The sequence below is a fragment of the Anabas testudineus genome, chromosome 1 (genome assembly GCF_900324465.2).
Source record: "Anabas testudineus chromosome 1, fAnaTes1.2, whole genome shotgun sequence".
In the NCBI taxonomy this organism is placed as follows: Eukaryota; Metazoa; Chordata; class Actinopteri; order Anabantiformes; family Anabantidae; genus Anabas; species Anabas testudineus.
In genome coordinates, this window is record NC_046610.1 from 9,029,416 (window position 1) to 9,083,579 (window position 54,164).

The 54,164-nt window shown below is 41.9% G+C and overlaps 1 protein-coding gene across 1 annotated transcript; it reads right to left on the bottom strand.

The window, feature by feature from the left end:
• Positions 1-1,073: 1,073 nt before the first annotated feature.
• On the bottom strand, positions 1,074-30,051 carry hhip (hedgehog interacting protein). Its single transcript, XM_026360341.2, has 13 exons — positions 29,162-30,051; positions 25,653-25,845; positions 21,633-21,777; positions 20,591-20,792; positions 15,345-15,496; positions 13,928-14,101; positions 13,664-13,807; positions 12,505-12,623; positions 11,231-11,354; positions 10,204-10,349; positions 9,367-9,448; positions 4,216-4,364; positions 1,074-3,973 (listed from the first exon to the last, which is right to left on the bottom strand). The coding sequence occupies exons 1-13, from the start codon at positions 29,447-29,449 to the stop codon at positions 3,777-3,779; spliced, it is 2,115 nt and encodes a 704-aa protein (XP_026216126.1). The 5' UTR covers positions 29,450-30,051; the 3' UTR covers positions 1,074-3,776.
• Between the last annotated feature and the right edge of the window lie 24,113 nt (positions 30,052-54,164).

Below are 54,164 nucleotides of genomic sequence, written 5' to 3' on the forward strand. Positions count from 1 at the left end.
AAACTCAAATATACGCTGGACCTCGCAGCACTATTGGACAGTTCCACTTTATGCAATTTTGATTGGATCTGAACAGTGCATAGACAACTTAGTATTGCATTACTCTAAATATGGCCGTGTGTGCACCAGAGTGAGGTGGGTGGTCTCCACTCACTATCATTATACAACACAAAGCCTCATTGGTATTTTGAGAAGGAAATTAATATTGCCATCAGCAGTGGCTCATGCGTGTGTGTCTCCATGCATGAATGTGTTTGTGTACTTCCGAAAAACAGAGCTGAGAATTTTCCACTTCAAATGAGGAATTTTCATCCTAAACTTTGAGCGGTGCCATGACGCTGCATGACGACATAGCAGCCATCACTCGGCTCTCTCGTAGCTGTCAGCTCTATAGGCAGCTTTTCCATCCCTGATGGAGTTAAAGGAAAACCCTGGGCTTGTGGCCACATTGGCCTTCGTTTCACTTCTTTCTTTCTCTTCTCTCCATCTTTTCTTTTACTCTTTTTACCTGTCTGGAGGAAAACTATTAGTGGAAAGACTTACTAGAAGTGAGATTTTTCCCACTATGGGAGCATGGTTAAAATACAGGAGGTCTAGTAACAACTTGTTTAGAGGAAGTCCAGACAAAAATACTGGGTAGCATTTAAAATTGTAGTTCCAAATCCATCAAATAAAACTCCCTAAAATTATATTTGCTTTAAATTTTATAAAACATGGGGAGATGCGGCGGTGTGAGAAAGATGTGTTCCAACATATTATTGTATTTCTACCCAGTACATTAATACTGTATCATTGGATCCACACCAGGGTAAGGTCTTAACCCCTAGACTTAAGGCCCTAAGGCTCTAAACCACCCTATTAATCCAGGAGGGAGCACCCCTAAAAGTTATTGTTCCAGCACAGCAGGAAAGAAATCACACTTTTAAGTCAATTAATAACAGTTCTGGAGCTTTTAGTTGTATCATCAGGAGTTTGGACCTTCATACCCATCCAATTAATATCTTAGTGCAGATAGAGAATATTTTGTAAATTTAATTTCACAGCCAGTCAGCTGAATATATAAAAACATAAACTTTATCAACTAAAACCAAACTTTATTTATATAGCCCAGTATCACAAACCACAAATTTGCTGTAAGGGGTTTTACAATATACAGAATATGACAACCTCTGTCCTCAAACCATCAAGTCAGGAAGAAAAGCCTATGAAAGAAAAAGCTCAAAGTTTACAATAATGTTGAAATAATGAATTAATAATTTTAAATTGATCTACTTTGACAGAAACTGGATGGAGCATGTCCTTTGTTTACTTCTCATAAGTATCAAAATACGAAGTTCTTATTAGTAACTGCAAACTTTGTAGTGATGCCAACACTTAAAATAAAGCATTACCAAATATTACTGCCCAAATTACACTGTTAAACAAAAGAGACGAGGATTTCAGACGAGTCTTTCAGACATGCTATAAATTTTAATAGACATATTGATATTTCTGAGGAGAAACAAAGTTATCCCTACTTTTATTTACAATACATGAATAAAAAAAATGTCACATACAGTACAATGGTAAAAACAACATAGAGAACTTAAATAATTATTTTATTTGTGTAACTACTTAAATAATGAAAATGGTTATTCTATTCACACCACGCCGTCTCAGCAGCTACAATGCAACTTTCACATTAAGTGCTAAAAAAATTATAATTTTCCATTTTACAGCATGAATTCCATTTTGACTCATTTAGACCAAGTTGAGTTGTTTTATTTCAGCAAACACCAGCGAGATGGGAGACGAACAACAAACACATATTTTATGGACACTAAACTTTCATTAAACATGAAATTTGGAAAATTGCTTTTCAAAATAAAAGTTGGGGAGACAGCAAAATTAAAACTGTTTGTTCAAAACACAATGACAAGTGGTTGTGTCAAGATTCAATAGCAAAAGCTGAAATGTAGAGCAGGATACGTTCTTAAAGAATGTGAGCATGCATGTATACATGCTATCTGGCAGGTAAAGACACACGACACATTAATGTGGCTCCAGACAATTGCAGTCTGTGTTTTACTGTTGTTTAACTACATTTGTGAGTCAGCCGCTCATTAGAGCGTAATGTTCCATCTTGACATTTTCTTTTCAAACTTATCTCCATTAGACAGATCCTCAGGTTAATGTTAATTCTGCTCTCCACAGATAAGATCTGTCTCTGACTGTGAGCTACTTCCACAGTGACTTGGTGGCCCGATGGGATCTTTGATCATCTCACAACAGACACACATTTCTAACAGTGGTAATGAAACCACATGTGAGGGTAAAGAATTAGATGGACTCGGCCAACTGCTCTGAATTACTCTGTGCAGGCACTGACATGCTTTACTTTAACATGGGATATAAAAAAAGATAAATAGAAGGAAATGTGTCTTCATGTCTTTCTTAAAAGCTGCATATGTATAAGTACACAAACGTGAAATGGCATGAACTGAGTTCAAGTTTAGTGTAAAACTGCTTTCTATAAACACCATTTTCTCCCATATATTATTAAGCTTAAAAAAATAAACCCTCCTCTATGATAACAATAGTAATGCTATAGATTTTTTTTTGCAATGCTAAGTAGTACTTAGGTAAGCTCTATTGGAAATGTACATCACCATGCTACTGTATCTCTTCCCTTTGTGGTTTTGAGTTCAGGTTCAGTTTCAGTGTGTGACACAATGAAAGGAGTTTTGTTAAACCATACCTGTGCTAGTGTGGTGTGTCTGTGAACATAAAATCACTCACTGCGCTTTTAATAAACGTGTACGTTCATTTTGAATAATAAAGTGAATGAAACAAACAATGAATACAGTGCATGGGAACCAAAAACTCCATCCAGACTGTATGAAACTGGCTTTGACAGAAGTACAATGTCCTCCTTCCTATTCCTGTGTTAGATAACAGTCCTCTGTTGGAGATCCATTTTGTACATTGACAGCAAAAGAGTGTTGCAAAACTTACCAAAGGTATACACACTGTATACTGTGATAGCTTTTCATGACAATGTGCCCACAAACTAAATACAACATCATGAGTGAGAAAACACGGTCTATTATCAGGGCCTGTAGAATAGTTTAGCACAAAGCACTGTGGGCTCTTTGTGACCCACAAACTCTCAGCGTTGTGTAGTAGAAGCTGAGGTGCAAAGTGTCCGGGTAGTCTGTGTATTGTATGAAGATGTTTGGACCTTCATGCTGGCCACTCCTCGCAATTTTGAATCGTAAGAGAACATCTGAAAAATCGACTGTCTCTGCTGAAATGCCTCAAACTCCATTTTGGTTGGGGGTGGGTGTGGGGGTCTTAAGTAAGGCAACGGATAGCCCCTGAAAAGATCCAAAGTCTTGGGTAAAAATGGTCGGTTCCTGTGCAGTTCCTGTTCCTGTGGGTGTTTTTTGAACGAGAGGAAATGTCTCAGTGGAACTTCAATAACTTGGCCGTGCTTGTCAATCATCTTACTGCTGTCTGCAGGTCTCTGAAATGTGAACACGGCTTGGATGCCAGGCCTGGTGCTCAAGAGAAAGTAGCTTATAAGGGAAAAGAAGAGAAGAGTTTGGTGATGTGGATGAAAAGCAGTCTAACGGGGCTCCTGCATGTGTATTTGTGAGTATGTGTACATGCCTATGTGGGTGTGATGGAGATTAAGAGGCCATATCATGGACGCCTCATTACAGTCTGCTGGTGGTGGTAGGTAGATTTGTGTCAACTTGAGGATGACTGTTCGGAGCAGCCCCCTCTGCGTACCCCTATACGATATAGCTGGTCAGGTCCAGGAGATATGAGGTCATGTCAATGATGTGGTCCAGTATGCCGTCTTTCTCTTGGTCGTTGGGCATACCCCGCTCGCTTTTCTCACACTGCGCGCCGGAGTATCCGCTCTTACACAGGCACTTGCTGGGCTCCATACACACTCCTCCATTGCGGCAAGCTGGTTCACATTTGGCTACATTGCAGAGAGGGAAGAAGAGAAAACTTAGGGTGTCAAGTAAAGAAAAGATGCATCCAAAGCCCCAAAACATCAAATAGCCTTTGATGATTTATAAGGAAAATTTGCTGCAGCCCTACTGTGCATGTTGTGCATTACTAAACCTCATTTACACATCTGGAAATAAACAACACATGGACGCCTGTCCAGATGATACTACACAGAAAGCAGTAGATAAAAATCAAGCAAAAGGCACTCACCAACACGACAGAAGGGTCCCTCCCAGCCGGGGCTGCAGCAGCACTTGCCAGTAGGAGTGCAGTGTCCGTTCTTACAGTGTCTAGAACAAGCTGTCATGAGCAGTTCTGGAGGCTCCACCTGACGCTGGCATTCCTTAGGGGCATGAGGCCTGTAAAGGTAAAGACATACTTAACTTGGCTGTAATTCCTAAATGGTAAATGCCATATTTTTGTTTTGCTTTTGTTTTTTCACTTTGATGAAATCATGAAAACTCTGTCACTGTCCTTATACTTCCTGGTCTAATTGTAAACTGTATAGCAGAGCGACTTAACCCATGTTGAACTGTGGTGTTTTTATTATTTTGACTCGCGTTTTTGTTCAATTCTCCCTACTTGAGGCACAATACAAAGCATAAAGGGTTCCAGCAGATATAAACATAACTTGGAAAATGCAGACACACACAAATTCAACCATCTCCACACCATATGTGCAAAGTCTACACACCAAACAGACATACTGTGATCGTTCCATATTAAGACAAACATCCAGACACGCACATCAGCAAATGGGCTGAAACAGAAATATTTCATATCACGCTCTACGAATCTGGAAATAATACAGCGAGAGCATAATCAAGTTCAAATGTGAAGTGTCTCTCAGTGCTTGTTGCCCACACACCCGCACACACATTACACACATACAGTACGTACATACATAGTATAGTACAAATATATTTTTATATATATATATATATATATATATATTTGTCTGTTTGTAAAAGAGGTAAAAGAAAAATAGATAAACTGATGCTGGTATGAGAACTGAGGTCAGTTTGTGTGGCTGTATATACACTACAGCATACAGTATATATCTAATTCTTTGGAGTCCACGAGAGAAAAGGCTTCATCAATCACCATTAGAGAGCAAACGGTAAATTAGCAGCAGAAACCAAAACTATATATGAAAGTTGAGACTTGCATGCAGGGTGATCATTTTATATATTACAGCTAAAATCAACAATTTCCCATATTGCATCCACCGGGGTCGATGCTGGAGACTCCTGTCTAGTCTGACTTTCAGTGTGTATAATATACAGTATGTACATTAATCATATTTATTCTACCTTTTGTGCACATTTAAATGTTTAGTAAGCTACAGATTCCACATTTCAGTAGAAATCTATCAGTATCTATGATGTGTGGTGAGAACTGTATTTATTGGACTGTGTATTTCCTTCCTAGTTTGAAAAACGTGTTGCCATCGTTCTGACAGACACTTACTGATAGCAGCGGCAGTACTTTGACTCTGTGTGTGTGCTAAATTTGCTTTAAATTTAGAAGATGGATGTTGGAGGGGGGGGGTTGATTCCCATGCTCCCATCAGCAACCTACTCCAGACTCTATCCGAACTGGCTTTTGTTGTTGCAGGCTGCATGTAGTTAAAAAAGAACGACGAAGGGAAGCAAACAGAAAGAGAAGGAGAGAGAGAAAGAGTAGGAGTCTCTGGGGGATTTGGGGGGTCTGTAGCTAACACTGTTAATAGCAGGCAGGGGTCAGCAGCGCTACTAAACAGTCTGTACGACTGCCAGGGTGGCTGTGAAAACAGCACCTGCTGGTAGCGCCACTTGACAAAGGCAGCTGGGTCAACAGCCACTGTGGGAATTTATCAACTTTGGGAGGGGTGGTGTATGTGTGAGAGCGGGAGGAGAGAGACGGTGCTCACACATGAAGCTGTTACAAGGACACAGAGTAAGATGACATAAATGAGATAGTTACATAAGTTGATAATTGAGATGATAATAGGAGGGGAAAGAGAGTGAAGCGCACAAGTTGATGAGTAACTGCTCGGCTGCAAAGATAAGACAGAGCTGGGAAGATTGATGTCGGGTAAGACTGTCGCTCTGTGGCGAAGTTTGCCCTCCCTCCGTCCTTCATCAGCTAAACATTAACATTTCTGAACACTGACTGACTCCATTCAGGTCTTTATCATTAGAGCTGTGTGGATGCGATGCCTCAAATTTGTTCCTCATCTGTTTGATTATGTTTGTCAGTGTGTATGTGTGCGTGTGTGTTTAGCTTATTGGCTCACGGGGGCCTGTTTGACTGACATGAGGTATATGTGAGAAAAGGGCTGCGGAGTGGTGTACATTGTGCGCACTAACAATGGCTTAATCAAACAGCCCAGTGTGGTCTCTTTTGCTGTTTTGTCATCTGACTCCATTGTTTGGAGGCTTCTTTTGTAGCTTCATTCCTTGTTTTAATTGTGCAAGAAATTTACTGTGTATTGTAGAAACCAGGGCTATTCAGTGGGACTGGCAAGCTTTGTCAAGGAGAGGACCACAGCAGCGATGTAGGAAGATTTAGAAGGGATAGGAAAATAAAGAAAGGACTTTTTTCTGCAGCACGCTGGGAGCTGGAGTACCACACGCTCACACAGGCTGAAAAATGTGCAAGTTCCTGTGTACCAACCACCCACATATCTGTACACACACAACACAGAGAGGCACACATACAGATTAATGTATCCACAAACGAGCACCCGCAGTCTCCCCTGCACACCCGGTGATTTGTGACTTCCATGGCTAATGCAGTTCATAAAGGAGGTCCCAGAACCCTATTTGAAGTTCACTATGTCTTCTTAAGGTCTCTGCTCACTGTAATTCAATCAGCGTAGCCTGCAGCTGACAAAACCTGAACATGCGAAAGGTCCTTAAAATTACAACTCCCCGTCTTCTCGGTAACAAACAGACAAATTGTATTTTACCCCAGAATTCAGCAGGAGGTCTGGCTCTATAGCCCAGACATGAAGGGCAACATGTGCCCTTGATATGATACTGTATGTTAAACATGTTACCGTGCTGCACGGCGTCCACGGTGCATTGTATACACACAGTGAGACTGCAACAAATCTGATTTGTGCTGTATAAAAAAGATCTCTTTGTTTGTCAGTATGTTTCTTTCCTCAAAAACGAAAAGCTCTTTCTGGCATTATTTGTTCCTGGCATAAATACAATGCCCTCATTGTATAAATAACTGTTATTAAATGCAGACTTAATGGGACTGAAAACCAGCCAAACAAGCTCATGAATACCTCACTATATACTATATAGCAGTGTGAGGGTTACTGCTTTGCTCAATTACTTTATGTTTAAGGCTCATATAGGAAGCAACACTGTTTAAACTCAAAAGAGGAACAGCAACGATGATATACATAAAACCTTGAATTTTACATTTTACTTCATACAAACAACAGATTATTTAGATATTTTACTCTTCCAATAATGCTGAAGATGCTGAATTGCCATAAATCAAACCTACGTATACTATAGAGACAATATTATTGTAGATACAGTATTTCTTGCCGCTGCTATACCTCATACAAGTCCTGTCTCTCTCTTACATACACATACTAGTACACCCTCATACCACACACTCGCAGCATGGTTTAAAATGCATGGTGGCCTATTTATTATTGGAGGGGCACTCCAACTGACAAACAAATACCTAGAAATGAAGTCATCTGGCCAGGACATGTTTACACAAACACTGCTGAGGGATTTTATGGCTGATGTTTCCCTGTAAGCCTTTACCACTCTCCCTAACAATTCCTCTTTTCTCCCTCTATGTTCCCAAACACACAGTTGATCAAAACACAGCGCTAGATGCTATACTGGACCACAAAAACCACCATACTCTAAAACAAAAGCGTTTCTGAGACAGCTTTACGCTCCAGATGTCCCTGCATTATGGAAGAGAAAAGAGGGGAGGACCACCAGACTTGATAACGCACTGAGGTCAGACACGTTAGCTACCCTATTTACTCCCCTGTCACTCCCTCTCCACCCTCCCTGTAACAAGATCCTAATAACGAAGCCAAAATGTATTAGGAGTTAGGACTCCAACACCACAAGATCTGCACAGACTAAACAAGTTCAGTTGATGGTGGAAAGAATTGTTCTTTGAGAGAAATACGTCCAGCAGCCATGCCAGAAAACATAAATACAAAGCGAGCCACCAGGGCCCCATTGAAACATCTGTGGTATAATTAATTGCATGGGTGGCACTGTCGTCACCCAGGAATGATCAGCTGTGGATATGTTTCTATTGTGATTCGGAGGCATGCACATTCACTCCCTCTGCGTCTGCTTCTCTTACTTTATCTGGCTCTCTTAATCAAATCTGACCTAGCCTAAAGAAATATTATTAGTTTGGGACTTTTCCAGTTTCAGTAAATGTGAACACATCCCACTTATTGACCTGAGGAGACAAACGTAACCCTGCAGGATCTTGATCGCTCCACTTCCACGAAAAGTTCTGATAAGAAGATAGGCAGAAATATGGGAAGTTCAGCTTGAAACCTCAGAGGCTATTGGCTTGAATTACAAGGTCTGCTTATGTTTGCAGTGATTTCTTTACTTCCAGGGTGATATATCAGACAGGAAAGTTTATATATCCATCCAGTGTAGGATGAATTCATGCCCTGTCTGCATATTTTCTGGTCTTGAGTGACAAATGTTTTTCACATGTACTTGGCTTTGCAGAAACAGTTTATAGATCCATCACTATCTGAATGATGTCTAATACTGGGATGCATATGGTAAGTATTATGACACAGTGACACACACACACTTGAATTATGAAGCTGCACTCACATGTGCTCCCCAAACATTCCAGTTGTTTAACATCAACTAATTAAGCATTAGACTGCACAGACACCATTTAAAGAAAAACGGATGTGTGTGCGCACGCGCGCATGCTGCAGCATTGTTTGGATATCCATCTAACGACAAATAAAATGTGCACTACGTTACATGTGCGTGAATGGAATAAGTGGAGGTCGAGTTGTTGACAACAGGTGCCGCTGTGTTTTTAATAGTGTGTGCGGAATAAACCCTGCTGTCAAACGCGCTGCTGAAAATAATCAGCATGCAACAGTTTTAAATGTGAAATGTGTCTAATCCTGTATGATATACTGTATTTGGGATTATTTGAGCCTCTACAGCACCAACAAAACAAAGCCAGCATGAAATTAGGGATTGTGGACGAACGCACAGCATCAAGAATTTGCTGAAGACCCATCTACATTCCACTAAACCCTGCAAACCTATGATGACTGGTATGACACACTCCAACCAACCCCCATGATAGAGAAACCACACTTCTTGGTTGTACCTTTTGGGGTCCACCAGTTTGTAGAGTTTCCCACTGTGTGACTGTGCCATGCTTTTGCTGCTTGCCAATATGTAGACTTCACCTGAAGAAGAAAAGTCACAAGGAAATGATAATTCAGCAAGTGTAATAACACATGTCCATACAATTCACATGCAAAACTGACAAAAGGACAGCACACAGTATGCAACAAGATGGGGAGTGTAGCTGAAGCTTTAGCAATGTTGCACTTGCCACAGGACTTAAAGACTGAGTGAAACGGGACAATTGGATACTCATGACTGGGAACCAGGCGGATAATTTAATGAGGAACAAGCCCGCAAGAAAATTCCATAAAGGGACAAATTGTAAACATGTGTCCGTGGAGCCCATACTTTGGGACACACACACACGCCCCTTCCATGATTCTTGCACCGCTTGCAAATAATGATCAAATGCAGGAATCTTTAAATACCTCGTCAGACCTGGCAAGAACTGTGATCAAACCTTTTTGATGGCTGTGTGAGTGATCCAAATCATGTGTTCATTTTAATCAGAAACACCAGAGCTGACAGTTAATAATTCTGTGTGTTTGCTGAGGTCCAACTGGTAAAATGTTCTGTATCATATTAGTTCACTCACCTCAGCTCACCCGATTTTATCTTTTCTTTCAGTTCCCAGGTAAAGGGTAATACATCTTTATACCTCTGCAAACATTGTCTTGCAGGTGGTCCAAAAGTGGAAATAGTTTTCCTAAAGTAATTAATATTTCTTTTTGACTAGATTTTGGAATTCGTCCAGATGTTTTAATTGTTTACAGGTAGGTAGATTAAGTAGTTTTTTTATCATTGTCCTACTAACCTAGTTCATCCTCTCCAAAACCCAAGATATGTCCCACAAGCATCGAGCCACAGGAGCTAGCTGAGCCCAGACACAGAGGTTTTTCCAGCCACTGCTCATCACTCGCTGATGTTGACAACGTAGACTTCTGGAGGATCCGCAGGTTACTGAGGCAAAGAAAAGACCAGTTAGCAGCCATTACTTTGTGTCTCATGGCGACTGTTAGATGATGATGTATAGTGTGTTCTCCATGACATGGCACATGTCTTACATTTACAAATCGCTGTACAACTCAAACATGTAATGCACCTAATTTAAACTTCTATTGGCCAAGTTACAGCTGAAACAAGTATAAGTTTTACTTCACGTAACATGTTTCACTGACCCATCTTCATTGTTCTGCTGATGTTCCACATGGTGTTATTTAAAACTTTGGCTTTGAGTTTGAAAACATACATCACGCAGGAGCCTTCAGCCAGCCACTGCAATATGTCCCCAAATTGTAGTGAGTCACAGAATTAACCGATCACATATTGTTTTAAATGCAGCGCCAACTCCTGATAGTGTACTTTCCCCTTGCTATTGACTTCCTTTGTTTACTCAAGTGTCAGTGTTTGACATCAGCGAAGTAGGATGAATTACAAACCAAAGAAAAGTGTGAACAGCACAGGGAAGAATGTCTAACTTCCATTCAGACTCAATAGGCCTTGCCATAGTGGTGACAGTAACATAAAACTTGTTTCCCCCATGTGGATGAAACTCTGTGTTTACTTTGGCACAACCTGAGGCGAAAGACACAATTTTGTGTGTGAGAAGAAAAGGAAGAGTCATGTTGATCTCAGTAAGAATAAAGATGTTTCTGATAACTCGTAGTTCAAATGAATTTGAACGCCAGCAGAACGAAACCACTACAATGTGTTCAAAACAAAGGAGGGTCCAGCTTTCTGACATCCAGTGTGCAAGGAGCGTCAAGATTTCACAACATACACAAACTTGGTGCTCGGCTGTGTTGTTTATGAATACTGTTTCAGTCCTTTTTCTTACTTACCCATTTCTATCTCCGAACACATAACTGCCATACAGCCTTCTTGACTGGCAGCCCCTGTAGATGAAACCTCCCACAGGTGGTGCCCCTCCCGTGGACTGCAGGTCATAGACAGAGGGCTCATTTTCTGGAGCGACAAGGAGGTGAAGATCTGGTTTAGTTACGTAGTATCCTACTCAGTGTACACATCACCAGCAGACAAAGTTTTATCACAGATGCAACATACAGTATTACATCACATTGAGACAATGCATTGATCACAATGCTCATCAACCTGTATTCTCCAGGACTGTAATCTACTTATGTGCTTTCTAAAACTTTGCTTGCAAAAAGAGTTATTTGTGTTGGAAAAAAAAACAGCATAAATCATGTTTACTTCATTTTGTCAGTAGTACTTTAGACATAATGCTTTTGTGGTTCCTATTAGAGACACTTGAAAATAGATGGGAGAGTGAACTTGATTTAAATGCAGTGAAGAATGACTTCTTTAATAGCAGCCAAATTAGATTTTAATGTGTCTTTATCAAAACTGAAAGAGAATGTATTAATCTTTTATCTTTTATTATATGTGATGCTTAATTTATCATCCAAAACTTGGTGTACTCAACAGTAATAACTTCAGAATTTGGTTAACCACCTAAATCAGGCATCCAGCCAGAGATGAGGTGCTCTGCATTCTAAACTAGTTGAATGAATGTTTTTACCAAACCAACAACTGTGGCAAACATAACAGAGCCCAGTGAAACTAGGAAGGAACGGCAGTAATTATTTAAATTTCTGAAATGAAGCATGGTGAGTACTGTCAAGTTGCTGGTGTTATTGATTATTTTATTAATGTGAGAAGAACTATGGTCCTCTCAGTTGTGTTTTCAGCAATGCTTAACCATCATCTAGACATTTATTGTTGTCGACAGCTTTAAATCTTACTTGTGGAGACAATCTCACATTCCCTTGGCAAATCTACACTCCACAAGGGGGAATCGCTTCTACATTTAACCTTCACTGTCTCTGCACTCAACCTGTTTTCTGGACATGTTGCAAAAGCACCACGTTCTTACAAAATGAGATTTGTAAGAAGAGTTGGCGATTTATGTAGAAAAGATATGAGAGTTGATGCAAGAGGTTAATGGATTTTCATTGCTTTCTGAAGACGTAATGCCATCAAACACAAAAAACTTAAGCTCCAGTATATTAATATTGCAAAATAATGAACTCTTTCCAAACCTAAAAAAAAGGGTATGAACATTTTTGGACATCTCATGGAAACTTTAACTGACCGTAGTCTTTCCCCTTAGTAATCTCCAGTATTCGTCCTGCTGATGCGTTTTTGCCACTAGCATCTGTACAGAGGATTAGGAGACTTCCATTGTCTGTCTGAAGTCGATCCACTGCACACCTACAATACAGAAAACAAAGAACGGACTCAGCAGAAGCAGAATGTATGTTAAGCAACCACAAGGTGTAACCTGGCATAAGAACAATGTGAGTTTTTGAAACTCCTCCAAAGGCAAATGCCTCCAAAATCAATAGTAATAAAACATATTAGGACAGTTTTAAGACAACTGCAATTAAAATTACACAAACCCCTGAATCTGTCATATTAGCAGTGGTTTCCCATCAAGAAAAGGTAAGGTAAGGCAAGATAGCGCTTTATTGATCCCCCAAGGGGGAAATTCAGGTACCACAGCAGTATGGGAAAAAAAAATCTCATAGCAAATCAAAAACACAATAACAGAATAAATCTAGAGTACAGCACATAAATACAGAATACAACAATAACTGTAGTAATAGAAATAATGAAACAATGAAGCGTGTTACAACATAAGAGGCAACTCCAATACCAAACTGACAGTGCCCTAAGCTCTGCAATCAGGCAAATCAGTCTGCAATTATCCGAGTCACTTGAGGTTGCTGTGAGCAACAGAGGCCGAAGTCTGATCACAGCAGAAACAAAGGACCTGCGGCATCCACACCACACACTGTGGGTGGAACAGCCTTGTTTGTCTGTCCACCCTCACTAGCTGGAAACCACCCAGGTAAGCCAGGACCGAGTTCATTCAGCCATGTCCCACGCTGGTCCTTGATTGGATTATATATTTTTTTCATTGTTCTCAGCATTTCCCTCCAACTCTGCACCTCTACTTCCTCAGTTCCTAATGGATTTCAGGTCTCCTGGTGGATATCTGGTCTCTCTCTCTCCTGGGAGCATGCCTGCATTTTGCAGAGCCAATAGCTAACAGCAGATTAGTTGTTGCTGTAAACAATGCCATAGTAACTTGTGTCTCTTGATAAGTTAAGAAATCTGATCTGATACAACATGGAGCCGAAAGATCCCAGGAAGTCCACATACTCTCATTTCTCACTCATGAGTTGGAAGAAGACCGCCAACAGAAACAGGTGCCATCCCAGAACTCTAGTATTAAATGTTTGACTCACCTGCCTGGGTCATGTAATCCATGGGCAAAGATTTCAGGTGGCTGGTTGGTGCTGTTGAAGTATGGGTTATCTCGTGGAATGGAATAGGGCGACGAACAACTGTCAGTGTCCACATCTACCCTTAGGGCGGACCCCGTGAAATCACTGCATTCAAACACACAAAACAAAAAACATGTTCACGATGGTAGAAGCCAGCAAAGGATTCTTAGGGAACTCAAAAAGCTCTCAATCATTTATCCACCTGGTCTTAACTTATTATCTCACCTGAGTCCATCCATTTCCTCCATGTCGTCCAGGGTGATCATGCCATCTCCCAGGATGATGTGCAACAGACCATCAGGGCCGAAGAGCAGCTGGCCTCCGAGGTGCTTCCTGTGCAACTCTGCCACTTCCATCAACACTCGGACTGTCCTGGTGTCCACCTGGTTTGGGTTTTTCCTGAGTAAAACGTAATAATAGTGATGTTTGGTTTCTGTCATGCCATGGTGCATAAATGATGCTACACGTTAAAGTCATTAACATCTATCAGGAGTGTAGGCTACATGTCTATATTCCATATAGTCTTATAAATAATCAAACACCACAGTGTAAGATGATGTGGTTAAGAGGCGATTGATGCTGCTGAAAAAATGCAATTTACTTTAATTTTAATGTATTGAAATCTGCAGTGTAAGAAATTATTTTATAAATGAGCGCACCAGTTGTCTATTATTACTTTTTACAGTAACCATGTTGCTGGGTAAAATGATCCTAAGGTATGAATATGAAACGCTGACATGACATACCAACCATAATCCGACATTAAATGAGTTGAAATAGCTTGTTGTCTGGCGACATTTCGTCTAGATCTAATGCATTGCCTCATTAAGTCAAAGACAGTGGGTGGAACGCTGAAGATGTAACACAGGCTTCAAAATGTTGCACAATTTCTAGTGCAAAGTGAGGATTTGGCTTCACAGTATCAGCAACAAATATTTCATGATGTGCTATTTAGGGTAGTCCTGCAATTTATAAAAAAGTAGCTTGCCAAAGAAAAAATAAATACTACCATCAAATACTTTAACTGTTGATTCTCTATTGCAGCCTCAAATTAAGGACTATACGTCGCAGTCACAGTGACTGCATGGCAACACTAGAATTATGATTTGATCATTAAGTCAAACATACAACTGTGATTATGCAAATTAAAATGCAACACTCAAACAAGTTCGTGAGGAGGGATTGTTTTCTTAATCACAGGCTATTGCGAAGGGAGTGTGAGGTATCTATACAGCAGGAGGCAAAATAGTGCCGTCATCATGATGAGAGTTGCACCCTTGCACGTGCAAACCACTGTGATTTTGATTATTTTGTCAAAAGTGAAAAACAATGTTGTGAATTGTCAATGATATCGATCTTCCAGGATTCTCACGACGTTTAGTTTTTGTCCGTTTTTTATCCTTATTGCTCTCGAAACACTTATTCAAAAGTGTGATGGAAAAAAAAGTATTAAAAAGCAGACTGGGTGAATTTATGCAAACCTTAATGACTGTAAATTACTACAGACCATGGAAAATAGTACACTTTTAATGTCCAGTCTATAATAGTCCATAATGATTGAAGGATAAGTCAGTTTAATGTGGACTGTGAGGCAGTAGCGACCCGCATTTAAGGTAGATTTGGCACACACTTCTCCCATTACCTCGAAACGGTGTATTCAACCACACGGAGAATGTGGTCATGTGGTCCAATGGCCCAGCGCTCTTGGTTGGTGGTGTAGGAGACGTAGAGCTTGCCATTCTTCTTGTAATTGGGGTGGAATGCCAGGCTTAGCAGGCCCCTTTCATCTCCACCCTGCAGTCAGATGAGAAACACAAAAGATCCAGGAGTTAATTATGTCCCTCCTCGGCTTCTGCTTGGCTGCATTGGAATCACCCCCCTCAGCCATCTTCATCATCACCAAAACCACTACATACAACCCTTGCACACCAATCACCCCCATTCCCTTTAATTCATCAACCTCTCTAATCTCCTTTTTTTATTATTTATCCATCACATTCCCTTTCACACCCCTGCTATTCTTTATTTTTCTACCCTGAGCTGTTTCTCTTCACACCTTCACCAGCCTCTTTGAATATACCATTACCAACCATTATAGAGCATTTGACTCTGAGTAGAGGTGCACCTCCTCTACAAACCCCCATCTTTGCCTAGTCTTCTCTGCAGCCTGGTTATGTGCGCTTGTCCTCAGGGTCGGGGGGCCCCTGTGACGCCCAGGCCCTCCCGGTGGCCCCCATTGTGCAGTGATTTGTGTGTGTAATCTTTGGGGGATATCCGTGAATGCTACGCTGAGTGGCTGAAAGAATTTATTAGCTCACTCACAGTTCATAGAGAGCACAAAAGTGCAGAGTGCTTCAGTCCATGCTTTTTGCTCCCCGTCCCCTCACTCAAAATCCATGCAAAATTCAAGGCTTGAGGGAAAGGACGAGGGGAGGAGGGAAGGAGGGAGGAGAGAGCACAATAAAAGAGGGAAAAAAGAAAACCTAAACAAGGAAGGAGCTGCCAACTCCCACTGTCTTGGCAACATGTTTAGAAAACATCTAAATTGCTTGTGTAATATGTAAACCTTTGTCTCACCCCGGAGGCAGCTACATCAGTTGTCACTACCCTGGTGGTCCTCCCATCATAGTTAGCTGTAATAATCAGCTATAGCATTTCATTCCCTAGGCAAGGCAAGCTAGGTCGGCCCTTTTTTTTTTAAATGTTGTACTCTCCCTCACTATTTCTTCTTGACAAAGAAATGAGCAGAATGCCGGGTTTAGGTAGAGTGTTTATGAAGTGGTCCCTGTGGCACTGTGCTTCCAAAACATTACTATGATGCTGTCTCATCCCTCAGGTATTCCCTCTCAAAATAGTAAAACAAAATGAGTTCAGAAAAAAAGCCTCTGGGTATGTATAGGCTATGTCACAGCCACATTATAAACAGGGGTACGGGTGGACAGCCATATGTTAAGCCCATAGCAGTGACACAGGCCACGAGCAAAACAAAAGAGATGACTCTTCGTAAAGGAATGTACTTGAAGTAACCGTGACCACATGATGAGCCACACTTTATATTCAGTTCTATCATTTTACATATAAAGTGAAAGGTTGTGAAAGTTGACAAATCTTCACTGCAAAAGGCAGAAATTTACGAGTACTACTAAATGAGGGTTCATTAAAGTCAAATAAAAAACGCCATACCTCACATTTCATGCAGAATACTGTATTGCTGGATGTTACTTGGAACAGATGTGATTGCACTTTGCACAAAAGTTTCATTTTGGGAAGAGAAATTCTCCACCTCACCTTGAAAAGCTGGAGCCATGTGTTGAATTTGAGGATGCAGTGACCCACATCCCACAAATAAACTCACCATAGAGAGTGGGTCAAAGACCACAATTCCAAAAAGCCCTAGATCTAGAGCCAAAGGGGGACCACCAAAATACACAGTGGTTAAATGGGCTGAAATATTAGCTCCCTTGATCATGACTAGCTCCCTCAGCAGCAGGCAAACAGCACAGGCACAAGAGCCATGAGAAACAAACACTGCACCAGAGAGCGTTTCGATGCGGAGCCAATCCAAGGAGATACCTTGATTAAATAAGACTAAGTGCCAATTTGCTTCTCCTGAGCTTTGATTACGGTAAAACTGCTGCCAAAGCTGCATAAGGTACGATATTCTTGGCGCAGGCTAAAGAATGAACATACAGTATAAACGAGCTCATTTAGAGAATGTACAAATTGTAGACGTCTTACATTCACATCGTACATCTGTTAACTTACATGGGTCTGGATTGAAAAGCTGCACGTAGATTGAGGTTTTGTGTTCTGTGTCATTAATCAATTACTACAATGTTTGCACTTGTATGTATTGTTATGCTGCATATTTATATTGTTTTATTAATTTGGGTGTTAATGTACAGCACATGTACATGTAAATAAGGGCAGTTTAGCTGCAAAAGTCTCTACTCTACCTCTGCTCTATCTTTATATTTCAACTCCATGACTGTTGGATCCGTTTCTAAACAACAGAAATCTCCAAATGACTGAAGACACATTCCCTCCATTTTTCTCTTGAACATATTTGTTATTTTATGACTGCCATCACTCTTCTATAGCTGGGCAGGGGATTCTGATTGGATCTCTCATGAGGTATTATCTCTTCATTTTTCACTAACACCTGCCTCTGCATTCCTCTATTCCCTCCGTTTCTGTTCTCTGGGGTTCCAGCTCTGGCACTGTCAAAGTGTTGGCGTCATTCCACAGAAAGCTGGGAAAGTAAAGTGCAGGGATGAAGAGTGGTTGTTATCTCACATCTCATGGTGCATTATATGGAATTCTGACCCTCTTATGAGTGGGGGAGGCAGTGACACACATAACACTATGATTTCCAATTCTGCAGGGAAAGCTGTCTTTGAGTCACACTGATGCATATGTTGGCTCATGCATTGTTACCCTCAACCTTTCTCACTGGCTTCCTCTGCCAAAAGACATTCCACATGAGCTGATTGGAGCAAAATAATGTCTACACCCTTCACTCAATGGCTACCTGAAGCATGTAGGCTCACACCTCCCTCACACAAAGACAATACATGTAGTAATCTCCACTGCAACCCCTCCACCTGCTCATACATTAAGCTCCACAGAAAGACATTTTTCCCTTCCACATGAATGTGAGGTCTTCAGATTTTACTAGGAGGCATCACACTGTCTGAGGATAATAGTTAAATCAACATATGTATGACTCCACCCCTGCTTTTAGGTGGAGTAAATAGTACAGATGAGCAGAGCCACAGATTTCAGTCTGTATGAGAACTTCCCTAAGCCTCTGATTGCCACTGAGAGTGCAGAGCATCTGTTTTTGGAGCAGCTACAGAAAATGTAACATGATGAAGTGACATGTTTTATTGCAGGCCCCATCACACCTGTTTCATGGTCTAAGATATGTCAGTTAGCTGAGTGGGGTTCACTCGGATGTCTTAATTTTTAAAACTCGTATTTAAAAACATGAGGAAGATTTACGTGTATATCCAAGAGGATCATTATTGGCTTCAAACTTGTATTTTGCATGTGTGAACTATGGTGCATGGTATGTCATGGCAGATGGAGTAAGACTGAATTGCAGAAGAACACCCATAACGCTGCTGGGAGCCCACACCACCACAGCATAACATTGTTTCTGTTCAGTTCAGCTGAACTTGAACCGGGGAGACCCCTGGAAGGAGGGGGATGGAGGAGCACAAGGAAGCACAGAACATTACAATCAAAGCATGTGCATAGAGCTGATGATAAACCAGTCATCTTCCCTCTCCCTTGGGCGCCTGGGTTCCTTTCTCAGTATAAAAGCAGCCTCATCCTGTTGATGCTGCCAGTAAACACCTCAGCCCTCCCCTGGCCTTGTCCACCCTGCGTGGCTAGGAGCCCGTTCTGGCAGCCAACATCACAGAATAGGACTCCTGGGACCTGCAAGGGATCGAGCCACGTCTAATTGTCATAATGATGACTTTATCCACAATCAGTTAGGATTGAATGATGATAAAGGAGATGAGCAGAGCAAGAAGTGCATCCCATAGGGGGCAGTTGCATATTCAAATGCTGTGCTCCGTTTGACTCCTTGTAAGCGAAGGGTCTTGTCAGTGGAGGAACAGGAGGCATGCGTGACAAATAAACTTCCTGTCTGGGAGTGTGCCCCATAGCATTCCAGCTATCCCATCTGCTTGTGCCATCTCAACAATTTCTTAACATTCTTCAAATTCATATTCTGAGATGCAGTAAGGATTGTGTGTAAATAAAACAAAAAAACAAAGACAGCACAAAGAAGATCACAGTGTCGTTACAGTTGATTATCCATAGAGAATACGTTGAGCTACAGTGTATGTCATATTACAAACTATTAAAAGCTGTGTCAAGAAATATTTCCATTGTCCTAAAGATGATACATGAAGAACTAGCACCATGCCTCAACACACATTATGTTGAAAATACAGCTTCTCTGTGACAAAACTCTTGTAATTGTTTCCAAAAATCTGCATCAAGCTTGTCTGTGTTTATTGTTCTCAGATAGGGCGCTAAGCCAAACAGAAGCAGAACACATGTTTACTTGCCCCCTGACACCACAATATCCTACCATGTCTCTCTTCTTCTGACAGGCAGACTTTCACGCTGGTAGGTTGATCAAGAAGACAAGAAAAATGCTGTATAACACATGATTCCTGGCAGAAATACAGATATGTTCGTTTGTTCAGCTCTATAATCCCCATACTGTACATCACTAACCCAGAGTATGTAAAAGAGAGCAACCACAGGTTTCACAGACCCCTGATAAAAACTCTCTTTGTACACTAGTCATGGTTACAGTTTAAACCTGTCATTCCAGTCATCATATGGGGTTTTGAGTAAGACACTGTGTAGAGTATTGGGTAAGTCACCATGATATTAGATCCCTTATGGAAACAATATGGGAGAGATTAAGCAGGCTATTAACCCATCTTGTGAGAATTAGCAGAAAATTAGCAATGAGCACAATGTGTGCGCTGTATGTACAGTTAATTCGCAGATAATAGTGTAATGATTAGCCGCAATCACACTTGATGAATGACTGCTTGTTTGGTGTAATTATATAATTGAATGCTAATAGTGAGCAGGCATCACTTTGGAGGGATTTGTCATGGCCGAAGATGTTCCTCAAACATTTACATAGGTGCAAACAGTGTTGTAATAAAGACCAGTATTAAACCTTTTTAGGCTTGCTTTACAAATGCATGAAAAAATCATTTATTTCAGCCAAGCTCTTTTCCTTTTCTCTTTCTTTCTTACACCTGTGTTCAAATTACAACCATATTACATCTGCTATTACTTGTACAGTTAACAATACAGTTAACACTATGAAGGCAGGCTCATTCCTACCTTCAGGCCACTCTGCACCAGCTTGTGGATGTCCAGGAAAGGCTCTTTGATTAGCTCCAGATCATGGTTGAGTATTCTGACAATTCCCTCCCTCTCCAGGACAAAGAGCCGCTGGGATCCATCACCACAGTGCACCACGGCCACTGGCTGCCCCAGACCACTCAACACCTCCTGGGCACAGTAGCAGTTGTGTTTGTGTTTCCTGGGAAACACAACATGAAGGTACAAAAGGTCAGAGCCTGGTGGTAGTGGTGGGTAATCTTGTTACAAGATATATGGGTCATCGGAGAATATGAAGTATTCAGTCAGGGACTGTAATTGGCTGTAGATGTTTACCTAGAAATGTTTTTATGGGATTCACAATGATTTTCTATTGGCAGCCAATGTGCTTTATTGATTACTGAAGTACTTTCTCCTTTTTATTCTGATTACAATTTGAGTGTTTTTCTCATATTTTCTGCCTAGTTCATTTGGTGAATTTCAATTCATTGTGAATGGAAGAGAAACAGAGGAGCCAAACGCACTTAAAACACACCTTTGTGCATCCTTGTTCTTTGCCATTTTTCAAGATTTCAGGATTTTGCATGTATTAAGAATGAACTACTCACTTATTTCACTTTCATTATACATTTTCAATCAGTAAATTTCGTGCTGATTATAAACTTACACAGCCTGAACTTTATCCCACAATCCCTCTATTACAAATTCTAGGTAATGTTGTAACGTGATCTCCATTTTCTCATGTCATGCCTCCCACATGCACTTCACAGCCTATCTGTGCTGTACAGACCTTTGCAATGATGATAAGCTATTTCAATATGTAAGCAAAAGCAACATGTGCAAACTTTAGGTTTAGAGGTGAAATGGTGGGAACTTCTGTGTGGATATGGACAATATCAAATTGGACCACTGAAGTCAGAACATGCCACAGAAACACACCAAAGCTGTAGCCAAAACATATTCCAAATAATAGCATGCACAGCATTCATAATGTAATTCAAACCCAAATGGAGTAAGACATGGTAAAAGTTAGACTACAAACCTGCTGATACCTTCTATGTCCACATCTCCCAGGTAGTTGGAGTCTTGTGTTTGCAGTTTCTTTTGTTGAAAATCTGGAAAGCATAGATTGGCATCTCTCCTCCCATAGTATTGGCAGAATTCATCCACATCAGCTTGGAATAGTTCTAGAAAACACAACAGATACAAACATAGGCAGAGGCTCCTTCACTTAGTGGAGAAACTATACTGCATGGTTCAATAACCCAATACGATGGATGTATACAGCTGGCTATACTAAAAAAAAAAGATATTCTCCTGTCATTTTTTATGGTACAACTATGGTTACTGTGTATCAGGGCTGTATTACATGCGTGTTCATGGATGAGTGATGTGGATGAGGATATGATGTGCTTGTGTGCTCGGGTGATGGGAGGTGGTGGAGGTAGTTATGCTTGATGAGCCAAACCGAGTTCTGGCTAGACTGGGCTGAAATAAACAAGTGAAGAGAACTGGGCCAAACTAAATGGATCACAAATTAGACAGCCCTCCTGTGAACTATGACTCCTCCAGTAAGCAAAAAGACTACATTATAAATTTTAGTATGTACTGTGATTGTTTTCCTTTATAAAACGAAGCTAGTGCACTAGTCCCACAGAATTCCTATGAAAAAAACTTGGACCCTGGCTTTCTTTTAAGCTGAGTATCTGCTTTATGTTGTTAAAACCACTGTGTACTTGAACTGTCTGTGTTTGAAAAACTCACATACCTGCTGAAGTGACAAATGGAGAGTCTATTTGAAATGGAATAAGCTCCACAGGAAGCAAAGACATATCCAGTATCAAACTGGATATGTCTTTTAACTCTTCACTTTTTACTGCAACAAATATGTTGTCCTACCAGTGAACATATATTTAGATTATGAAGAAATCAAAACAAAGACAAAGGTAATTTGAAAAAGCTATTTAAAAAAAAGGTTTGATAGTTTCACTTCAATTAACAAGTCATGCAGAAATACCATCTTATATAAAAAATACTACCATGAAGATAATTCACCATGGAAAAGCAACTGATCTTATCTGTCAAGACTCCAATGTAGTAATGATGGGCGATGGTTTTCCCTTTATAATCTAGCTACTTGTTCTATCCTTCAAACAGGTCTAACTGTTTTTAATTACTGAGCGACAAATTGGCACAGCATGTGAGATTAAATAATCAACTTGTTAAATATGGCATGGAATTTCAAAGAAACAAAAATGTCAGTGTGAGTTGGATTCTTTGCTATGCACTAATTGAACATATAGAATAAAGATATAAGTGCTACAATATAATTCTGTGTTTCCTCTGGATCTGCTGATTTACCTAAAAGCAGTAAATAGCCTGTGTAAACATGGCAGTCACACACAGCAACGTCTCCCGCCAATGCAGTCACAACATTATTGCAGGGAAAAAGCAAAGTGTGCAGTGGGTCTCAGAGGTCCTTGACAAGCTAAAAACAATCTTTGCAGTATTGTTTCCTTTAGTCAATCCCACAGAGGACAGAGGAGAGCAAACCAGTGATAAAAACACAAACAGGAATCTCCCTGTCCCTCCTTTCATCTCCCTCTCCTGCCACACACCGACCGCAAGGGTTGACCGCACCAAATACTGGAGGTGATAGGATATCCCCTCAAACATCTAAACACAACATGAAGATCAAACACACATATAAACACACACACTGCACTTGCTATACCACCCACTCACTTGTGTCTGCAGTTATCTTAACCATGCTGGTTGGGGACCTCGGGTGCAGAGTGGGAGGATGGGTAAAGAGGGGAGGAAGCTATAAGAGAAGACGTGAAGAAAAGGTGGGAGGCCTCTAGGCAGGAGTGAGCGTTAAGGCAGTAAATGTCTTTATGGAGAAATAGGGGCTCGCTGCACGGCCTAATCAAGGGCTAGAAGGAGGTTTCATGGGAACAGGACGACAGTTATGGATGCTGTAAAGACTACTGTTTCATTTTAAAACTTTTGGCCAGTGAGTTTAAATTATCGAATGTTAAGGGTTTGTCATTTTGTGAGTTCACGATTCAGATCCAATTTAAAAAGTATTCTCATGAAATATTTAAAAGAACAGACAAAATGCAAACAGATTTATTACAGCTTTAGCAAACAAGGCATTTAACATCATGGGGGAGAATTTGTTTTCAATCAAACTTAGCTCTTTGTATTTAATTGTTAGCTTTTACAAATCCACGAGTTTCAACAGAAAGACAACGCTGGACATTGTACTAAAAGCACAGAAAAGAAAAAACAGAGGAAGAGAGAATGAAGAAGGAGATTGCGAGAGGTGAAGAGAAAGAGAGTGAGACAGAACTCTGTCCATATTCCTGGCTCCCCAGCGCTAAAGTTATACTTCCATCTGGTTATCTTCCAAAACAACCTGGGTGGCCCACCCAAAGTACTTGACATCTTGATGCACTTCAGCAGTTTTACATACACACAACCTTTGTAGAAAAATAAATGTGTCATTCGTCACCACATATGCTGATCTTTGGAGGGCTGGGGTGGGGTGGGGGGGTCGGTGGGGAGGAGCAGAGGGAGGGAGGGAGGATTCTTCTTTGGATTCCTCTCCTGAGCTTTTTTGGTTTGCCTCTCTGAGCCCATATGTCAGCTTATGGGAAAGTAATGTAACTCCAGACGAGTGCACGTGTTGTGCATGATATGCCAGTGGGCCATTAGATGCAGATAAGGATGGACTCAGGTGGAATGTATGTTTGATATTTGACTTAAGCTGCAGCGTAACATGTGGGTGGGTTTGCAGACAAGTGTGTTTGAAACTGTTCTCTGTTTGCAAATCTCAGCAGATCTAATCAGTTTGTGGCGACAGAGATTGGAAGAGGACTTGGCTGGAGGAGAAGAGGCAGTGAAAAAGTGTTTGATCATGTTTGGTATGCACTCTGAAGGCACAGGTACCTGTGATCTTGCATCCCTTCAAAGGAAATTCTTCAGACAACCAAATGCTTTCATAGGCAGAAGGGTTCCTGTCATTTAATAGAACATTTAGTAGTGCTGCATTCAAGGTACGGCTCATAGTCAGAGACGGCGGGGGCCCCGCAAAGAAACATCTATGTTTAGATTCATGTGATAACTACGCAAAAATATTGACAGCAAAGCATGACACAGTGGTTTTCAAGTCACAGTTTATGTCTGAGGAAGGCAATGTGCAGGGCAGTCATGTCTAGACCACAGCTAGGGTGCTTATGCATCGCGAATACAGAATCAACGCTGGTGAACAGTATCCAGGAACAGGTCATAAAATAGTTTTCTGCTCCAGTCAAGTTTTCTGGTACGCTGGTCAGGCTGGGCCTGCTTTTGTTAGTGCATGCTGTATGAGAAATTTGTTTTCACACCCTCTGTTGCAAATATAATATTTTCCATTCACGTGTCAGGAAATGTCTCAAATCTGTGTATTGTTACAACTCTCAAGGTCTTCAAAAACTCACATTTTTGCAAATTTATGCTGCTTAAAATAAACGCACTTGATCCAAACAAATGTAACAGAGACTAGAGAACATAACTTTCTGCACCTGGTGCCATAAACACAGCTTGACTGAACACTGTGTCGTAAAAAGTACAAGTATCACTCTGTTATTTGCTATAACAAATGTGCTGAATCAGCCTGCAGACTAATCGGCAAACTGGTGTTGTGTCTACAGAACACCATTTACATTCATTTTACTGATTTATTAAGGTGCAACAGTAATGCAAGGAGCGAGGCAAGCAACTAGTAATTGGGTGAGACAAGCTCAGCAAAAATGGACGTGAGGTCACATGAGGTAAGAGCGGGATAAATAAATATTCACAGACCAGACGACTGACGCACCACCTCTTGCGTAAGTCCGAAAATCTGCCAGTTCTACATGTGCAGGCTTAGTCTTAATGAGAAAAGAATTTTAGTTCATCACTATTTCACATTTATTAGTGAATGAACTGAGCAAGTACAACATATGTCTAACTTCACATCCTCTTCTCAAATGTATATGTTCAAGTGACACTCATGGTCAAAAATCTGTGTAATTACCTGGTATGTGGCCCCTGCAGGTGTAGTAGAACTCGCGGCAGAAGTCCTGGCAGAGCCGTGGCAGATCTGGCTCCCTGTGTGGCATCGTATCCATGTCCGAGGAGTGGAACAACACCTGGGCATTGGGGGAGCAGCGAGCACATTTGATCTCCTCCAAGAGATGTCCGCATTCTGTGTTGTTGGTGGAGAAAACCTGGAGACCACACGCAACAAGGCCAACGACTTATTAAAATGGTGGGTTAACTTTTACCTCTTCATTCCCATTGCACAGGCAAACCAGCAAACATGAATTAGCTTGGTATTTGGGAACTTTTAAAGGTTTGTACCCTACATTTCGTACATTTTATTTCGAAAGATGTGCAGTGCTGTAATTAAATGTTTAAATAGTCCTGATAGAACTTTCATGGTGCCCAAAGGCAGCGATCAACACTATTACTCATAAGATACAGCAGCATGTTCAGACAACAGCTGTATGTTAACGAAGCCCTGCTTCCATATGAAAACAGGGATGTTGCGGGTGACATGGGGTGAAGTAAAAGTAGATGTCATAAATCATAAATCTTCACACACCACATCATTTGTTGAATGACTATGGATTCAGGTCTGTTTATACTCAACTTTATCACTTTGAAAGTCTGCAACATCTTTACCACAATCTACACGAAGGCACCACCATTCACACTTCAAAGACACTCCCAAATTTCACTGGTAACGGTGGTGCTGCCTCTGAAGGAGGCTACATAACACCTATAATATCCAATTCTATATCCTTTGATACTAATGAGTTAAACATTGAGGTTGGAACACCCTGTGTGTTTGGAGAAATAAACAAAGAAATGTTATCATCATTCACTGCGTTCACAAACAGTTAAACAGTCAAATTACAATTCCCATGTCTGACAAGTCCGGGGGAATGAAATGAATGAAGCCAAATAGGAGCCTCAAAGCCTGACTTGAGGTCATTATACAAAAGTACACAAGGGGTAAATCCAAAAGAAATTAGCAGGATTATGTACATAACAAATTAGCTGTAATAAAACATAATGTAATCTGTTTTAGGTCAAGAGCAGCACTGCTTGGGCAGCCATGCAGGCAGGCGGGCTGGTAGTGCTTTGCTCTGTGTGAGGTCCATGTGTAAACACCAATTTAGAGATAGACAGGCACATCATTCCCACTCTGGTATCAACAAATTATCGGACTGTCGAAGTCAATTACACCAGCAGACCGAAGGCCAACATATGGACACCTTACACTTTGTACTGATTGCAGAACAAACTGCAACTGAGGAAAGTTTTGTTTTTTTCTGTTTACAAGTTCCCAAAAACAGGTGGCAGACCCTCTAGCAAAACTGTGACAGTTGACTTACTTAAAACACCGACTTACACACAATGTATAAATCATCACAAGACTATATAAAGGAGTTATTGAAGAAGGACGCAGGAGTTTCTATTCTATATATAAACTCCTGTCTGAAACCATTTTCGTTACACTTTATCTGTTGATGGTTTCCTCTAAAAGGGAGTTCCAGGCAGGCTGTGACCCTGAATGTGTGGTGTGTTCCTTCACACTCATGCCATGTAGTGTTGTGGGCATGCCTGCCCTCCTGCTCTAAATTACCCATTGATTCTGTGTGCCATGGGCTGGCACAAGGTCCACGGAGAGTAGCATTTGTGTGCTCTCAGCCATGCCCTGTGTCCATATGTTGCTGGGATGGGCTCCAATGTTGCCATCATCCAAACCAGAACAAGTGGACCTTTGTTTGTTGTCTTTTGCTGAATCTCACTGAGCATGTTCCTCAAAAGCAGGGAGAAAATGGCAATGAGGCTCGGCAGTTGCACTTTGCTGAGGACACGCCGAAGCAAATCAAGAACTGAGCCGTATCAGAAACACTGAGCTGTAACAGCATAAGGAAAATAAAGTGCTCATTAGCTTATTCCCAGCCTATTTCAGACGTTTATGTTACATTTCCTAGAACTGGCTTCGCACCAAGCTACAATGCAAGGCTGCCTGTGGGATAACAGCTGTTGCAGGGCTTCTTCTTTCTATGATAACATCTGCATAATGACTTTTGTCTGTGACATTTCCAGAACAAACATTAATACACAATGCCACACTTGGGGAATGAAAAGAACTTGTCACTCAGCTGCAAGAAATCTGCGAAGGTCTGCGTGGATGTAGGACACAGTGAGCTTGAACAAAACACTTGTCCTCAGGGAATAAGTGTGAGTTAGTTGGCAAAGGGGGACATGGTGGAGAACACATCCCCTCAAAGGCTTTAACGTTAACACTTGGACAGGGCTGATGACTGGGGGAGAGTGATGTTCTCCAGCTTCTCCCATTAGCGAAACCAACAAACACAATGGTGTTGTTGTTATTCTTTTGCCATAATCAGAAAGGGCTCCGTGTGTGGGCAGTGTAGTGGGGAGGAGGAGAAGTCGAGTTCGTCCTATTCAGGCCCCCCTCTTATTTGCATGACTTGAGCAAATTAAATGATGCAATATGGCTTTTTGTCGCAACACAAAGTGAGATACCACCCAGCCACTGAATGATTCGAGGAGTGGTTTACATGAGAAAGGCCCGGTGAGGATCTAACGGAATCCACGACGAGTTTGGCGCATACGGTTTACGCATTTTTTTTATTTTTTTTAAACTGGCTTCCTTCTCGGAAAAGTTAGCAGAAGTTTAAACCCCGCTGCCACATTTGAACAGTATTTTATCACAGCAGTAAACAGTGTTAGGTAAGAGCCACAGCCCGTAAATTATGTCTGTTAATGCGTTAGACGAACAAATTCCTGTGCGTTCATGGCGACGACGCGCTGGATACGAGAGGGAAACAGATTGATAACAGCTCTCAGCTGCGGTAAACAGCGGATTATCACAGGTTGATTTACAGAAAAAAAAAAAAAAAAAGCTCCTACCTTGTCCCCGACAGCTGATGCCGACTTTGGCGAGAAATAACGTGAACGCGAACCGGGGAGTGATCACCATGGTGACGCCGGAGCGCACGGGACACGCTGAATTAGAGATGCGCCAGATAAAAGAAGAGGGTTTCACCCTAAAAGTCTGGGAATTAACTTCGTACTTCAACACCCTGAACCCTCACATGAGCGATACATGCACTGGTTATGTTAGGTTGCTGTCGCGCTATGGTGAGATATTCATTTTAGGAGACTTCAAATGTAAACCGTGACACATCAACAAAACACACAGCATGGTCATTAATGGGTCATTTAAGATAAGAAGCAAACCTGTGGGCGATTACTGAAAAGCACAAAGACATGGTAAGGTGAGGTTACCTACCACTTGCACATTTCCTGCAGGAATGTTAAAATAAAACTTTTTTCACTGGAACAATCGGAGGCAGCACAGCCCCGGGGCAATTTCCCCCTGACAATCCCTGAATTCAGCTGCTGTCGGCAGTAAGAGGCAGAATGACAATACACATGGGCTGTAAATGCATCTCCTGTTGCGTTAAAGCAGTAAAATCCCAGGCTCTGAAATGCACCTACCCTGGCATCCCTGCGGTGCAGGATCTGGAAAGCGGCTCTCCTGTTGGGACAGCAGGACACACGGGGGTACAACCTGTGGCAAACGTCTCCGCTGCTGCTGCTGCTGCTGCTGCTGCTGCCGTCAAGCAGCACTTTTCGTTCCCTTTTCTTCAGCCGCTTGGGCAGGCTGCCGTCGTAACATCGTCTCCTCCTGGGGCTTAGTTCTCCCCTCTCGCCGAATTTTGCGTCTCCACATTCCCACACGTTGACCGCGATGGCAAGAACGAGCACGAATTGCAGATGCTTCATGGTTTTAAAAAATTATTCAGTCAAAAAAAAAAAAAAAAAAAAAGGTGAAAACACAACAAAAACACAAGTCTGCCCTCTTTTCATAAAAAAATAATAAAACCAGGAGTTCGCCTGCAATGCAATATGCATGTATATATATTTATGTAGGATATGTATATATACTATATGCTATATAGGTCTAGATATTTTTATTTGAGTTATATTTCTCCAAGCTGCAGAAGCGAGTTACTACAACAAAAATGACAAATGTGCAGTTTGTCAGAGCAGGTGTTCTAAATTTCATGGACTGCTGTAAAAGAAATGTGTTTTAAAATAAATTATTGTTGATTCTGTTTATATAGTACAGCTCGGTAACTTTCAGAAAAATAAATAAAAGCAAAGCAACAGCACAATTTATCCTGTTGAACACAAAAGTCAAAACACCGTGAACTGCAAAAAGAGCCGTGACGTCCCTTTCAAACGTAATTCCTCGAGAGCGCAGCACGGCGGTTCGTGCGTGAACCGGGGGGATCCAAAAAAACACTTAAGCAAATCAAAAGTTGCCTCTCGCTAAAGTCCTCAGAGCGCTCACATGTTTTGCCCGTGCGCTTCCCCTCATCCTTTTTAACCAGCGCGCGAGAAGAGGAGCGAGCCCGGTGACGTACTTCGCGGGAGCGCGCGTGTGCATGTCGAGGTAAGCGGTTACCTGGCAGAGAGAGCGCGCAGGACGGGGTGGTGGTGGTGGAGGTGGAGGTGGTGGTCGGAGAGTCTCTCTCTCTCTCTCTCTCTCTCCGCGCTGAGACCTTAATGCAGCGCGTAAACAAGATCGAGATCAATGAGTGAGTTTGACTGGTGAATGACACCAGCTTAGAGAGAAAGTGTCTCCTCCTGTGCTTTTTGCTCCCACAGACAAATCAAAAACTGTATTTTAGGACAGTTATGTGGGAGCTTGCTCAGAAAACCCCGTGCTTGAGTATAATATTCAGTATTTGCATGGTCTGCAAATAAAGATGTTACGTATTTGGCTTATTTGGGCCTTATTACAGATAAAAAATACGTTTAAATACTTTTTATAAGTTTATGCATCAGTGACAGGACAGTCCATCACATACACTACAATAGCAATGTCCATGCTTTGTGCATTCTTTCTCATTTTGCACATAACAATCTGAAGTTATTGGTACATTTGACTCTGCTCTTGGAGAACTCACACTTTTTGTGGTGGCGATGGATTTTTCTGCGAGATACTAAACAGTTTGAGAACGGGCGATATTATGTTACTTCACAAACTGCGCCACGGCTGTTTGACTTTGTTTCTAAATATGATCTAAAAGGTTTATTCCAGGAGCCGCAGAATGAAGAATTACATGTGTTGTGGTCAGTGGGGAAATTGTCATGAATCAATCACCTGATGCTCGGCTATTTGTTGCCCTACAGTTGTGTATGCTGTCAGGAAACTTAATTTGGCTCCTGAGGATACTGAACCAAATATGGGGCAAATCCTTTTGCTTTCCCGTCTTCTGAAATGTCACACGATAATGATCTGAAAGGCAACGTCCAACCGTGGAGAAACAACAGCCCTCCTGCTTTTTTTCTTCTTCTCTGGATTCTCTGAAATCAGTTACATTAGCGGCAAATGTTCTTACTTGGGGGTCTCTGGTACTCACCAGAGCCCCGGCTCAGCTTATCTACAGGAATCTGGAGCGGGTGGAATCCAGGAGGGGTTGGTTTGATTGTGGGCAATTATGGAAATGACTGTGTGTGTGTGTGTGTGTGTGTGTGTGTGTGTGTGTGTGTGTGTGTGTGTGTGTGTGCTGTGAAGCCATGGCAGACCCTGCTGCCAGATCTGACCCCCCCCACCCACCCTCTACATTCTTTACATTACCCAACAGGAGACATTTCAGGACCAAGTATAGCCAAAGCTGTATTCTGCATGTAAAGGAGGGAAAGAACAGGAGCATGTGCAGAGGAAGGAATCAGCTGCCACCACTACCACCAACACCAGTGCACCAAGCAGAGAAACAGAATCTTACTGCGTTGTCAAACAGCGTGAAAACATGTGGGATGCAGCTGTGGAGCAGAGGAGTACATCTGCTGGGAGAGATAGACCATTAGAGAGAATCACAGTTCGGCAGACCACAGTTCTAAGCTGACATAGTCCTAGTGAGGCTTAGGACACACACACACACACACACACACACACAGATATGCAAACACATGGAGAAACAAGCAGACAACCATACAAAGTGTGCTCTTTTACAATACTTTAAGGTTGTTTTTGGTTTTATTGCACTACATTACAGGTGTTGGGTCTTCATTCAAATTCATTTTGACCTAAATAAAATGTTTAATTCCCAGAAAAGAACCCACCTGCTCTGACCTTATATTTCTGCACGGTCAGTTGGGAAATTCTTCTGCACTCAGCGCCTGACCCCTGTGAGGGGGTATCCCGGAGGATCATGGTTAGGTTTGCATGTGACCACATCAGGATCAACAACTCGACTCTGGAGCTCTGTGAAGCTGAAGAGATGTTGCAAGTTTGCTCGCTCCCCTTTTCTGTCCATTCAGTTTCTGCATTGTTTGCTTCATGAGTCAGCATCATAATCACGACCATACATCACAGGAGCGATGACAGAACTCCATTTGTGCTTTTTCAGTTTTTCCATTCCAAGCAGGCAAAACCGCCACCTCACACCTCACAGGTCATAAGTCTACCTAAAGTTGTCTCTGGGTGTTGCTAGCGGAGGCCAACACTCTGGATCCAACAGGCTTCGTCAGTGAAGCTGCAAAAAAACTCAGATTTTTTATCATTATTACTCCATGAACAATCTCAGAACAGAATGTCTTTTCCAAATAGCTGTAAAAAACTCTTGAATGAGTTAGAACCTAAAATTTAATCTCTACGACATTTCAATACAGAACACAAAAGCCTGACGAGCGAATGAGGATGATCCTGTTGTAAACTTGTATGAAAAGGCCTATCTGCCAGTACGGCTATAGAATAATTCTCTCTGCATCAGACTTGGAGCACAAACAGTAGAATATTTATAGTATGCACGCAATGTAGCGGTGCAGACTCAAAGCAACGCTCCAGCTCTTCAGTGTTACAATTACTTTACATGAGACCATTTTTCTCAACTCCACCGCTAACATGAAATCATTAAAGTCAGCCCACTGCTAACAGCCTTTCAACCATGTGTGTGTGCTTTTCTTTCATGAAATCCATCCCTCACCTCACAGCACACAGCAGCCCTGTGTTACTCCTACACCTTCTTTAATGTTCCAGCTTTGGCAATCACACACCCTAAAGCACACGGAGCTCAGGAAGCGTTCACAATGTCATTAATAGTCCTGACAACAGCATAATCGCCCTCTGCCATCGCTTATGAAAAGTGAGAGAGAAACAAGCAAATCAGATCCAGTAGCGACTTCCAGCTGTGTGAACGCACCTGATTTCCACTTGAGCAGATCTAAACACATGAGGACATTTTAAGTGCAGTGACTTACGCAGCGTCATCTACAGTGAGTCAGTAACTGAGCCTGGGCTGTCTGCCCGGTATCAACAGCCTCTAAATCACTGGCTTCAACCATGGGACCACACTACCTCGCCTTTAGCTTCCTCGCCCCTCCTCTCTCTGTACCACCCTGGAGTGTCCTTAGGCCTTGTTTGGCTGAAGTATACACATGGCATGAGTAACTGAAGCCACCCAGGGCTCCCTGGCGCAGTGGCACGAGACGCATACCGGGTTGCACAAGTCGAGAAGACGAAGTGTCCCGTTAACTGTTTACGTGATACTCAATGCCTGATGCATACAAACACACACAATACAGTGGCACAGCTCCAGGGAGATAAATACATCAACACTGACGTGCACTGCTATTTACTGGAAACGTAGGAAACTGATCAGTTGTTCACTTAGGAGAGATGTCTTTCCAGATGTTTCAGCGAAGTAACCCTTTATGTTCCAACTCAAGGAGCTTAGAAGTAGTTCATCTAACTCTAAAAGGTCTTAAGCATCTCACTCCACTTTGATCATGATTTGTTTTAACCTTAAAACAGAAGTAGGACGGGGATTCGTTTGAGCGTAGAGCAGTCCCGTTAGTACTTGGTTAATTGTTTCTGTAGTCATCTTTGAAAGGGACTATTTCCAGTCTCTTTAGTCCTTTCTGAGCTCCTCAACAGAGAATCGCACAATCCCCCAAAGGCAAGTAAGAGTTTAATGTGCAGATTGATGACTCTTTGTGGTCACTTGTTTGTAAATGTTTCCATCGGGGTTAAACAGATCCCAAAGTAGTACCATGTAAGGAAGTGTACATATGTGTGCAAATTGCAAATTCATTACAGCCGAGAATCTCTGTGCTGCAAATGAATTTGTTGGGACGGGATGAGGGTGGGAGGGTGGCGGTGAGTGTATTCTGGTGTGGGCAGCAATGATGGTGGTCCCAGACTGTCGATGCTCTCTGCCTTCTTTTCCTCCCTTTACTCCTTCGTTCCCAGTACCCTGCCGTCCTCAGCCCATCTGTTCCTGCTTGGCCTCTCAGGCTCTCCCCATCAGGTAGACCTGAGCTACTGAGTGCTCCTCTCATCTCATGGCATCTGAGCAAGCCGGGCAGAGTTTGTGTGTGTGTGTGTGTGTGTTTGTGTGTGTGTGTGTACACCTACACATTCATTTTTAAAATGCGCCGTCTAAAATGTTTGATAAATGAGGCCTGCCGACGTCATTAGCTGGATATCGACTTTCCTGTGAGCAGATCAGCTCAAGTGAAAATATTTAGCGTGAAGAAGTACAGTGAGTGGATGCTGTACGCTTCAAATACAGACAGACAAGACAAACAGGTGATATCAAGTAGTAAGACGTCCTAATGCCACATGTTATTGTTGCAGATCAAGTTTATTTGACACTTCCTTTACAAGCAAATTTGACTTTTAGAACCATGGCTGTAAGTTTATGTCCCAAATTCTTGCCTGTTTGGTGGGTATGGAAGGCATCAATTCCCACTGTAACTCACTCCAACATTTAATCTAAAGAAACTTGCCTGCAGCGTAGCTTTACTGCCATGTACTGTATATTGAACTTTTATCATTCAAACACAAATACTAGCAGACCGGCGGGCCAGATTAATCAATAACACTCGTATTTAGATTAAGCAAATGGAAAGTATTTTACCTCCATTATTTAAAAAAATAGCTTACAAGGTGGTCCTCAGCATGAGCCGGGAGAGATGATTGGTTTGATAGTGCAGTGCTGTGCAGCTTCTCTCCAAACTGGACATTACTGCCTTCTCAGACACTCCTGAGAAGGCTGTTAGGTGTGGTGTGGAGTCAGTTTGAGTTTTTTCCTTTCATCCCTTGATACAAAGGTCACTGTTTGGGAACCCACTGTGTTTTATTGTCCCAGGGAATTGTCTTGAGGTCTCATTTCAGAGTAATCTTTCCCAGTCCGGACCTTGTTCTTTTACATCAAAAAGCCGAAGTGAAAACTTCCCCTTTGTCTGGGATCTGATTACCGAGCATGACTCATTTTTATAATGTGCCAGCCTCTCCTGTCAGGATGTTTTTGTTCTAATCCCTTTCACTTAGTCCAAGCTATGTCTGCTAGAAAACACTGCCCAGTTATTACAGTATACATTTTCATATTGCCTCCCTAAATGTAATTCAAACTGTGGTCTCCTTTGTGTTTTTGATTCACACTAGCCAGGGAAGGTATTTTGTGGTAGCTTTGATGCAACAGCTTGAAAATCGTAATGTGCCAGATTTGCTACTGGCTACTGGTTACCTTCACTAAACCCAGTGTGATATCAAAATGTTTTTATAGGTCTCTTTCTCTGCCCAGGTGCATTTTCACCTTGCCACTGCTATTATTCTTTATGTATCATTTAACATCTTAATAGCTGCAGGGTCTCCAAATTGGTGAAGCACAACTAGAAGTTAGTTGTGGTCTTAAGGTATTCGTTAGGAGGAGAGTGTGTGTTATGTCAGAAGGTGGTCTCTGTGTTGGCCCCAATGACGGTTTGAATCACTTGAAAACATGTAATTGTTATAAACCAAATTCAATTCTAATCACTGAAAGGATCAAAATTGTCTGAAATTACCTGACAAATTTAAATTGTGTTATTTTTACATGCATGGAAAGAAGTTTTAGTTTCTGTCTTTGCTTTTGGCTGAATTTTCGATGTAATTCTGTTGGACACAAGGGTAATCTGCTGGCATCAACATTTCTTTCAGTCTTACATTACTGCCTTTGAGATTCTAGTCATATGCATGTGTAAAAACCCAGAAATCTAAAAAAGAAATGTACAATTTGTCTTTATTTTGCAGGAATCTGGCTGTTTTACCCTGGTTTCCCTGAATTTCTTAACCTAATAGAGAGAGAATTCTCATTTACACTACTTTTTGTGCAAGTTGATGCAGAAATCATCAAACAACATCCATGTAAACACACTGAGTGTGACTGAACAGTTGCGTCTCTGGCCTCGGACCTCTCTCAGCAGGGTTTATCTGAGATGAATAGGGTCACTGCCCCGTCTGCCACTGTATGTCCCCGTCACATTACTCAAACCCTCCGTCACACTGACACTAGTTGTCTCTGATATTGTTTTAAAACCTGCAGATGTCTTGCATACATGTGCATAGAGCAATTTACCCAAGAACACAAAACATGCAAACAGTTGCAGGCCTATTACCACTAAGTACTCAAAAACATAAACACTGCTTCATTATCTTCCAACTCCCCCCATAGCCATTTAAAGCAGACAACAAATTAATGAAAGTCAGTGACCATAAACACAGGCTACATGTTTGGACTTTCTTGTGGGAAAGATCATTTTGTAAATAATTTAAGAAACAAAGGATAAAGCAGGACAGTTTAAACCCAAGTTTATCTTCAGCTAATTGCAAAGATACAGAACAGAATTTTTTGGTTCAGTCCCCATTGCACCACATTCCAGATGCTGATAGCGGTATTGGACCACCAAGGACTTTAAGTATACTTACATGACTCGAGTCTTGAGATGTACAAAGACACCGATAAAGTGTTTTCCTCTGCAGCTTATCCACCCTCTCCTTGTCAAGGACAGGGTTTGTGTGTAACAAGGTCTTTTATTTAACAGTTCTACAAGCAGAGGTTTAATCTCTTAAAATGGCAATAGCTTCAATGAAATTAACACTGTAACCAAATTTTAAAAAACATGCAAACTGCATTAGTAGTACCGATTACCAATGAATGAACAACAGATCACATTAGCATAAGTCTGCAGAACCACTCTGTCGTCAGTAAAAAATGATTGCAATGAAAACTGAGTTAGTAAAATGCTGTTTATAATAAGAAGAACCATCAGCTCATTTCTGGAAATATACAGTGATGTTTATTACAGCAAACTTATTTTTTAATCCGTACTCGTGTTATGGCTCTAGGTATATCAGTGTTACCCAGAGGACAAATTGCATTAACCTTTGAGATCCTCTATTTTCCCTCTAGCGCCACCATAAGGTTGATATTTGTTGTTCTGAGTAACAGATCCCTACACCTGGATTTTACTGGAAGAGTTGTTGTGTAATAGTCTCATCAAATTACAATAAATAAGAAGTTGAACATTTTGGCAGGAATATTCCTGCATCATTGCAGGTTGTTTGCTGATTTCCACATGTTTTGGAGCACATTTGATATTTGACTGTATACTGTAATTCTAAGGACAGAGGACTTTTGTCATCATGGTCACAGTTAAAATCATATGAACTAGATCGAACACAAACAATGTCACGTTCTTTCAAAGTCCATCATACTTCCCGGTTCATCCCCATCTTAGTATTGTCACTCTGACCACGGCTCGAGCGAATAACTCCAGTGTAAAGATGGGACAAATGAAATCACAATGATTTGCATGGAGATACCACTGGGGTAAGTTAATGTTTCATTTTTCTTTTCCTCTTTTTATGATCCCACTCTTTAATGTAGTGGTCTGTTTTGTGCATGTTTTGTTGCAACCACTACACATTATAATTGTTAGCAGCAGTATTACCAGACAAATGGTGGCCTGCACGAGCAGGTGTTTGACATTGATGCTCATTGGTGTACAGTGTGTGGTAAAAAACTGTAAAACTTTTTCATACAGCCTTTGGCAGAGAACTATAAAGAAAGAACTGAGCATCTTGCCAGCATCAGGCCATGACCGGAGCCAGTATTTCTCAAACACAATGTCTTTGATTAGTAAGACTGTTATGATTTTACAGGCCAAGACATAGAAGCCATGTGGCATTTTTTTATTATGATGGTAAATGAACTGAGCTTTTATTTTCCTGTGGCGCACTGTGGTCCACTAAAGGAGCTCTCTGAATTCTGATATCCAGGGGAAAATTAACCAAACTCTACAATACTGGTGAGATAAACCGGAGAAGATTAGAGGATAGATTGATCATAAATCATTTGTGCACCACAGTGCAACATTCACATGCATTTCAACACTTGTCTTTCTTTGGGAATGTGGATTTTTTTTTCCTACTAGTCTTTCACAACCTGTGGCCTGCATACTGTTTCAAGAAGAAAGAGACTGCCAAGTATCACTGTGTACTCCAAATATTTGTCTGCTCAACTGGACAGCACTGTTGCGGTTGGATCCCGTCAGTAATGTTCACTCTTGAACTTGGTTCATGTTTTACTCTGTGCTGTTATTCAATGAAGGAAATGTGGAAGTTAGTCAAGGGAGGGTGTTTCTGTTGTCTGTTGATTTCTGTGTCCTGTTCAAACTGAGCAACATGAACATTTGGTTTGCATTATAGCATCTGAATGAACAATAAATCTGAGTTTAATTGCTTCATAAATAGAATTAACAATTCAACAGAATATCCATCACGGCTGGTGGATCTATACCAGTGACTAAGTGATTATCTTAGAAGGTGCTGAAATTGTAAGCTTTTAGAAGTCACTTCGTCACACAGATTACTTTGTACTCACTGTGTGCATCCATAAGACCTTTTGTATGCATTTCAGTCAGACACTTAGCTAATTGTCATGGTTATGTAAACCAGACACCAGTCAGCAGAAAGAGACGTCCCAAATGCAAGACAGATCTGGGATACAATTAAAGATGAATTCAACAACAAAAACAGGCTTACACAGGCCAACCAGGCAAGGATATCCACAAGCTGGGTCAAGAGAGAAGCAAGGGTTTAATTTTATTATACTTAAATGTTTTTTTAAGTATATGACTTTGAAACTTTGAAAGTTGCTGCACTGAGGAGCTGGACACTTTGGATAAGTGGAATAGGGGCTGGGCCACAGGAGAACTGGACACCACTCAGGTGTTGTAGCACTGGTGGGCTGGAGATTTCAGGCAAGCTTGCCTAAATAGTCTGGGTACTGGAGTCACAGTTAGTGACGTCTGTGAAGATACATAGGTGAAGGGGCTGCTTGGGATACCAGTGCTATAAGATAAACCATTTGCAAATGCAGTAGTGATGCAGCAAACCTGAAGGTTGGCTACATAGATGGAACCCATCTTGAGGTGGAGCTGGAAGTAGGTGGTGGGCACAAAATCCTCCCAGGAATGTGAGCAGGAGGCTGCAGTGAAAGTAAAATCTCTCGGTGAGGTAAACAAGAAGTCATCTATGAAGACAGACAGGATGGGACTTCACCACAAGTGGAGCCTGAGATTCAGAACAGGTTGATGGACATGTGGCTTCAAGTGGGTGGAGTTCACTTGTCAGGCAGGCAGATTAATGATTGGAATGGAAAATCCAATCTGGACAGTGCATCTTATCCCCTGCATGAGAAGGGGCAACATCAAGGGTGGCAGACTCAGGAACTGCATGGTGGGAGGGAGCAGAACAAGGAACAAGGTCAGAACAGAAGCTGCAAGGAGGTTTGAGCAGAAACAGGTGAAGGGACGGGGCATCCACCCTCAATGTCAACTCAAGAACAGGGACCAGAGTAGTGGAGGTGTTGACAAGGTAAGTTGACATGTTGACACTAGGATCGAGTAGCAGTAACAAACTCAGGAACTGTTTCAGAAGTAGGACTCTCATCAACAAGGGAGGTTAATACAGGAGTAGAGGTTCGCATGAACAGGTAATGAGACCGGTTAACTCATGGTTCAGAGGTGCAGTTCAGGAACAGGTGTGTCAGTGGGTAACTCAGGTACAGGAACAGACTTGTTGTCTGAATAGATGTGACCATTAAGAGCAAATAAAGGGCAGAAAATAAATAAAAGGCAGGTCTGTGAGAGCCAGATGATTTATTTAGTGGAAAAATCAATCTGAGGAGCAACAGAGATTCTACTGAGAGATATAACCCACCCTCAATAAAAAGTTATGATCAATAAATCCACAGTATCAATAAGCTGTCACTTGAGGAGGACACTGACACTGGCTTGAGTGTGGTAATAGTGAGAAGTGCCAGGTTATAATCGGTTGCATTGTAAATCTGCATGAATTTAATTGGACTTTACCAACCACACAGCACAGAATGAGCCAGTGAAACATGTGGAACAGCTATTGCAAATCGACAAGTGTGACTTCAGTGCTTGTCCTGGAATAACACTCTCTTCATCCCTATCTAAAAAAATGTATTTCCAGTTGTCTGTATTGGTTACATGTGTTTCTTGTCTTCAGCAGTTCTGCAGTTAGAAATGTGTATCGCAAGATCACCCGGGTGGCTATATTTCAACATTATTTTGTGACAAAAGTAATATTTGCTAGCACGGTTATCCACAGTCACATATACAACTTGTCTATGATGGTTGGAATACAGCTCAGTTACTGTAAGTTACATGTTGATTTATCACTGCTGTGGACCACCAGCTTAGACGGAAATGTAACTTGAGAGCAAAACATGAAAAACTGTGGCAAATCATTGCATTTAATGGTCTCTAAGATCAACTTCTAAATGCTGGACATCCTTAAATCACTGTGACTGCAGCCTCATTAGCAAGCAGCACAGGAAAGGAAGTCATATTTTAGCAAATGTTTGCACACCCAAGTGTGACAACTTCACCAGTGGCCAAACAGAGAGGTGTCATGTGTTTGTACCTGTCTTGGTTGAATGCTTAGCAACCAGAGGTTTAGTCATTCATGACTCTTATAGATCCACACAACTATGTGTGATTATTTTTCATCATAAAACTTGCAGTAGAGTCCGAAGAGTCTATGATAATATATTGTAACACTGGCTAAACTCTGTTCTTAAGAAGGTTTGTTGTGCTGCATCTTTAATGCTTTGTTTGTAAAATGATTCAAATGCTCCAAGAGTCTTTTGCCAGTTACTCAGTGCACTGTAGAGCTACTAAACATCCTACCACTATTCTGAGTATTTTGCATTTGCAATCATCTCTTCTATACTGTATTTCTGGCCTAGTTAAGCACCTTTCAGACCATTTTGTGTGCATTTAACTGGATTTTCATGGTTTGTGGGGGAGAAGCCAAAACACCCTAAATTCTGCCACTTGGCACCTTTATGGCACAGACATACTTTACAGCCTAAATGTATATTTTGTAGTGAGAATGCTCGTCAGTACACAGTTAATACAATCTGACATTTCAAGTTAACAAAATATCACACTGCATTCAAAGGCCAAATACTATTCTGGCACATGGATACTTGAAGGAGGCATTGCGGTAAACAGATAATGCCAGTGATAATTGTTTAGCAGGTTGTTTGGACTGGCTGTGTGTCACAGTGTGGAGTCCTGACTAAATATTTACTGGGTGCCGAGGGGGGGGGTTAGAAGGCAGACTTGGCTGAGCTTCTGTCTCAGGTTCAGGAGCACAGGTTGGAGAGGGGGTTTAGGATGGTGAAGTCATCGCCACCGACTGATGTCATTAGCGAGTCGGTGACGCTCACTCCTGACCCTTTTACCATTTAGGGGGCCCTGGACTGATACGAGTGTTATTGACCCAGAGGCCATGCATGGCATGTTTGGGGTCTGCAGAATATATCCCAAGCTTTAACCTATACAACAGAGCCAATTATAGCTGTGAAAGGCCAAACAATACAATCCATCAGTCAGGTTTCTCGGGTAAACAGGAATGGGCAGCCCACGTTGGGGTGTAAACTCCAAATCCCAGAGAAGCTAAGGGTCATTGGAGCTGTTTGATTGTCTTATTGGGGGTGGACTCTGTGTGAGTGTGTGTGTTGGAGAAAAAGAGAGAATGGGAGATTAAAAAAAACAGAGAGTAGGGGAAAATGTGCATGACTTTTCGTGTGTGTGTGTGTGTGTGTGTGTGTATGGTCTGGAGGTACCGAGACACCTAATGAATGTGTGTTTGTTCTTCAGACCCCACACACCTCTGTTTATTTGAACATGGGATAGTGTTCCTGAGCTGTTTTATCCTCCCTGCGTTTGCCACTTAACACATGCACCGCAGGGTTGGCCTGTGCGGCTCTGTGTACCATGCTTTAAAAAATATTAGTCAGCTTGACAATAATGATAGACAAACAAACTCTTGCTTGTAGTTTGTGGATACAATGTTCCTCTTCATTATTGTTCAGTCTTCATTACGAGGCAGGGTGATAATCCAAACAGCTTCAGCGCAGACGGTGCCAAAGGCAACGGGCCAACGGAAGATTGGCGGTCGGTTTAGTGTCAATGATGTGGTGATGTGGGTCAGGGATAGCAGCAGCAGCGGTCATTGCACAGTGGCTAGAGCCCAGCCAGACCACCGGGAAGGAGGCCTTCGCTTCTTTCCTCAGCCATCAATCACTCACACACACATAAGCAAAGATAGATACAAGCAAACACGACCAGACGCTCATCTTTGCACCTCACCATTATGTGTAATTTACACTTATTTTCTACAGGAATCACCTACAGTGAAAAGATCTTGTAATTTACACTGGAAATTACATAAATTACACTGTAATTTATGCTGTGTATTATTCATGCCAAATCAAGCACTGACTGATGCAATGTTATTCTTAAATGACTAATGTGTATTTTCTTTAAATGGTTTCTCATTTCTCAGTGTTGTTCTGCTCAGACCCTTAAAATTGTCACAGGAGGAACTCTGAGGGCTGCAGTATGCTCCAAGCAAACTAGTTTGACATTCAAACAACTCTGAAGGTAGAAATAACTGTTCTGCATAGCTGCACAGAACAGCTACAATTAAACGACCTTGCATCATAAAAATTAGATATGAATTTGTGGAAGACCCTTTCTCAACTATACACTAAGATTGTGAAAGTTACAGATATTGTCAGATATAGCTACCAGTCCTGATGTCTGAACAATGAGGGGGGAAGGGGTGTCAGACACAGTTGAACCATTTGACAAGACCCTCTATTGAAACATACTGACAGCGCAGATCCCCAGGGTCGAACAGGCCCTTAATAATGACTGACCTCCGGCTTTATGCTCGCAGATAAGAAGGTTTATGTCACTTACGTCAGGTCACACCCTTAATGTTCAGAGCCACTGCAAGTCTTCTCAGGAAAGCCGTAAGCTCAACCTCAGATAGCATAATGACAGCAAAGGCAAAGAAGCCTGTACTGATGGACAATATCACCTAGCATCAACGAAACCACTCCAACATCATCAGCTGAACATTAAACCTGATTATAAGGATTTTTATCCATAAAAATAAAACTGTTGCATGTTTAAGATCATCACAGACTAAACAAAACAGACTATGTTCTTTTGTTTGTTTAGCAAAAAGATGTGCTTTGAAAAAGACATTTAGCATTATATATGTCAAAAATGGTGTTGGATGTCTTTGACCTTTAAGACCTCAGTGTATCTCCTGTGGAGTCCCACTACTCACCTGGTATGAGCTGTTTCATGCCTGTTTCCTAACTGGCTGTTGTTCTTTTATTCATAATTTGGCATGTAGCCTGATGTTTTCTGATGAACTGGAGTGGATTTTGTGATGAAATTAACATACATGTAAGTTTTATTCACTGTAATTAGGCAGCGCCCAGCCATTTGTCCTTTACTAACTTCACACACACACACACACACACGTATATATACTATATAGAGGCTGCCCTGATGTAGCACCTCTTTAATTCATACCACCCTCTATTCTTCGCTGGTGGGGTGATAGTATTTGTTGAGAGTTGTTCCTCCTGAGTCTTTCAGTTGTCTGAAACACTCTACTTCAGTGCAAGGCCTTACTGCCCACCCAAAGAGGTTATAAGGATTCTCGACTGCCCTCTCTCTCCCTAAGTGGGTGGTCCTCTGGGGTATGCCTGAGACACAGGTGGAGCATTGTAGGGGTGCTCACAAAAATAACCCCCCTCACCAACAACCCCTCTCACCACCCGTCTTTTGCCACGCCTGCTCTGCAGAAAGGTGGACTAGATTTTGCAGAACCCTCCATTAGACCATTAAGGCACTAAATACTGAAGGTGAAATGTTGACATACACAACCCTGCATGTTAACCCTGCTAGGAAAAACTGAGCTAATTAAACTTTGAAAGGTGATTAATTTGCACATTCTCTGGCACCCCATCGTATTTGATGGTTTCTGAAGTGCCATGATAACAGAGAGCTTGTAAAATAGAATATCTAATAAAAAAATTGCCCAACCACAAATGCTGTGGGCAACAAACTTGTGTTATGTCAAAAAAGAAAAAAAAGTCCCCCTTGCCCTCTGAAAATATTCCCATGATCTGGTTTTGTAAATAATTATAGTTCTGCTGAATGTGTTTTATAACGTTTACATGGTAGGTTCAGTGCACCCTATCTGTTGTTTAGAACCCTGCAAACCACCAGCAAGATGTTGACATATGGCAGCTCTGGTGTAATGCACAAGGCATGGATTACTTGGGATCATAATAAACAGGAGCATAAAGAGGGATCTGTGCTGTGAGGCTGCACTGTTAGCAGTGACTCTCCACGGGCCTCCTTGTCTCATTATCAGTGGGTCTGTCTCCAGCTTTTTGAATGACTTAAATCCTCTAGGTAGGTGGAGATGCAGTGCATCTATACAACTAGACTGTGTAAGTTGGTTGGTGAGAAGCTGCCAGCCACCTGCTCACATTTGTTAACACAACCATTTATAGTTGATGGTCCTAAAAGGCAGTGATAAATACAACTTTCACTTCATTAAATTAAATGTGAAGGAAAAATAATGTCCTGGAGTTGACTCATTAACTCATAATAGAGCTATATGTGTGCAGGAACAGAGCAGGTGCTCCCTATGCTGAGATTGCAGGGCTAGCATGCACAAAGACTTGGCTGTGTCCTCCATCCACCTGTACTAAGGTGAGGAGATGCCAGAGTTTCTGATTCAGTGAACCATCTATACAAGGTCAAGTAACACAGTGGTCTGTGTGGTTTCCACCAGCACATCAATGTCTTGCGCAACTTTCAAATCTTGTGAAATTTTTGTTGATGATCTTACAGGGACATTAAGATTGACATCTTTGGCAACATTACCAAGCACGCAGTGACAGGTACTTAAGACAATGACAGGAATGTCGACAAATCAGCCATCTTCATGTGAGGCTAAATATCCATTATCTGAGTTCCTATCCTCTGACGTCTCACATAACTTCCTGCTCAGATCTTTGCGAGAGCCAGATGGTTACATTGGCCACTGGGGATTGCAAGAAGCCCAGAGAGACAGTTTTACAATGTGCAATTACAGAACAGATAAACTAAACGCTCAACAAAGCAAGGCATTTCCAGATCCCTGGCTTCTAGACTTTGATAAGGAGCATTCCTTGGCCAATTAGCTGTCTTCAAAATTGAAATACCAGTACTAATGAACGCTCTTACTGTAGCTTGAATGGGAGATTTTTGTCTCAGTTTAATGAGAGCAGAGCACTGTAGATATACTGTAAAGCATGCTCCACTGATCCCACTGTGGAACCATCAATGTGGGCTTAAAAAAGTTCTGCGAAGCAATCAAAGCTGCACAGTTTGTTTTGGACTTGGTCTCATGCCAACTGATGTGGAAGGGAACAGTTTCTTAACCAATGAGAAGGCTTTCACATATTGCTACACTCTGAGTTCAGCCTGGTTTGTTCCACATTAACATTTCACAGAGAGATCAGGCGCCTGCCCTCTGCGCTTTACCCCAGGGAGCAAGAATCCCCCACAAACTGACACTGATACAATCTCCAGGTAGTGGCTGCTTGCCTGCAAGCCAGAGGGTGTCTGAGGATATACTACGTGTGTGTGTGTGTGTGTGTGTGTGTCTGACTCAAAGAGGTACCCAGCACCACTGGTGTGGTCACAGGGCAAAGTTCACTCAAAAATGTGTGGCCTGGGGTCGAGGGGCGCTGTGGCCTCCGTTAACGGTGAGGGTAGAATTTCAACCTCCACCCTCAGCCTCTCCTCTTTCTCCAGGCTACACTGTCATTTACATTTCTCACCGTGACATGCGTTATGACCCCCGCCTTTAGTCAGGTGACAGGGGCTTGATGGAGGTGAGGAAAGAGCAGACAACAAAGCAATGCGCGATCTAAATGACTCAGACAGTATGTAAAAAAGACTTGTCTTACCATTTGGAGCATGACTGTAGTGGAAAATAAGAAAAGGTACCAGCCCTGTTCTCACTTTCCTGGTTTTACATAAATGCGATCTGATCTCCACCTAACTCACAATCAACAAACAGGTAATAAAATATAAAGACTGGATCAATAACAGGCTGAAACACCTTTGGCAACAATCACCTCAATCAAATGTTTGCTGTAGCTGTGGATTAAATCTGCAACATTCTTCCTGTCAATGCGTTCAGACTTGTGCGTGAGCTCCACTCTCGTCTCGTCTCTCTCCGAACCTGTAGCTGGCGCTGTGGAGGAGTGTAGAGCAACACACAGGTAAGAAACACACAGAAGAAGAAAGCAGGGAAGTTTCAAGTGACGGCGCTGTGATTTAGCTTTTGTGTGGCGTTGAGGAAGTGGTTGGGTCGGGGTTCCTTCCAATGAGCAGATGACCAACAAAGGATTACAGCAGAATTACACAGGACCTCAACAGTCAACAAGCACGGGCCAGGCCTGGAGATGCAATGACACAAGTTGGGATCCCTTCGAAATGTCATTGACCTCGAAAAGCAGATTTTATAACACCCAACTGATCAGAAATATGGTGTGAACATTAAGCATTGTTAACACCTGGAAACAGATCTGCACAGATGTACAGGTGAGACCCATCATTAGCACCTTTAGCAATCTAAAAAGCTAAAAGATCATTAGAAAGTCATGTTAACTAAAACACGTACGTATGTTTAATGGAAAACATTTCTTGTTTTTGGTGACTCCAAACTTTTAAATGATGAGTTGGCAGCAACATGTGGGGTTTTGCGCCTCCTTCCACTAAAAGCATGAAGTTGGATTAATAGAGCAGTGGAAAGGGAGGAGTGGGAGTGGAGTCGTGTGCTTTTGGGTCTTGTGCTATCATTTGCTTAATTTCAAAACACAGCATAAGATAATATATACAGTAATATATAACAATGTCAAGCGCTACTTGATGAGCACTTAGACTTTTAATATTTAAGATTTCATTTGTTAAAAATAGAAGTTAAAGTAAACTTAAAATTAATAAACATAATTCATTTCAAGTTCACTTTAACTTCAGTTCAATATTTTTGTTAGTACTACTTTTACTTAAGTCTGCACTAACTGATTACGGCCACTTGTGAGCTGTAAACACAACATTGTTCAAATTCTTATAGATAACATGCAGTCCCCTCCAAAAGAAATTAATAGGCAAGATTAGAGCTGCACAGGACATCTCAAATTTGGGTTTAAGATCAAAAGATGAAAAGATTTCATATCATCTGTACAGTAAAAGCAATCAGTTACTGATTTATACGTCTAGCAAACTAAATCTCTATCGAGTTGGGCGATAACTATCTGTGGGTTTGTCATTACAAGCTCCTTGTTTCTTAGTAAAAGCACCATTTGGTCCCGATCTGTGTAAATCTTCCACCACTGGAAACATCCAGCACCACTTCCAGGAGTAGAAATATATGTGAAAAAAGCGACTTTTAACCGTCCAGAAACAGAAGCTTTTCCCTCTTTTAAGTAACAGTGACAGTTTTATTCATGATCTGTTCTAGTAATTTATGGGATTAATTGGTGCATCCCACAAATATGCGCACAGACACGCACTCGCGCACACATACACGTACGCACATTCTCAGCCGGACCTGTTTAAGTGTTTCCCAGACAGCATGTGATCCTCAGACAGGACAGCGCTTCCTCTGCTTGTAGTCAGGTCTTGACTGAGGGATCAGTCTGGCGAGGTCATGCACACAGAGGGAGAGAAGATTTCTGTTCTTTATGATGCTCCTGAGCCTGGTCTGAAAAATGTTGTTTTTTCAGCTCTGTCCGGTCTGATGTTACTAGCAAATGTTGTTGACATCTTTTTCATTTTCTGGCTCTGTGTTGTGTGGGTGTGTGTGCTTCAGCTTAAGTCTTTTCCTGAACTGTCCTCTGATTCAGGTTTTCCCTTCCTGTCTGTTTATTTGCACCTTGCTGTACTTGTATCTATTACTTTTCGGTTTTACAATAAGACGAGTCCCTGTTAGTTTTCTATACTGTATGTTATACATGTATGAATTCTCTTTAACACTGTGCAAAGATCTCTGTCTGATTTTTTTGTGCCGTTGCAGTTTCGCCTCCTCGCCTCCCTCTGTTCACTCCCTGTGTTTTTCTGAAAAATAACAAGGTCTGGGGCCGTGCGTGTGCATGTGTCTCGCGCTAGCTGCACAGGCTGGCTGCGCTGGGCTGGCTTCTTGTGTGGTCCCCCGGCAAACTTTATGATTTATTCAGCTAAAGGCAGAGGAGCACGACCCCCAGTGACCACAGAGAGAGAGCTGCACGTGGGTTTAATGATTTCACCACAAAAATGTCTGCTATGGCTGGGCCTGCGTGGAGTTTAGCAACCCCCGTTCTGGCTGAATGGTGGGGGGGGGGGGGTTGAAAAAAAGAGCTCGGCTGACCGGCCTGAGTCAATACAAACACTTACTACTGCACATCTACTTGGAGGGATTACGAGGGAATAAGAGGACAGAAGCTACATCCCACTGCCATGTTCCTAATGTGTCCAACTTCTGTCTTGCGCAGTGATTCCTGTACGTATGCCGCTATTCCTTATCGTGCATATTTCTGTTTTGCTCCCTCCATCTCAGCCCCCCCAGTGGGAGATTTGAGAGGCATTATTGAAATGTGGACACTGGGGATGATGTAACCAAGCTTTCAAGAACAGGGAGAGGGGTAGAAATAATAGGGGGAGGGCAAGGGGTGGTGGATGGAGGGAGGTATTTGGCATATTTCTCTCTGCTGGTGTCCAGGTCTGCTGGCTCAAGACAGTGACTGCTGAGGGCTTGGATCTGGATGCTACGCTTGGTGCTGCTTCTCTCTCTGTCTGTTTGGCTACAACCCCCCAGAACAAGATGATGTCATTCACAGGGATTTGTGAACATTCTTGATAAAGAGACAAAATCACGGGGACGAGCCTAATTATGCTGCTCGAGTGTGCGTCTGAGTCACAGGGCTAGACCACTCCTCTCTCTGATTCAGGCCAGTTTGGTCCATCTTAGTGTTTCAAAATGATGTTTTAAATTAAGGTGTAAACAGCACAATAATAAAATAGAGAGCTGAAGTGCAACCTGAGCACGAGCAGTTCGTTTTCAGAAGCAGCAACACCTGACAGAAAACCATGAGTGAGTCAAGAGGTTGCAGCAGGTTCAGGGCAGAGAGGACTGAGCACTGTGAAACAGCTCAGATAGAGGACATTGAAAAAATAACTTAAAGAAGAGTTTTATGGATCAGAGGTGGATGAAATCACATTACAGAGACAGAAAAGTGCCTGTTTTACCATTCTTGTACTATTTCATCAAGTGAGCTAAACAAATCATTGATCCGCTCAGTCAATCAATCTTCTATAGCCTCCACTGTCCTGGATGGAGATTTGTCTTTCCAGTGCAGCTAGTCATAGTTTCTATGTAGTTATTTGTTTGTTCCTTTCAAGTTAAGCAACGATACTGCATCGCCATTCATAATGTGACTTTAAGATCCAGCTGTCTCGTATTTCTAGTTCAGTCTGTGTCTGGTTTTATCCAAATGAACATTCGTTATTACTTCAACAACCACTTGCAGTTTTTGCATCATGTTTCTTTGGATGTTGACTAAGATGCTATATTACAACTGTGCTGACTGACGTTTACATTTGCCAAATGCTTTTTGCATTGCAACAGGGAATTCAAACGGACACTTTTAAATGCAGACATTGTCATATCAGGAAAAGTGCTGACAGCACTGATTGTTAACAAGAAAGGTACTACAATGTATTGGAAAGATGTGTCAGTATCAGCTAATTCTCCCTGTGGTCAGTGTAGCTTGCTGCTGGTGAATCCACTGATCACTTTGTTTCAGTTTTGAAAGATTTAAAGATTTAAAGATCTACTGTACAGAAGCTCTCGAGGGGTAGTATCACTTACATCACAGCAGGTTTTAGTTTCTGTTTGCATGCCTCCTCAGCGTGTCTACATTTGTGTCAGAGGGTGAAGCCATATCAAACCAGTCATCATTACAAGCTCATTCCACAACCCCAGGAGGGATTACACAACGGTCAGCGCATGGTGGGTGTGACATACGCTTCTCCATCAGCTCCAGGCTTAGGACTCACAGTGAGTAATGAGTCCACCCAGCAGAACCTCAGCACACGCCCAGGGCCCAAGGAAATGTATGTGCTCACCATGTCTGGTATGACAACCCCCCTGCTCGACTAGCCAGGAACAGAAACTCATATCTGCTGCTCTGTCTTTGATCCTCAACAATCCCTCCCACAAAACATATTGTGTGGTTTTTATATGGCAAGCTATGCAAGGTTTAATGGCTTATTTCCAGTAGCATCTCATAGGTCTACAATAAACACTCACATGTACAGTACACGGAGACACATACATACTCACTGTCTGCCTGCCTGTCTCGCTTGCTTCTGTATCTTGTGTGTTTTCTTCTGAGACACACACACACACACACACACAAACACACACAAGCTACCAAGTCCAGACATAAATCAATATGACTTAAAATGCAAAGAAAACATTGACCCAAAACATACGGAGATGATGAAGGCATTTATTTGCTCAGCGGGGTCCGCGATGATATGTGAATGGGCTGTTTGCTGAGAAAATGGAGGTGAATTAATTGATGTGCAGGCGGTGTAATTTAATGTCCAGGGGTGTGTTGAGCCCATTACGGCCAACTGGGGATTTCTTGTGGTGTAGCTGCCGGGTTAGCTGCTCAACAGACCTCCATTACTGTGTGACATTGAGAGAAAACGTAGCAAAGGTTAAAAGTTGGGGAAAGTTGGGAGCTCCACTTTTCCACTAAATTCACTAAGCAAGTGGAAAATTCAGGGGGCAAAATGTGGAAGGGATGAACGTCCAGGCAACGAGACAGCTTATGTTCGTCTCCTCTTTTTCTCTCTCTCTCTCTCACCTCTTGTTGTCTCATTTTCCTCCTCCCTCTCTTCCTCATACTCCATGGAAGGATTTGCTAATACCAGTTGGTTCCAAGTGTGACATATCCTCACTCTCCTCCACTTCTTAACCCCACCCCCCTCGCACCCCCCCCACCATCCTGTCCCGCTTTAAGGAGCGTTTGTTTTGGGCCCTGTCACCACCATGGCACTGTGTGGTTTCAGCCACGATGGTGGCGAACCGTCTCTTGTTAATTACCGCACTCCCGATGAGTCACAGAGGGAGAGAAACAGGGAGAGTGCCGTTCTCCGCTATTTTTGGCCCCTGACATTGGCCCCATATGAGACTTTTCCCTCTGAGCCTGCCCCTCTCTGCCCCTCTGATCTCTGGACCTCCTCAACAGATGAAACGAACACTTTGAGAAAGGCCTCAGTCACTGGACCCTCTCTTGTGTTTGCTGCTCTGGTGTGAACAGCCTCCTGTTTTGGTTTGTGTCATACTTCCAAACCTTCATACCCACCGTGTTTGGGTTTGAAGGTCTCTCTCGGCAGGTCCTCTGTGTCCTATGAGTTATGACAAACATTATTACGCTCCCTTTCACGTTATTTTAGATCACTCTGCCAGAGGAGGTTGCATTTGTTTTTCCTAGTGCAGTGGTCATGTAGCCGTCCAGTGTTTTAACAGTTGTAATGACCACTTGTGGAGAGAGAAAGATTGGCTATGGATGAGTCTTTATTAATAGAAAAAGAATTGAGATGGCACATTTCACTGATTCTTTGTGGTTTAGTTAGTTTTACATTGAAATTATTCCATGCAAGACTTTTATAGCTGATGTGCAGATCAGCAACTGAATGTTTATTGTTATGTCTACATTAAGTTGTTGTTCAAAAATATCCAGGAGTCATTTGACTGGTGGGAGTTCTCTGTTTCTTAATGTTTATTGGTTAGAGACTAGAAAAACATCCTCAGGGAGACAACTTTCCATTTGTCACTGATGGAAATAACCACATTTGTTTGAATTTCACAAAGACACATAGAGGGTAGTAAAAACTGTACTCACTGTTTTTGGCCACCACAGCATGCCCCAAATTAGACTTTATGTGCCACTTTGTAATGACTAGCTACAGGCCCAATTTTACCCTTGACAAGATTTAAATAAGGACTCATTTGCTCTGGCTTCAGTGGTGTAGGTAGCAAAGCAGCAGGCCTGCTGGCCGGACATGTGCTCTCAGCCAGAGCAATCTATCATTACCAGTGTAATAAGGGGAACTGGCTTCTTTCTGTCTTACAATTGAGAACAAAATGAATGCTTGAAAACGTGATAATCATCAAGGCTTGCCGAAGAGGAGGTTGCCAGAAATGCCCTACTGCTTTCCTTTTCTGTGTGAAATCCCAGTGGGTTAGTGGGGCTCATCGTTGGCTGACTGCTGTCTAATTTAAGGCTGATGTCAACAGTTGAGTCTTGCAATCAGGAATCGCTATTGCTGTATGTGCAGTTTTTTCATTAGTATGTTAATATTCGGGTTACTTGGTATGTTTTCTAATTTATTTTTGCACCTCTTACCTCTTATTACCAATAAATTCTCTGTTTCTCTTTTTGCTTTTGTGGATGGTGTCAGTTCAGTTCTGTCTATTCATGATAGAGACTTAGTCACGTGGCCTAGTTCCTTGACCTAGTCACTTATAATCTTCCTTGATGATGTTTGCAATTTATCAATTTTTTGTACAAGGTATATTAATCGAGGTTTAAGGATTTGGCATATGCTGTGATGTCTCTATTACTAACTATTGAGGCATCCTTCAGCCATCTCTTCTTTTCCTGTAAAAGCTGACTCAAGTTTTCTTCTACCTTTGTGTTTGACATCCCACCCTGGTGTGTGGACGAATTATATTACAGCATGCACTACTGAATATTGTTCTTCTTGGAGGTATTATTCCTGTAGGTTTTCACTTTGAAACTGGGTTTAGGTCAGCTGCAGTGTTGAAAATCATTGTTGTGTGGTCTCTCTCCCATTTTCCATTGTGTGGTCAAGAGAATTCAGAGCGCCTCGTACAGTACTCCATCCTGCCCAGTCAACAGAACAGGGGGGCCTCTCACAGCAACCAAAAGTCATTTGAAGATGAGGTTTGTGGCTAGTTTCCACCCACAACGCCAAGCTGTCTCTGATTAGACCTGGGATCTAATTTGAGAAGGGGGCTAGAAGTGGGTTAGGGGTGTGGGGTTCTGTGTGGCGCAGCCATCCTCTCCCAGAGGGCCCCCAGCTCCGGGGCTTGTATGCTTGACTTTTTCTCTTTATTTGTTCCTGGAGAACCAAATAAAAGTGCATGAAGAAAACAGAAATGCAGAGGAATGGGAGATGTGCAATCGCATCAGAAAAACTGTATGATTGACAACAGGTGCAAACAAGGTGAAGGTGGCCGTTGGATTTTGCTAATGTTTCACTAATGTCCACCATGGAGAGTTTGGAGAAATTAAAATTAGATCCAGAGGAATTAAAGCTGTTAGTGAGAGAGGCTAAAATCATTTTGATGAGCTGCAGCAGGAAATTCACAGTACTACAGGAATAAATGCTTTATGAAAGGATCGCTCATATAATTGTGAGAAAACCAGCAACTGGATAAAAGTCCTGTTTGGCCTCATTCACTACATCCTGAGTGCACAGAAACAAAAAGTGTGTGAGGAATTTGTCTTTGCCAAAACTGGATCATTAGACAGTATGTTTTTATTTATTTATTTATTTAAATATATTAACATGAGTGCTAAATGTCATGCCACCAACATGCTTTGGAGGTATTTTTTCAACAGTAGGAACAGGAAGGAAAGTCAGAGTTATATACCGAAATGTCCTGCAGAAAACTTGTCCTAGCGTGCATGCAACTTGAGAGCGGAACAGTTCACTTTCACCATGACAATGACCTGAAGCATCCAGCCAATTCTGTTTAAGATAGAGCCCCGACTTAGACTCCCCCACAGAACATCTTTAAGAGTTTGGAGATGGTAGTTCAAACACACATACTGGACTAAGAAGACACAAAAAACAGATTTAATGGTGTGAAGCCTTTTGTAAAATTACCATCATGTGTTACTGAATGTAGATTGATGGGCAAAATGTCAGTTTTAGCCATTTTAAATTAAATCTGCAACAGAATAAAACAGAGTACATTCTCTGCAAACCTCAGAGGAATCCCTGATCTCAAACTCAGCCATGATGTTGAGGACTATACCTCCCACTGCACACACATATGCTGGCTCTCCTGGTCGCAGTAATCGCGATGCTGGTCGACCCTCTGACACAAGTGATGTATTTCTGTGCAGTGTGTCAGCTCCCCAACTGTGTGTTCTGGCTCCAGTCTGGGTCATGCATT

Bases quoted from the DNA above. Each gene is read 5' to 3' on its own strand.
- hhip (XM_026360341.2), bottom strand. From the start codon at position 29,449: ATGAAGCATCTGCAATTCGTGCTCGTTCTTGCCATCGCGGTCAACGTG. The intron at 10,350-11,230 runs GTAAGTAAGAAA...TCTTTGCCTCAG, and splicing joins GTGTTCGGAGATAGAAATGG to TAACCTGCGGATCCTCCAGA. The intron at 9,449-10,203 runs GTTAGTAGGACA...TTTCTTCTTCAG, and splicing joins TTTTGGAGAGGATGAACTAG to GTGAAGTCTACATATTGGCA.